This window comes from Castor canadensis, chromosome 11 (assembly GCF_047511655.1).
Source record: "Castor canadensis chromosome 11, mCasCan1.hap1v2, whole genome shotgun sequence".
NCBI lineage: Eukaryota > Metazoa > Chordata > Mammalia > Rodentia > Castoridae > Castor > Castor canadensis.
Genome location: NC_133396.1, coordinates 18942912 through 19014007, shown reverse-complemented (window position 1 = coordinate 19014007; position 71096 = coordinate 18942912). Strand labels below are relative to the sequence as shown.

Sequence of the window (71096 nt, the reverse complement as noted above, 5' to 3'; positions counted from 1 at the left end):
TCCCTCTCCTCCTTCATTCAGGTGGCAAGACCCACAGCAACACCATAGCTGTGGGAGTTGAGGAACAAGGAGGAGGCAGCCCCTGCACTGCCAGAGCATTTGGTTCAAAACTCAGATTTGCACACCCCTAAACCCTGCCTCCTCTTAGCTAGAAGCAAGAGGTGCTACTCAGTTGCTGTGTGCTTTGGCCAGCCACCTCCCCACTCATGCCCCACTGTGGCTTAGTGCAGCTGTTAGCGAAATGTTCTCAGATGATTTTGGTCCTTGTGTTCCAAATGGAAGAATCCAAGCAGAGCATGTGGATGGGGAGAGGTAGAATACCCTTTACCAGGGGAAAGGGAGTCACCCGTTCTGCCAGGTGAGGAAAGTGAAGAAGGGCCTGGGTCTCTTGGTATGTCGTTTTTACACCACCTTGAACTTGGAGGTGGGGAGACGTTACATCATCCCCTGGTTCCTCTCACCTGTGGGCTGAAGGGGACGAGCCCTTGAGCCAAGAGGGGGAGCAGTCCCAGACTATCCCTAACCTAGCCTGCCTCACCACCAAAAACACAATTGTGCTGTGTCCAGTGTGGCTAAAGTGCATGGTATCCGAGAGAGTAGAAGAACGAGGAAGCAGAAGAAAGATGCAGGTCCAGGATCATCCATAGCCCCGGGTGCCAAGTCATGAATGTCTAGTAAATGAATATTTTTTTAAATGAATGAAGGGGGTTCGACTCAAGATGGCTGTGTAAAGTTGTGCAGGTTTGTGCAGTGCACAATCATACAGAGCACCTTGCTGGGCCTTCATCCTGCAGGTAATGGGGAGACATCAGAGACTTTTCACCAAAGGAGTAATTGATTTGTTTTAGACTTTAGAAGTAAGGCTGTGGGCAGAAGACAGGGTCTGAACCTGGGTTGGGAGGAAGTGATGGGATGAGGAAGCTATGAGGACTTGGAGTTCAGAGCAAGACAAGGGAAAGAGCCTAAAAAGAAGGGGCTCTCACCCTGCTTGATCTGGGCCTGGGTCCCTGGTTCTGTCTGAGCTCAGAAAGACCATGTGGGAAAGAGCAGGGCCAGGGACTCCCACCCCCCTCATCTCAGGCTGCCATAACAAGTACTATAGACTTGTGGCTTAAACAATAGAATTTTCTTTCTCATGATTCTGGAGGTCAGGCTGTCAGCATGGCCAGGCTCTGCAGAGGGAGAGAGAGAAACCACTCTTCTTCTTATAAAGCCACAAATCCGATTGGGTTAGAGCTCCCACCCCTATGACCTCATTTAACCTTAGCTACCTCTGAAAATCCCCATCTCTGAGTACAGTCAGGCATACTGGAGGAGTGGGCTTCCACATGTGAATTTGAGGGAAATCCAATTCAATCTATCTCCCCTTCTAGGCAGGACCCTACCACAGTCAGTCTACCAGTCCTGGCCAGGCTGGAGCCCTCAGCCCCAAGAAATCTGACTGGCTGTCCTCTTTCCAGCTCTGCACTCTGGGAAACTATAGTAGCTCAGTTGCCATTCATGACAGTTCCCCTCCATTCCCCTCTCAGCAGCTGGATTCAGCCAAGGATGATCAGCAGAATTTAGATGAGAGTGGCCTGAGGCACCAGAAGGTGAGTCAGGAGAGGGGAAGCAGAAAGACAATGAGGAGAGGGAGGGTAAGAAGTGAGAATTACACATGCTTTTGCTCATTGGAGCATTCAACAGATAGGTGTAGGTTGTGAACAATCCCATAGACCCACCTGGCAGGAGGTGGGAGAGGGGTCCACACATGCCTCCACAGCATTCAGATGTGACATCTAGTATGATATACCCTTAGTTTACCCAGCTCCCACCTACACGCACACACACACACACACACACACACACACACACACCCCACACACACACCACACACACACCACACACACACACACTTCAGCATCAAGAATCAGTAGCCTAAGTCAGACATGGTGGTACACATCTGTAATCCCAGCTACTCCAGAGGCAAAGGCAGGAGGATGTCGAGTTTGACACCAGCCTGGTAAAAGTTAGTGACACCTCATCTTAAAAACAAAATAAAACAAACAAACAAAAAAATACAGACAAAAGGGTAGTTTCAATTCCCAGTACAACAAAGAAAAGAACCAGTCAGACATGGTGGTACATATCTGTAATCTCAGCTACTCCGGAGGTAGAGATCAGAAAGGTCACAGTTCAAGGTCAGTCTAGGAAAAAGTTATCGAGACTCCATCTCACAAACAAGCTGGCATGGTGGTGTATGTCCGTAATCTCAGTTGCAAGGGAAGAATAGATAGGAGGATCTCTATCTAAAACCTGCCCTGGACAAAAAGCGTGAGACAATATCTGAAAAAATAGCTAAAGCAAAACAGGGCTGGGGTGCATGGCTCAAGAAGTACAGCACCTGCCTAGCAAGCATGAAGCCCTGACCTCAGCCCCAGTACAGTAAAAAAAAAAAAAAAAAAAAAAAGACAGAAGTCTGAGGGTCAGGTAGATCTGGGTGGCACGTCCTCTCTGCCATACACTAATTGCTTGGTATGGGACAAGTCAATTCTTTGAGCCTCAGTTTCCCCATTTGTAATACCAACCTCACAAAATTAAGGTATGTAAAGCCTAAGAAATACGACTTGAATGCTCTTTGTAGCATACAGACCCTGTGAGGAGAGAGCACTCCTATTGCTCTGTCCCTGCACTGTGTCACTTGACAGCGAAGTGACTCATCTTGCTCACAGCTGAATTCCCAGTACCCAGCACAACTCCTGGCACACGTGAGGCCTGCAGGAAGTGTCTGCTGGAAGCTTGTTCATATGTTATGCCATTTCCTCTTGACAGAAACATTACCTAAGTACTATTATTTATCCTCATTGCATGGAGATAGAGCCGTGGATCTGAAAACCAGGTAAATTTCTCAAGATCCAACTATAATAAGCAGCAGAGTAGGATTCGTACCCAGACCATCTGGACTCAAAAACACAAGGAGGAAGATGGAGATGAGAGCAGATCTTTGGAGCTGCTCTCTTTTGGGCAGAGATATCAGATCCAATCCCCTGCCTCCAGACACACCAGAACACAGTTGTCTGCTTCTGGTGTCTCTGCCCAACCCCTCCTCTCCCATTAGGGGTTAAGTCCTTGCCCCCACCTCTGTCCCTAGCCCCAGGCTGCTCAAGATATTGAAAAAATCACCCCTCTCTGTTTCTGCCCAGAAGCTGGCACACCTCTGCAATCTCCTATCCCAGAAGATGTTCACATGCAGGCTTTCCTTTCTCATTGTGGTTTCCTGTGCCAGTGGGAGGGGGCTTCTCCTGCTACCAGAGCTGTCCTAAGACCCTGGAGGACCAGGACAGGAGGAGAAGGAGAAAAGCAGCACTGAGCAGCAGACCCCTCGTCTTGCTGAGAGCAGCCTATAATCCTACAGCCCCACAGCACTGCCTCTCCCCAGCCCTTTCCTTTTTTTGTTCATTTATTCATTCAGCAAACATTCACTGTGTGCCAGGCTTTGGAGATTCAAGTGTAAATAAATAAGACAGGCATGTGTTTTAGAAAAACAGAAGGAAGAGGCTGAAGGCATGGCTCAAACACAAGGTCCTGAGTTCAAACCTCAGTACCACCAAAAAAAATAAAAGAAAACAGGCCAGTCATTATGTGCAGTATTCCTTAGTCTCTGTTTATCTGATGTTTCCTCGTAGTGAGTTTCTGGTTATGCCTTTTGACAGGAATACTGCAAAGACGGCTGATTGCAGAAACCCACCGCATTCCTGTGTCTCCATGAACCAGAAATAAAACCTCAGATATGTGACTACAAGGAAAGGAAGACAAGTTAGTAGACCCAGGAAGGGCACCAGTAAAAGACTAGACAGCTAATGGCTAGAGAAAATTTTTAAAACAAAGAGAAACAGAAAAAAAAAATAGCAATTATAAAACAATGCAGAAAACAAACAAGCACAATAGAAAAGTAAGGTGGCAGGAGATGTTCTACCTGGGATGGCCTAAGAGGAGCTCTCAAAGAGGGTGACATTGGGGCTGAGGAACCAGCCTTTTGAAGAGTAGGAAAAAAGTCATTCAAGCAGAGGAGACAGCCCATGCAAAGCCCCTGAGGTTGGCATGAATCATAATAAAGGGGCTGGAGAAGAGTGGTTGACTGTGAGAACCTTATATGCAAATGCTGGGCATTCGATGGGAGGCCTTGGGATTTAAAGCAAGGTCATAGGGAGATCCCTTTCCACTCCCTTTCTCTGCTTCTGAACCCACTGTATACAGTCACCCTTTCCTGAAGCCTAGGTTTTGGGCACCTGGTTGGTCCTCACACACATGCACACCTCCATACACCTCACACCAGGTCATGGCTCTTCTGCACACAAATTTTACACTTTGTTCCTTCTTCTCAAACAACAGCCTTGACTGAGCTTCACCTTGAATTTCTGACTGTCCTTTTTTTTTTAATTGTAGTACTAGGGTTTGAACTCAGAGCCTTGAGCTTGCTAGGCCAGTGCTCTGACACGTAACATATGCCCCTAGTCCTTTTGATTTCTATTTAGCTTGTTTTTCTCAAGATTTTGCCCAGGTAGGCCTTGGACCTCGTTCCTCCTAACCTCTACTTCCAGAATACCTGGGATTGTATACATATACCACCACACCTGACCCCTGACTGTCCCTCAGATGTCCAAAGACCCCACCTCTAAACCTGCCGGGAGTTGTTGGGGTAAGAACAGCATGCTGAGTTCTAATCAGCTTCTGCCACCAGCTCATCCATGCCTTCAGACAAGCAATTCATCTCCTAGTTCCCCATATTTACATATGCACCCCTTTCTGTCTCCACTCCGGTGTAACCGCCCTGCCCACCCTCAAGCTCCCTGTGTATTCTTCTTCCTCTCCTTCCTTCCACCCCAGTATGTCCACATATGCCTCCTGGCAGCTTCTCCTGTCCATATCTTACTAATCCAACTACTACCCACCCTCCACTCTGAACTGTGCCACAGTCCCCTCCTCTGCCTCTGCCCACTGTCCTCCCCTTCTTCCATATTGAAAAAAAATTTTTTTTCTACACTTTTTAAGTCCCCAATTTATATTTTAATATAAACACCTTTGAGCCTGTTGCCCAGGATTTGGGAATCATTAGCCCCATTTAGGTTCTTTTTTGAGGATGGGTGACTGGAGCTGCTCAGAGAGGGTCTCCAGTTTCCAGCACAGACCTTAGGGGACATTTGGGAGTGGGGGCTGGTCACAGATCCTGGGAGCATGGGTTCCCACTGGCCTGGTCTGACCCCTCACATGGCCACAAACCCAGCAAGGGTCAACGGGCAGTCACATGTCAGTTTGAATGAGAAGCCTTGAACTGCAGCTGAGAAATGAAGTTGGGAAACAGCTTAGCCAAAGGCAATCAGACTTTTTTTTTTTTTTTTTTTTATGGAGAGGGGGAAAACGTCTATTGTCCAGTGAACCTTCCATGAAGCTGGAAAATTGCACTGATTTCCTGAGCAGTCTGGTCTAATTTCCCCTGGGTAGGGACAAGGCCATGCTCCCCTTCTGACTGCTCCAGTTTAGAAGACCTGGCTCCACTCAAACTCCAAGAACAGGAATGGAGGCAGACTCTGGGCCCTGGCCAGACTGGGCAGCAGCCCCTGACCTGAACCCGCCTGCCCACTCCAACCGCTGCAGGCTGCAGAAATATTTTTAGAGCTTCACGTTTCCTTGTCATTCCCACTCTCAGCAACCTGAGTTTGCTTAGCAGCAGTCGTGGCCTGTCCCCACCGAGCCCAGCTCTCTACATGTGTCCCTCTATCTCAAGGACCTGGGGCAAGCAAACAGAGGCACAGCTATATAGCATTGGTGTAGCTGCAAGGATAGTGGGGAGCCATCTGCACCTGGGGAGTCGCCAGGCCTAAAATGACAGGTACCCTGGACCCCAGCCTGCCCTAGTTTCCCACTCCAACCCCAGTGCAGGAACCTCTCAGTCTGCCAAAGCCAAGAAGGCCAGAGTGAGAGGAATGACCTTAAGACCACTCCAGGAAACCAGGGGACTGGTATGGTTAGCTCCAACTTGGCAGTTGATCTGAGCTTCAGGGGTGGGACAGGGAGGTAGGGGTGCTGCTCCCAAAGGATGTCATCTTAAGGTAGAGGACCCAAGCCTGAGGGAGAGAGACTTGTTCTCTGCTGGCCACCTCCTCATTGCTACTTTTCCATGGGCTAACAGAAACATTTCCAGGGACTGGGTAGAGCAGCTCAAGTGGTAGAAAGCCTGCCTAGCAAGTATGAGGCCTTGGGTTCAAACCCTAGTATTGAAAAAGCAAAACAAAACAAAAAACACAGAAAAGTTTCCAGGCCACCAGGGTGGAGAACAGGGAGGAGGGCACTCCTTCCAAGCCCCAGCAAAGAGCACCCCCTCACCCCACCAATGCCTCTGATTCCCTTGGGTGTATTCCCTTACCCCTCCTGGGATAGGGGGTGGGGCACTGAGTGTGTAACCGCTCAGACCTCCAGCCACAGTGACACATCTGGTTGCAATCAGACAGGTTCCCAGGTCACAGAGGAAGGTGGTGAAGACAGCCAAATGACAAGCAACCGACCTCACTGTAAAAGGCAGGGAAGCCTTAGGGTGGGAGAAAAGAGACCTTCATTTTCCTACTCAATGTCCTGACCACATACCCTACACCTCTGTCCACAGTTAGACCTTCAAACCACAGAGGAAAGAAGAAAAGGAAAACCAAAGGAAAGGAGGGGGCTAGAGGGAGAAGGAGGGGCTGCAAACACAGAGAGCAAGTGAAGGTCCTGCGGACCACCTGGTCCCAGCTGGCTCTCTCTACACATGGAGAAACTGAACTCCAGAGAAGGAAGGCTAATGGAACACACCAAATCATCCCTGAGCCCTGCTCATGCATTGGGCCTACCAGTCTTCACATCAACTCTCTAGGTAGGAATTGCCCATCCCCACTAGGTAATTGGGGAAACTAAGGCTTACAGGAGTGAAAAGTCTCACCTGCCCAACATCCCCCAGGTGGTGAGTAACCTGGTCTGCCTGATTCCAGAGTCTGGGCCTCAAGCTGCCTTCTAGAAAGCCATCTAAAGTCCCCAGCCCTCACCACCCAATCTCTCTTCAGGCCTAGGGTCCAAGGACACGAGTCTGAAAAAATAGGCTTCATGGTCATGACTTGATGCCAGGGTTCTAATCTTGGCTCTGTTTGACTTTGGCATCTAGGCCTCAACTTCCCCATCCATAGAATGGCCTGGGCTGTATAAAACTGTCTAAAACAATGATTCACTGATTGCCCAACCCTCTGTTCCTATCATCCTGAACAAATCTAGACACTTCACCTTGGCCTGGGTGGTCTATAGGAAGAGAGTTCTGGGCCCAATTTCAAAATTTAGTGTTGGCAACTGGGCTAAGAGAATAAGGGGACCCAGCCAACCATGGAAGCCACTAATCTCCATCTTCCCCACCCCCACCCCACCCCAGGGGACTGCACTACCGCCTCCACTGAAAGCAATTTGTCATGCCCTGAATTAAGTGCTTCCAACAAGGGTTTAATTTCAGTTTAATGGCTCTGTTTTTATGTGTAATTAAATAACATTGCATGGTGAAAATATGTTGTTTGCACTTTAGAGACTGTGTAAGACCCTGGGAAGCCAAGCTCTCAGAGCTTCTACTCCCAGGCACCACCAGCCCCTCCCCCAATCTGGGACCTGAAGAAAGGAGGGGGAGGGGAGGGAAGAAAGAGGTGGTCTTGATGGCGCCTGCCTGCTCACTCAGAAGAGTATGTTTCTAATTATCTGCAAGCCCCCCTTCTACTCTCTGACCTCAATCCTCTCCATCCCTTGGAGCCTCAAACACAGAGGGGACAGGTCACTCCTCACTGAGGATCTAATTAGACCCTTGGTTGGCTCGGATGGTGTCTGTCCCTACAATGGGTATGTCCAAAGGCTGACTCCATCGTCTCCCACTCATTATCCCCATTGTCCCACCCTTACCCCCACAACTGCCTCCTTTCCTCCCCTCCTCCCTATGAGCATCTCACTCCAGCCTCTCAGCTCCTACAACCTCTTCATCTTAACTCTCTTTCTGGGTCAGAGGTGACACTGCCATAGGAGTCTGGAATGCAGGCCTATGGCTAAGAATGTTTCAGGGTCATTTGCCCCATAGCCATATACTCCCTAGGTAGGTGGATTGAGCAGGCACCCCAAGTCCTGCCTGCCTCATGACATTCCTGGAGCAACTTGGTGGCAGTCAGGACTTGACTAATGGGAGGGAGACAGGGTCAGCCCTCCAGAGACTTCCCCCACCTGGATCCAATGCAAGTCACTCCATGGCTCGGTTTTCCTTCCCTATCCCTATCCCTATCCTGCCTTCTTGCCATTCGAAAACCCAGCCCCCCCACCTTCAGCAATATCAGGGCTTAATTTCCACTAATGAGCTGGGAAATGGAAAACAAATGCTTGATGTAGATTGGCACCAACGGACTAGGTGTTCCTGGAGGGCAAAGCAACCCTCACCTCTTGCTCCTTGTCCCCCTGCTCCAAGCCAGTGGGAAGGAAGAAAATTTCTTGAGAAGGCAGTGAAGTAGGCAGGATTTCAGTACTCAAGGTTACTCATGTATGGTACTTCCCCTCCAACCCTCGCTTGGTCCCCCCCTTCCCGTCCCTGTCCCCAGGACATTAGTGTGGTCTTCGCCACTTTGCCTCCTAGGCTGTTTGTTGCAGGTCCTCACACCCCTGCAGCAACTAGCAGAACCATTCAAGAGTATGTGGAAGAGCTGGTTGGAAGGGCCTACATGCAAACATGGAGCTGCTTTTATTTTCTTTGACATCTAGAACCTGGTGCCAATACTGTGGGAGCAAGCCGCTCAAGAGGGGAAGGGTGCTTCTGGGTAATCTCCCCACCCCTCAGCAAATCTTCTATTCTCTAGCGCTAGACAGCTCTCCTCACTCTGCATGAGGACATCTAATGAGCGAGGGTCCACTCATTCATAGCCAGGAAGGAAGCACACACTCTGAAAATGTCTCATTCTCTTTTCTCATGTCACACACATGCTCAGTTCACACCCAGAGGGACACTCTCAGATTCATTCAGCCCACATGAGTGTATGTCCTGTCTCCGCCCATCACACAGGTACAAGCTCTTAAAAGTCCATACTCTGGCTCACATTTCAGACATCACTGTGCATATATTCACATACATACATGTATGCATACACGTAGCTTTGAGGGGGGATGTCTATGCATGTGTGTGGTGCTGGGTTTTGAACAAAGAGCATGGCACATACTAAGCTACCCTGCTTTTTTTGGACTCCCATGAAAGAAAAAAGACCTCTCACAACTCACTGGCACAAGGCTAGAGGACTGGAAAGGAGGTGGGAGAGAAGGGGAGTGGGAAAACAAGCCTTGGAGAAAAAGATATTCCCCTACACTTGGCTTAGGGACCTAAAACTTCATCTCTAGACTGCACCACCCCCTACCCCAACATGCCTAGGCCCCAGAAGGAGGGGACTCTATGAAGAGTGGCCAGGGCCTAAGGGAGAAACTCTCAAGGCCACTTTGTTCTTTATCTCCTGCTTCTGGCATCAGCCTGGTGCCTCAGGGAGACCAGATGGCTGCCAAGCTGCCCCCACTGAGGCCAAACTAGAGATTTGCTAAAAAGAGGGGGGAATGCAGCTCTGGGCTGGAGACACAGGCCGCCCCAGCACTTGTAGAATCTGGGAGCCAATGAAGTCAGAAGTCTGGGTGCCTAGGACACAGACAGGAGGACCTCCCCCAGCAGGCTGCAGACTCAGTGCATGGGTCCCAATCCCTTCTGGGAAAGGAACCCCCCATCCAATAAATAAACCCATTCACATGCTCACACACAAACACAGGTGTGGGAGGAGTTTTTGCTCCCATTTCCTGCGTAGGGAACAGGAAATGTCTTTTTTCCACCATGTTGCTCTCACTCTGTTCAGTCTGTTGAAAACCTATTCCTTTCCTAATAAACATTACTGTTACTTTCACTGGGGAAAAAAAAAAAAAAAAAAACCATAGATGTAGGGGCAGAAGGGGCATTGGGGAATGGCCAAGAATTCATGTGGGCACAAATTGTGAAGCAAGGGAGACACCAAGAGTCTACAGCAAGATCAAGAGTACCCCCACTCCCAACCCTGGAGAATCAAATCTCAGCGCAATGCTCCAGTCAGAAACCTGGGCATCAGAGCTGTGGAGCGCGCTGCAGAGTTTACCCTCTTTTTCCAACTGCAGGGAGCATCCCTATGCCCGCAATTCAATTAATACATCAAACCAGCTTTGAAGGCAGTCTGACTGGTGCCCTAGGAAATTCCCCAGCTCCACATAGCAGCTGATCTAGAAACAGCTCCGGCCCAACAAGGCTGTCCTGGGCACATCCTCCCTTCAGAAGTCATGATGTGCCCACCAGGAGTCGGAGAGCCTAGGCTACAGACATTCAGCCCACAGAAGAGGCTTCAAGGAGGTGTTGGGGGGATAGCTGTCCTCTGCCAGTCAAGAAGGTCTGGGAACCACACAATGTCCACCTCTCTCCATCCTTGATGCATCCCTGACTCTAACTGTAAATAAATCAACCAAACACAATCATGTGGACATTTTTTGGTTTTGTTCTGTTTTGTTAAAAAAAAAAAAAAAAAAGAAGAAAGAAGAAAAGAGAGAGAGAGAAGACATCATGGCCACCCAGCAGATTCCTAAGTCTCCTTCTACCCAGCCAAGCCAGAAAATGCTCAGAGGAAAAGGAAGGAGTGGGGTAGAAGGTATAGGGGAAGGAGATACAGGAAGGGAGGCAGAGCCATGGGCAGTGAGCCACTGGAACAATGAGGTCATCTTGGTGACGTTATGGCCATGACCACAAATAGGGTAGGGAACAGGACCCCAGGCAAGCCCCTCATCCCCAAGCATGGGATCCTCTTGTCCATCAGACACACTCAATCCAATCCTGCATTCTTTTTTCCCACCTAATTGCAAAGGGATAGCCCCACCTCCCAGCCTGCACAACTTCCTCTGATCCTGTCCCTTCCCCACAGCAGGGTCTCAGCTGCCAGACAACCTAGCAGATGGCACAACACCCAGACCCAAAAGTGGGCCTGCCTCTCAAGTCTTTCCCATTGGGGGGGACCTAAGGGAGGACAGTAGAGGAACCTAGCAAGCCTTAGCCTCAGGAGTGGGGCTGGGTCTCATGATCTGTGAGCCATCCACTACAGGATGCCTTGCCCATGGTCCCACCTTCTGACTAGATTGAGGGAAGGGACAGTGGTCAATGTTCACAACTTTCTTCCTCTCTGACTCTGAGAATGAGGTTTTTCTTCTCTCACAGACTTGTGCTTACTTCATGGAAATGTTTACAATTCACAATCAGAGGAAGCAAGAATGAGGGCTCCCAGGGCTGAAACTAGAGCTGGCACACAGTATGTGATCAATAAATGTTTGTAGATGACTGACTGAATGAATGAATCCAGGAATGATTTGGAAACACACTGGGGCTCCCCCACTGCCACTCTCAGATCTCTTCAGCTATCTATGCCCAAAGAGGACACTCCAGGCTCCAGCTTACCCCAAGGGCATACTCCTGCCCATAAACACACACACACACACAAACACACACACCCCAAGGGAAACTTCAGGGCCACAGGCAGAGCCAGGACTCAGACCCAGACTCCACTCTAAGTCAACTCTGAAGCCCCAGAGCATGGGGGTAGAAGGGGGCACTGAGCCCCCTGCCTGCTGGCAGGCCTCACTCTCGGAAGCTGTCGGCCAGTTGGTGGCAGTCCAGCTCCCCCTTGGGCTCCAGGCCCCCTGGAAGCTTCACCCCTGTCTTCCGGTCCACACACCAGCACTTGCCGCGCTGCCCATCCAGGGCTGGGTGACACTGCCAAGACAAAGGCATGAGAGGTCAGCTCCCAGGAAGGCAGAGAAAGCAGGTGAGTCCCACTCTGATTCCAACCCAGCCCCCACATCAGACACTTGCTGCTTCAAGATGGCATCCAAGGGCAAAGACTCTTTTTGAGCACTGGTCCTCTGAGCTCATTGCAGTAGGGAGAATTTGGCCAAGAAGGAAAGATCCAGAGAGTTTCTAGAGCCAGGGTCCTGAGGGGTTTAAAGGTACAGCTGGATTTGGAAGACTGGGTTCATGTTGGAGATGTTTTGAGTATGTGTTCTGATTAGGCTGGGACTTAAAGAATGGGATCATAGCTAACAACAAGATCAAAGTTGGGATTGAGGTAGGATCAGGACCAGAGTTGCAACTGAGTTAGGAATTATGGCTAAAACTTGACTCAGGTGTGGCCAAGAGCCCAGGTCAGAAACAGAATCAGGATTAAAAATAGAGGTCAAGGCCTGAGGGGTATAGATTCAGTGGTAGAGCCTTTGCCTAGCATTTGTGAGGCTTTGGGTTCGATCCCCAGCACCATAAAAATTAAAATTAAAATTAAAAATACAGACATCAGGGTCAGAACTGAAGTTATGCTAAACTTCAGGTCAGAATTAGACAGTGGGGAAGAGGCAAAAGTATCTTTCAGAATCAGAATCACAATTGAAATGAAGGTTGGCTCAAGGGTCAGAACTGGTCTGTGGATAAAGGGTTAAGTGTCACAACTTTCACTGCAATAAAAAAAATGGAGGAAGAGGTTGAGCAGGGTGGTTCACACCTGTAATCCTAGCTACTCACCAAGTGGAGTTTGGGAGGATAGTGATTCGAGGCCAGCCAGGCCAGAATATTCACCAACCAATAAAAATCCTCAACCAATAAAAAGCTGGGCATAGTGGCACACACCTGTCACCCCAGCTGTGCAGGAAGTGTAAATAGGATCACAGTCCAAGCCAACTGAGGCATAAACTTGGAACCTATCTTAAAAATAACCAAAGTAGCCAGGCACCAGTGGCTCATACCTGTAATCCTAGCTACTCAGGAGGCATAGATCAGGAAGATTGCGGTTTGAAGCCAACCTGGGCAAATAGTTTGTGAGACCTTATCTTGAAAAAACACTTCACAAAAAAGGGCTGGTGGAGTGGCTCAAGGTATAGGCCCCGAGTTCAAACTCCAGTACCACAAAAAATAAATAAATAACCAAAGCAAAAAGGGCTGGGGGTGTGGCTCAATGGTAGAGTGACTACCTAGCAAGTATAAAGCCCTGAGTTCAAACCCCAGTAGTGCCAAAAAAATTGGAGGAAGAAAATACACAAAGAATTGTACAACACAGGAAATGAATCCGGTGTAAATTCTGGACTTTATTGATGTATAATAATACACCAATACTGGTTCATCTATCACAGCAAGTGTACCGTACTAATGTAAGACATTAATAATAGGAGATACTAGGATGAAGGGACAGTATGTGGGAACTCTGTACTTTCTGCTCAATTTTTCTGTTAACCTGCTCTAAAGGCCTCTGCTGGCCAAGTGGTAGCCCATGCTGTGGATGCATCCACAACACAATTAGGAGGACATTTGGGTCAATGCCCACAAAAGTTGGAGGAGACCCGGTCCAGGCATCCCCAGGTCACACCCAGCATGAAGTACCCCAGCACCCTTCCCAGATATGTGCCAGAAATGAGCTGGCACAGGCCAACCCTGCTGAATACTCTAGCCTGCTGGAAGCTTATAGGGGACCCCATGTTCCAAGGGTGTGAGTAAATACAAGACTGCTGCCTTCCTGTCTTCTCTCCAGCCCCCTCCTTCCTTTGCTTCCACCCAAAATTCCTGTCTTGGGCTGCCAGACCTGGCTCCACTTCCACCGTTGCTTCACCCAGGGGTTCTGCTGCTCAGTCTGAGGAAGGATGAGTACTTTCCTCCCTGACTCTCATAACTTTGGGTCCTCCAAGCCCAGATGAAGCCTCAGACATCCAGTGACAAGGGAGCACTGCTAGAAAAGGAGGAGGGCAAGTGCAAGTGTTGGGAGTAGGGATTGGCAGGGATATCCACACCACAGATGGGGAATCCAGAGGAGATGGACAGTCCTGAAGGGGAGGCAGGATCTGCCTTGAACTCACTCTGACTTGGGCCAGCTAGGGCCCTTTTACTCCTTTCTGGATCTCAGTGTCTTCATCTCCAAAAAGGAGTGAGCCAGGCAGAATGAGCCAAGGTTCTGTGGCCAGTGTTGGGGGAGACCTGGGGAGACCCAAGGGGTTGAGTTTGGATGGAAGAACTTTCCTTTTCTAAGATCTCCCTCTGGGACCATCTCACAGAAAGGCCAGGAGGCCCTGGTTGCTGAGCCTAGAGCTGAACAGTAGGAGGGGAGACTCACCTGTTTGGGGTGGAAGTTGCCATTGCGGTCGCAGTTGGGGATAGGGATGATGAAGAGGTCTTCATGAGTGCGGCTCTGTGAGGCAGCCAGCCGCTCCAGGGCCCGGTGCAGCTCACTCTGGCAGGAGCCCTGGGGCTGGAGAGGGGATGACAAAACTGCTCAACAGGAGGGAGAGAGGTAGGAGGACTGGGCTGGGGCTCAAAACTAAATGAGGGCTTAAGGCCCTGGACAGAGGCTGGGCAAAGCCCAAAGAGGTGAAGATGGGAACCAGGGCTCAGAGGACACTGGTAGGGAGAGCAGAGGTACACTGAGGAGGGAGTCTTGAACCAATTAACTTCCACAAAAGGAGGGTGTGGGGCTGGACTACGGCTCAAGTGGTAAAGCACATGCCTAGCAAGTACAAGGTCCTGAGTTCAAGTCCCAGGATTGCATCCCCCCAAAAAAAGTGTGATGTGAGGGACTTGGTGAGAAAGGGGCTGTGGAAATGTATGGAGGCAAGGACAGGGGAATTCCTAAGGAGAGAGAATAGAGGAAACCACACAGTTAACAACTCATAAGACCCAGGCACAGGTCCATCACAACCACCTATCAAAAAGGACATTAGCCAGACCCTAAAGCAGGGTCCCAAGGGCCCTTACTGTGACCAACATTAATCCTTTAGTTCCTGAGGTCTAGAGTGGGAAATTCAAGAAAAGGGGCAAGAAACTCTTGGGGCTTGGGACACTGCTTTTTACCAATCAGCCCAGAAGCATTTCAGTATTTAAAAAAACTTTGGTTATACAATGTATATATGTGAAGAGCAGGAAAGGAATCAAAAGAAAGGAGTAAGAATTTTCTCTCTCTGCATTTTGGTGACTCATAGGAGGCACATCTTGCACACAGTGGGCATCCAAGAGTGTTTGCTGTATGAACATAGTTCAGATTGGGTGTGTGTGTGGGTGGGTATGTCTATACTCAAGCACATCTGTGGGTCTGAGGTCCTCACCACAGGCCGGGCGTCCTCCCGAGGTGCCCCTATGACCTTCATCTTGCCCCCACTGGTGCTTCGGTCTCGAATTTTGGCGTAGTGCTTCTGCAGGCACCTGCGGTCATGGGCGCTGCAGGGACTTAAGCTGTTGTTGGGATGGTCACCCTCATCCTTGTCTGCAGGCAGGCCAAGAAGGGCAGAGGTCAGCATCAGAAAAGAACAAGGATCCACACCAACCTGGTCTCCCACCTGCTTCCTCCTCCTTGGGGATTCTCCAACCTGGCACTGAGAACAGCAGTGAGCCTGGAGGGGAGGCAGGGGCAGGAAGAAATGAGAGCAGTCCCCATCTCTACCCCACTCCCATGGATCTCCTCAGGAGAATTTTCTTGAAGTCCTTGACTTGTCCCTCACCCCGCCCAATCCAGCCTTCAGATGAGTCACCAGCAGCAGCTGCCCAGATGCCAGGAGGGTCCCCTGGGCCCTGGAAGGAGGTCTGAGGCAGGCAGGGAGTTGAGGGAAGGGCTATTGGGACCTTGTCTCCCTCCACTCAGCTTCTCCCACCCTTCCATCTGTTCATCCTTCCTGACTCCTTCTCTGCTCTTCCCAGCATCTGGTTGAGCCTGCTGGGGATCCCCAAGGCTAGAGTCAGACTTTCCATGAGTAAAGAGAAATCTAGTCCCAAAAGCTCTCCCACTGCCTGGGTGGGACTTAGTGTGGTACGTCTGCATGGGAAAATGGGAGGTGACATCCTGTGTGGCTCCAGAACCAAAAGAACAGCCACACACATTCTTCTAGCCCTCCACCTCTAAGTCTACCACTCCTAGACTTCAGGCCCCATCAAAGTCCATGACTGTCAGCCAGGCCCAGAGCTCTGGGTATCTGGAGATGGGAGTGGCAGGCTGGACCCTACTTCTGCCATGGGACCTCTTGAAGGCTCTAGCTGAGCTCCAGAGAAACTCCATCCAGGAGACCCTGAATTGTAATCGTGCTCCACCCTCCAGGCAGCCAAGGCTGGAATGCATGGCTGAGCTAGAAAAGGAGGAGGTTGGAAGACAGCTCGGCACATCAGAGCCACCTCTGAAATGCTCAGGCTTGGCAGCTCACTGTGGCCCGAGTGCAGAGTCCCTGCCAGCATTCCAGATGTTGGCAGCAGAACAGGAGGTTACATCTGGTTTGTGTCAGGATTTTTTTCCTGAGGAGTTAGCAGGTTCCTCCATGCATGGCAGCAATCCCAGAGCTGCCTCTAGGTCAAATGGTATTTTTCTGCCTAGCCAAAACTTGGGAGTTGGTTCTCATTTCATTCTTTTAGTTTAGGGGATGAGGGAAAAAGCACATAGATAAAAGGAAACCAGGCAAGAAGGGATTGAGACCATCAGAAAATCTTTGTCAGGATTCCACACCAAAGGTAATTAATAAGATTAAGTCACCAAGGATGGAAGATTCTGTCACAAGTGGAAGGCTGGCTTAAAACGGGAATCAAAGAGAAGGAATAAATGGAGCAGATACATCCAATCCATCCTTCTGCACATGGATCATCCCAGAGAAAGTCAAAGAGGGACTCCATTCCCATATTTGTCTCCTGAGAATCAGCCAAAGCAGAGATACTAACCAAGACCCATCCCCAACCAGTACAAGTAGCAAAAGAGAACGAGACTGTGATAAAGGAACCATAAGAAGATGCTCCCAGAGTGCTCAATTAGAACCCAAAGAAAGATCTGGAATCCAGGCCTTTCCTTGGAGACTCTCCCAGGGAACCTCTCTGGGCAAAAAGACCCAGCCAGCCAGCAACCCTTCTCTCCCTGTCCCCATCCTGCATAAAGCCATGAGCATGTAGACAGAATCACAGTGTCTCAGGGGTATAGGCTGGAACTGGGGAATAAAGAAAGAGGAAACGAGAGACTTAAAGGAACTAAAACCAAATCTTAGGAGGACAGAGGCTGAGCCAAGGTGTGAACAAAGGCTCCACCTTTCCACATGTAAGGCTGGAGCCTGAGACAGTGACCTGTGGGGTGTACCCTTGCAACCTGGAAAGGCCTTTATGATTCCTGAGTTTGCTTTTTTTTTTTTTCCACCATCATAATGGAAAGCATGACTTTGTGTGCAAGGACTCTGTTTCCTTTAGTAGTGGGCAGAATGTTCTTAGGCTCAGAGTTTAAAGGGGGCTACCTTATGAGGTGGAGAACTCCCTACCCTGCAAGTGTGGAGCCTTGCTATGGGGGAAGGCCTTAAGAACCCAGAAAAAGATGGTGCCTAGGCTTGACCATAACTTTCCTTTCCAATGTGGAGCTTCTATGAGTAGAAGCTCACAAGTGACAAACTCTCAGGGGATCACCTACGAATATTTGAGATATTCACCATTAAGATGGAGCTGGTAGAGTGGCTCAAAAAAGCATGAGGCTCGTTGTTCAAAGTCAAGTACCAAAAAAAAAGACAATTGGGTAGCTAGCTGAAACCTAGGCTGCATAGGGTGAACCCTGAAGCATTCTTGTTGGAATGGTTCCATGTCACGGGGCGGGGCGGGGTGGGGGGGGGAGGTCGGTAATCTGGGCAAAGCTGAGCCAGTAGACCATCTGGCCTCTCCACTGTTACTGATTCCTATTTTGTGTCTAATCTTAGAGTAGAACCCACTCTCCTTCTTACTTACCTAGGAACATAGATACACAGAGTAAGTCCACATCTGCCCACCGACACATTGGCTGGGATTAAATAATCACAAACATACAATCATGTGTCCAGACATACACTCATCCATGTGTGTGCTCAGGCACACTGACCCTGCCCTGGTCAGAGACACAGACCAAGGCACGGCACACTGATTTCCAGGTCTCTCTGCACCACAGTTTGTTGACTTTCCATTTAATCTGTAACTTTGCTTTGTCCAGCCTTGCTTAACTGGCAGACAGAGGACCCACCCCAGGATCCACCCCTAGACACCAGGTTTGGGGGATAAGGGTTGTAGCATCAGGCTGCTTGAAAACCTTCCAGTGAGACTTACCCTGCAGGGCCCTCTACAAAAGTCCCAATGCCTTTGGGTTCCCCTCTGAGCAGAAGCTGGAATCAGACCCTTACCCCTGGAAGGGCTGACCTCTAAGAAGCTCCTCTGGGAGGTGGAGTTCCAAGGTAAGGCCAGGTCTTCTCCTTCAGGCCCTGCTTGGAGCTGCCAAGTGCCTGCCAAGGGCATCCAGCAGCAGAGGAAGCCTTGCTCTTCGCTCCAGCAGAGAAGGGCAAGAAGCCCAGAAGGAGAAGAGGCTACACAGCTTTGGTATCAGCACTTGCAAAGTTTCTGCTACCTGATTTCACCCCATAATTTCTCCTCAACACCAGCCCTCACTCCTAGTAAGACACCCAGGCTAGGTGGACCCCACCACCCAAACCCAGAAGTTTCAGCCATGCCCTAGAAGGTCACCCACCTGCCCTGTCAGAAAAGCCTTTCTTTTTCTTCTTCCCCTGGACTCTGACTAGAGAAGCCAAAATCAACCATGCTAGGTACCAAGTCTGGCTCAAGGAGTGCCCCTCACTGTTGTTCCATGCTGCTTCCTCCAGTGAGCCCAGTGGCCCTGTCCTTTCCATACGTACAGCAGCAGAAGGCACCAAAGGCAACCGGCCCCTCTTAGCTCCTCTGAATATCCTCCCAACTTTGCTCTCTTGCCTTACAGGTCCCCAAAGTCCCAGCAGCAGCTTCTGTCCTCATTAGTCCTCTTACTCAATGCCAGAACCCCCCCACTCCCATACTGTGAGGCAGGTCCTATCATCATCTCTATTTTTGCAGATAAGAAAACTGAAGTTGCCTAGAAGAGGCGAGACTTGTCACTGCCATTCCTATGTCTTTAAATAGAAACACTTCTGATAATCGAGGCATCGATAATTTGGGCTTTGCCAATACGAAAGAAAAACTGCTAAGAGCCACGCTCCTCCTTCCCCCTCCCCCAAAACACAGAATTTCTGGGAAGGCCCTGTTTCCATGGCATGACTGGATTCCCAGTACTGAAGAAGGGAGGACAATATTTGCTGCATTGACTAAAAATTAACCCAGCCTGCCTGTTCTCTAACCCTGTCCTGGAGGGACCCACAGTCCCGTTTAGGATCTCCCTGTCCCACACCTGATCTCCCCACTGAACACTCTCCCAGAGTTCAAGAGTTGAGAGTCAGTACCACAGTGCAGAGAATTTTGGACATCTGACGCACATGCCCATCCGTACCTCTGGTGGCCTGGATGGTGTTAATCCACAACCTGGCTGAGAAAGAGGGCAGGGCTGGCTGGAGAAGAAAGGGGGGAAACCTGCCCCTGGAGTAGATAGCTGGCCACTGAACTAAGTTCAAGGGAGGGCATGTGCCAAATGACCACCTTCCGCTAGCCACCTGCTGATGTTCAACCCCCAAGAAGAGAGAAGAAAGGACACCCTCTGCCAAACTATTCCCAGACCAGCAGCCCCAAGCCTAGGGACCTAGGAGGGACTGTGGCCTGGCCTGTTGAAAGTCTAAGGCTAAAGAGGAGCGTAAGGATAGGGTGGAGCTTGCCTCAGTATCTTACCCAAGACTCTGCAAAACTGCCCCACAGCTCTAGGGGGCTGCTCTTCCCATGATGCAATGTGGCAGGGAACTACTTCCTTGATGACTAGGAGGTGAGAGAGGAGGGCATGGTTTGTTGAGTGGTACCTAGTTTTCCCAGGATCCTCCTGACCTCCTCTATCTTTCTTTCCTGATATCTGCATCCAAAGCATTGGGACAAAACCAGGAAGGAAGGGAGAGAGAATTAGTGACCTGCTCTGCAATCTAAAGTGAACCTAAAGCCACCTTATCCCTACATACCTCTTGAGGCTGGTTTGCATTATGTCCAGAGGATAATGGCAAACTGTTCATACCATGCCCTTCCCAAGCTCCTAAAGGATAAGATTTTCCTCCACTACAGCTGGGATGGTCTTTCCTACCCAGAGAAGACCCTCAAAGGGCTCTTCTCCCTTATGATCATGTTGGTGAGAAAGAAGGAGCTACCTGCTATCCCCTTATCTGCTGCCAGATGGCCACTAGCTTATGGAGAGTAGAGATTCAAGGGCAAAGTGGCTCGGTTATACCCAGGAGACACAGAGACTCAGTCCTCACTCCTGGTCTCACTGCCACACGCATCTCTGCCCCAAAATTATCAATTTACTACCCCAGGACCCTCCTCTCCAGAAGTGCTGGGTGCTTGCTGGCTGGCATTTCTCCTAGAATGTTTTCTGCTGACCCATCTATCCCTACCCAGGGGCAGGAAGGGCAGAGAGGCCTAAGGCCCAGATTCCTGGGGTCCACCTCCTTCCTGTTTTCCCTGCATCCTGCTTTCCTCCAGCTAACAAGCTGCAGAAGATTGAGGAAGTAAAGCCGTCTGGGACCCAGGGCAGGAAGCTTGGGGCCAGAGTCCCAGCATCCGGACTGCAACAATGGAAGCTTCAAGCACCAGGAAAAGAAAGACACAGAGCCTGAGGGAGAGCAAAACAATCAGAGAACCAGAGGCAGAGATGCAGACAGAGAGGCAGAGAGAGTCCGAAAGCAATAGAAACACAGAGACAGACACAGTAACAAAGACACAGGGAGAAAGAGCAACAGAACAGAGTCTGAGATAAAAATGAGAGAAGCAGAACAAAAAAAAAAGAAAGAAAGAAAGAAAAACAGAGTAAGGCAGAGCAAGAGAAAGAAACTGATAATGTGCAGAAGACACTGAGGAAGAGAGAACTTAAGAACATTATGGTGAAACTAGAAGTTGAGAGACCCAGCAGAAAATAACAAAAGAACAAGAAAAAGAAGGAAATTGAAGAAAGATTCTAAGAAGAAACTGAGAAAGGCTCACTGAGAAATGGAAAAAGAGAAAGTGTAAGAATGAGGTTAGGACAAGAGGCCTCCTAAGAGTTTCTTTGTCTCTCTCTCTCTCTCTCTCTTTCTCTCTCTCTCCTGTTCCCTATATCATATCCCTGAGGTTCCTGAGGCATGGAAGTCAAGGTTTCTCTCAGGCCTTGGCACCTGCCAGGGCAGGCAGAAAGACCCTTGTCTTTCCACTGCCTCTCAAACAGCTGACTCAAGGCTTTGAAGAAGGACAAGTCTGACATCCATCCACCGAAGGCCCTCTGGTTTTATGTCCCACTCCACCATAAGAAGATGTGAAAAGCCTAGGCCCTGGTACCTAAGACCCCTGGAGTTTCCTTTGCCTGTGGCCAGGGAAAGAGGCAGGCTCTAGATCAGGAACAGAAAGGTGACTCTCACCCCTATCAACCTCTTTCCATCAGTTTTGGACCCTACTCTGACTTGATTGGACCAGGTCACTTACTTTGCCCCTCTTGTATTATCAACCAGGTTGACCACTGAGACATCTCTTTCCAGTTAGGCACCCCTGGGAGGTTTGAGATGGAGGGATGGGACAAAGTTCTCCTTGATGGGTAGCAACTGGCAGTTAGAGATTCAGGAGCAGTTTCCTTGGCTGAGCCTGTCCCGTGCCAGTCAGGCCCTGCCACGTACCTGCCTTCTCCTCAACTCCCAGGGGACTTTCATGGGCTTTCCAGGCCATCGAGAATGGGGACAAAGCTGCAGGGTGGAGATCGTACTGGGAAGGATGTAGGAGGGCAGGGATACCTTACCAGAGGGCTGCAGGCTTTCCTGAATGGCCTCGATCTCCGTCTGCTCCATGCACACGCCTTGCCCGTGCATCAGCGTGCGCAGGGGCTTCTCCACCCCCTGAGGCGGGTAGCAGCGCAGGCCTGAGCCACAGCGGGGGGTGTACACCCCACAGGGCATCCCCAAACCCAGGGCGCAAGTGGCGCAACAGCCACAGCCTGGCTCCCGCACCAGCTCCTCGCAGCCCACCGGGGGGCGGCAGCGCGCCAGCTTCTCCTCGGAGCAGGGTGGGCAGTGGATGGCTTCATCGCCCCGGCTCGGCCCCGGCCCTGCGGCCAACAGCAGGACGGCCACGAGGCAGAGGGGCAGCATGACTGGACAAGGAAAGGGCGCGGGCGCGGGGCGCGAGCGGGAAGCGCCGGCGCGCGGCAGGCAGCAGGGGTACCCGGCCGCAGCGCCCAACGCGCCTGGAGGACCACACTCGGAGGGTGCGGGGATATGGGGCAACCCGGGTGGGCAGGGACGGAGCCCGGGAAGTTAGCAAGCGCGCTGGAGCGGAGCGACCCTGGCCGCCGAGGCGCTGCACGGCATCTTCGGCCCGGCCCAGCAGGCGGCGGGCGGCTGGGGGCAGGGGGCTGAGCGGCTGCCCGGGACCGACTCCCCGGACTTTATACCGGCCCCTGGCCACACCCCCAGCGCTTTCCCCGAGGTGGGGGAGTCCGGGCGGGCGAGGGGGAGAGGGAGAGGCGAACGTTAGGGGGAGGGGGCGCTGTCCTGAGTCGCCGCTGCCGCTACAACATCTGAAAGTCCTTTGCTCCCAAGAAGGAAGGGGCGCGGTTTGCAAGCGGTGCAGGCGCCCAGAGCGCCTCTGAACAGGAGCCTAGGAGGGAAGGCAGGGAAAGGGGAAGCGAAGGGTCTGCTGCTTAACCCCCTCCCTTGACTTCAGAGGATTCCTCCCCAGCCTCTTAGCCCGGATTCCCGTCCTTGGATTCAACCTTCCTGGCCAGAGTCCTTTCCACCCCACCCGGGTGCTTCCAGTCTCAACCGCTAGAGTCCATGCGGGGTGAGGTGGGCAAAGAGTATAGTCACCCAACGAAGGGCATGGGAAGGCCTGGTGGCCCTATGAGCTAATAGGCTCTCTTCCAACTTACTTCCTGTGGCCTCCCCGACCCACTCCTGCTCAGTGTCTCTAAGGTTTCATTTGGGCCCTGGTTCACCGTGCCTCCCCAGGATAGAATCAACCCAACTGGAGGGAGAGAGGGGGTGGTGAGAAGTGCCAGGCCTCTTTTACTCCTTCCTGGATGTTTGCCTCTACTGCCCAGATCTGCTTCTGGAGGGATATTGGCCTGGGAGATTGCCACTTGCCAGCAATGTGCAAGTGTGCATAGAACAACTCCAGGGGGCACCATTCCCTGTAGTCATTGTATAGTTGTATAGCTGTTGTGATAGTTTCCCAGTAGACTGTAGTCAAGGAAGGGGTGCCTTTTTCTAATTTACCCAGTGCCACTCTTTGGGCTACTGTCCAGTTGGCTTGCCTCTCCATGAGATTCTATTGGTGTTATTATTTCCCCACCCTTGTCCCAGTCCTGCATTTGGAACAGAGAACCGTCTCCTAGCTTTCTTCTCCAGACACCGCCCCCAAGTCCACACCATCCTCCCCCACAAACTCGTGCTAGCTTGGAACCGACCTCAGGAGTGCCTCCAAGCATAATTGGTGTTCCACTGGGGATTTTTTTTGGCTTGGCCTAGAAAACTGTGAGGCACCCAAGCTGAAGTACAGTTCATAGGCTCTGCTGCCTACCACTTCTCAAGAACGGGTCTTTCAGCCTCCAAGGGGTTCAGACAACTGCTACTTTTGCAAATGCAAACCATTGGGAGTGACTGGAGGAAGAACAGGTCTGGGAGCCAGATTTGTAGGACAGACCAAAAAGTTGCAAACTGATGACACCTGCCGGCAACTGTTAAGACTACAGAGGGTTGAAAAGTTATTACCAAAGGCAAGATTCTAAGATTCTCTCCATCCCATCTTACAGATGAAGTAGAGTCCCTTCTTTCCCATCTGCCTTGGAGAAGGACAAACAGAGCCAGGTTCCTCAAACCCCTGGGGGGAATCCTAGCCTGTGCCGGATTCAGAAAATTGCCCCAGGCCTCTTTCCACTCTTTCATCATCACTGAACCCAGTTCTACCACCAACTTATCGGATGAATCTGGAGTTTACCCCTAACTGGAAAATGGGGGTAGATCATCTCCCCCATCCCACCTCTTGAAACTCTTGGAATAAAGTGAAGCAAAAAGGATAATTCTGATCTCAGTGCCACACTTGTCTCCTAGACAGCAATCCCAGGAAGGGTAAAAGTGCTGGGACCCAGTCACAGGAGAGACTGGACATAGCCAATAGAAGTGCTGGGATGAAGCATGAAGTTCCAGTGAGAGTGGGAAATCTGGAAAGGTTTTCCATGAGACAGATGTCCGCACCTCAACCCCAGTTCCCCAATCCGTCCTCCCTATCAATGATGTCTCAGATCATCCCAGGGAGACAGGAAATTTGACAGGAGGAGGCCTTCCAAGCACCTTTCCACAATTCATACAACACTAACAAGTTGCATGAATTTACTAAACAACTATTATTCCCTGAGTTTTGCACTTCATCCTGGGGATAGAGAGATAGCCAAGACCACTCTCTGTCTCACTTCCTAGTGAAAGAAGATGGGAATGAAAATAAACTAAAGCTAAGAAGTGTGCAAATACCCAGACTCCTAAGTGGTCAGTTCTAACTCCAGGGTCTTTCAGGTTAGAGGAAAAGCGATAGGCCTCAATATTGTCAGGCTGGATCAGATTCTAATCCCAGCTTTGTCACTGGGAACCCACTAAGGACCCTAATACAAGTTGCTTAAGTTCTCTGAGCTTCAAGCCCTGTCTGGCCAATGGGACTTTTCAACGATAGAGAGGGACTTGTACAAAGTGCCCAGCACATAGTAAATGTCAAGTGTTTTCTCCCTCCTCTCCCTTTCCTGCTGAGAACTGTAACTTTCCCATGCTGCTGAAGATCCCCTGGTGACAGAACCTGCATCTCTCCCACTGAACTGGAGGCTCTTGAAGGCTGGTTCAGCGTCCCTCAATCAGCCTGCACTATCCGTGACACACAGTATGTAAAAGGCATGGGACTTGGAGTTAGAGCATCTGAGTTCAAGTTGCAGTATAGACACTTAAGGACGATGTGAGCTTGGACCTGCTACTTAACATCTTGAAGGGTCATTTTCGACCCTGTTTTTTATTTTATAAATAAAATAGTCTCACCATTACAGAATGATTGGGAGAAAAAATGAGGTAACGGATGAGCAAGAGTTCTGGAACTTAAGGAGCGGGGTACAGGCATAACCACAGGCAATGGCTACTGGTTTCCTCCACCCAGCTGTTGCCTGCATGCAGAGAGCTCCAACAAGGAGCCTCCTAAAGGCAAAACCTGGCCCACCATCCCTGCCATCTTCCCCAGCTCAGGGCTCTCAGAAAATGAAGCCTTCTCCCCACCAGCATCCTTATCTGCCTTGCTTCCTGGGGGCTGGGAAGATGAACCATCCGATGTTCAGATGAAGAAAGTACCCCCCCCACACACACACACACACACACTCCCAGTCTCTTTTACCCCAATCCCTTGTTGGCTTGTTGCTCAGAATGAGTTCTACTAGCTCCCTTATTGAAACATCTTCAAGCCTCTGCTGGACTCAGATTGGGCTCCTAAGAGAACAGATAGGAAGAAAAAGAGCTCAACTCTGAGAAAGAGTGCTATCCTCAGGAACCCCAATCTGATGGGCTTGCCCTAGGGAGTATCATGTCTAATGGAGTAGACAAAATAATAATGAGCAGTGACCATGTGCATTTCACAACAATCTCATGAAATAGGTGCTATCATCATCCTCTTTTTTTTAAAGACAGGGAAACTGAGGTACATAGTGTTATATAACTTACTCAAAATCATACAGCAAGTAAGTGAGAAAACAGCATGAAAACCCAAGCAGTCTGGCTCCAGTGGTCATGATTAACCCTACCCTCAAAACAGCTTTCAGAAGCATTCTACATGAACACCAGTAAGAGTTGGCAGAAGACTGAGGCAGAATGGAAGCTAGGAGTGGGGATCAGGCAGAGGTGACACTATTGTGGGGCTTGGCCCCAGGTTTCCTCTTGCCTTTGCTTCCCAGCTTCCTCTTAACTGTCCTGAACTGTCCACTGTGTCTACATTGAGCCAGGGGCACAGCTCTCCTCCCTGTTGACTGACATCCAGGTCCCAGATAGGACATCCCCATAGTCACCCCAGGTGTAGACTAAGCAATAGCAAATTAGTACAGCTGCCTTCATACACACTGTACTTGAGACACAATCAGGAGAGCCAGGATCTCCATAGAGATCCCACAGTGCATAGGTCTGGTCTAGCCCAGCTCCAGAGCATAGAGCTGGGGTCCTTTCTTCAGGACATGTGGCTGCAGAGGTGAACACCCAGGCAAGGGAAGAAGTGGAGACGGGAGAGCCCATTTGCAGTTGGGCTGGCCAAGATTCGGTTTCATATCTCCAGACCAGTCAGCTCTGCTCCTTGCCAGCCTTGTGACCACTTCCCCTTCCTCAGCTTCAGTTTTGCCATCTGTAAAATGAGGTGGGGGAGCTCACTGACTGATGAAGCCCCCATCCAGCTCTAGCAGTCTAGGAATCTGGGAGCTCTGGTGTCCTTTTTGAGTGATCCAAGGTCTCCCATTGGCATGGTTCCCAACCCTCCAGAGTCTGCACTATTTTCAGGCCAACTGGCACAGACAGTATCTCTTTCTGATTGGTTGAAGGCTGCCCAGAAAACAAGCCAATTAGCTTGTGACAGAAGTGACACCCAGAGAACTGACAAGGCTCTACCAAGAGCACTCAGCTAGCAAGTAATAGAGCAAGACTTGTTTTGAATCCAGCCCTCTGCACCCTGCTGCCTCTGTTGCTTTAGAGCCATGATCAGTGAGCCATGAGCTGAAGACTCAAGGAAGGTGAGGGTTGGCGGCGGGGGGGGGGGGCGGTGGAGAAGAAAGTGTAATCTGGGAGAATATACACCAGACACCTGAAAAAGTAGAGACACATAGAGAATCTGGGCAGACCCAGATGTTGGGACAGGGAGATCACCTGCCCTGTTCCCCAGCACCTGTTGTGTCAGTGAGAAGAGTGCCTGTTTGCCAGAGTACATCCTTGGCCTGACAGATCAGTAGCCCAGAATCAGAGTTCTTTTCCCCATACTCTCTGGAGAGCTTCTAGATCAATTCCTCCTCTCCCAGCTTTGGGGAACACCTACCCCTTAAGAAGACCCCAAAGAGAGCTGGGTGTGGTGGTGGTACACACTTGTAATCCTAGATATTCGGGAGGTGAGATCAGGAGAATCAAGGTTGAAGGCCAGTCCCGGGCAAAAAGTTATCGAGAACCTATCTCAACACACAAGCTGGTAGTGTGCATCTGTAATTCCAGGTATTCGAGAGGCACAGATAGAAGGATGGTGGTCCAAGGCCAACCCCAAGCAAGAATGAAGATCCTATCCAAAAAATAGCTGAAGTCAAAAGGGTCTGAGCCGTGGCTTAAGTAGTAGAGTGCCTGCCTAACAAGCATGAGGTTTCGAGTTCAAAACCCCAGTACTACCCCCCTAAAAAATTTTGAGGCCACCCTGGGCTACACTAAAAAATGTGGGAGCTGGCGGAGTGGTTCAAGTGGTAGAGCACCTGCCTAACAAGCATGAGGCCCTGAGTTCAAACCCCATACCACAAAAAAAAAAAAAAAAGGATTATGTCATGGATACAACTGATTTGAGAAAAGAAAGCTAAGAGGCTCTTGCTTTCATCCTATATAATCTGTACTAGAATATAAAGACCAAGAATTAAAAGGGCAGTAAGATATGGGAGAAGAAGAAAAAAAGATCCAAAAGAGACTCTATCAAGGAGACTCTGAACCCAGAAAGATCCTCAAAAGTGCTCTAGGCTTAGAGATAGCACAGAGGGTCTTCAGACTCAGTAAACTCCAGAGAGGGCACCTGAGATCCAGAGAGATCCCCCAGATGATGCCTTGCCCCTTCCCAAGCAGCACTGGGAGTTCTCAAATAGTGCCAGATCTCTCTTCTGCCACCTTAATTCCATGCCCATACTCACCAGATTGACAAAAAGTTTAAATACTGACATCAGGATGTGCAGTAAGAAGACTCTCATAGGATGCTAGCAAAAAAAAAAAAAATTGTTCAACCACTTGGAAGCACCAATAATTCCATCCCTAGACAGACACACTGGATAAAAATGTGTGCATTCCAAAGCATATGTTCAAAAGTGTTCTTAGAAGCACTATGCATTTAGAATAACCCAAAGTGCAATAAATAGAATAGCAAATCTGTATTTGTTTTTTTTCCTTTTTGGGGAGGTGGAGGGCAATACTGGGGAATGAACTCAGGGCCTCACACTTACTCGGCAAATGATCTCTCACTAAGCTATGCCATTAGCCCATTTGTTTTCATTTTGGCTTTCAGATAGGGTCTCAATAACTTTACACCAGCTGACTTCAAACTCCAGATTCTCCTGCCTCTGCCTTCTAAGTAGCCAGGATTGCAAGCATGTACCACCAAGCCCAGTCATAAATCTGTATTTAAATAAGCTATTGCTATACCCAACAATATAGATATGAGGGGAGGGAGATGAGGGAAAATGATGGTGGGAATGAAACTAACCAACGTACATTGTAAGCATATATGGAAACGTCACAATGAAACCCACTGTACAACTAACATATACTAATAAAAATGCTTTTTAAAAAATACAGATGAGGGCTGGCAGACTGGCTCAAGTGGTAGAGTGCCTGCCTAGTAAGCACAAAGCCCTGAGTTCAAACCCCAGTACCACCAAAAATGATAAAAGGATTTAAATTTTAAAATACAGATGAGTTATATGTTGATCAAAAGATCACTATTCTTTGACTCTATGTAAAATTCAAAAATAGGCAAATCTATGTTTTTAAAAATCAGGCTAAAGATTACCTTTGAGAAGAAGGATAGAGATAGTCTTGTGGAATAGGAATAATATTTATTATTTAGTTACATGGTTTATTTACTGTGTGAATATTCAGTGTGAAAAACATACTTTTCTATATGTATGTTATACTTCAGTTTTTTTCATTTTGGTGGAACTGGGAGGTTGAAGTCAGTGCCTTGTGCTTGCTAGGCAAGAGCGCTTTAATTTTTTTAAAGAAAAATGATATTTTTTTAGAGTGCTGACTTTTTTTTTTTTCTTTATTTTCTTACAGTGCTGGTGATTGAACCTGGGTCCTTGCACAAGCTAGGCAAGCCCCCTACCTCTGAGTTATATCCCAGCCTAGAGCTCTGATTTTTAAGTCAGCTTACCTGTGCTGGCTTCTGGATGTTAGCCTGTGCCTCAATGTCCTCATCTTTCACACTAAGGATAGTTATGGTGATTAAATGAATAGTCTGTATAAAATGCTTCAAATGGTGCCCAACACAGAGTAAGTGCCCAGTGAGTCTTAGTTATTACCTATGATAGCGAAGTGAGTGAGATTCAGAGTCTGCAGCCAAAATGCCTGCACCAAATCCTGGATTTGCCATTAACTAGCTCTGTGACTTTGGCAAAATGGCACCCTCCCTCTGTCCTCAAATGCCCTTAGTTGTAGCTGAGGATTATGTCAGCCCAGCCTGATGGGGCTATGCAAAGCCCTGCTGAAACAATGTGCCTAGAGCATTTAACACTGTGCCTGGGACAGAGTCCATCTCAATACATGTTAGTCATTATGACCACTGAAACCCACGTTATAGATGGAGCTCCAGGCAATAAAAAAGACCTGCCTAAGGTCACATGCAACTAAATGTGATTTAAACCCACTTGTAAGACAACAGAGCATGTGCTCTGCTCACACCCAGCCTTTGGTTGACACCACACACACACACACACACACACACACACTTCCAGAGGCACCACAGTGTTGGAGTGTTTTCTTCAAACCCAAACAGCACCTCTTCCTCCTACCAAGCCGCATTGCTATTATTGAAGCCCCTGCATTTCTAGTAGCATTGGTCAGGGTCTGTGTTCCCAGAAGCTGCTGTGTCTTCCCTGAGATCCAGCTGCAGCTCCAACCTCAAAATTCTAATACCCTTAGTAAGGTGGGGTGGGGGGAGGATGACGCCCTAGAGCCCAGATTAACCCCAGCTGTGGGAAGAGCGGGGTCTCAGAGAGAAGCCTCAGTGCCCACCAGGCTTCCTACGGCAGGAGCCTCTTCTGTAGTCAGTCTCCTATAGATCTTGGCCTAAGAGAGGGAAGGATTGTCCTAAAGATGACTATGAGGAATGGAGGGAACTTGAGGGCAGAAGAACAGGGCTGATTGGGCCTAGAAACAAGAATTATCATGCCTAGAAACCCTGATCACATAGTCCCCATGTTCTTGGCCCTCAATGTTTCCAGACACTTGATATTTGGAGACAATAATCCTCCAGATCTATGCAGTCTAATCCTTACCCTACCTCATCATGGTGACCTAAGAGCATCAGAGGCTGTGCCCCAAGTGAAGAAGAAGACCCATGTCTCCATATTGTAATTCACAAGCTATGGGGCAGAGAACCCTGGACTTGCTGTCAGGGCCAAAGATTCTAATCCCAGCCCTGCCCTTATTAGCCACACTCTGTGGGCTTGACTGTTAACATAAAGAACCTCAATTTTCTCATCTGTAAAATTGGAGTGCAGTCTATACTTCATTCCACACTACTGCTGAGAAGGATTAAATGAGGCTATCTCTATAAATGCAGGGCTGCATACACAAGAGAACAGATTGCAAATTGATGGCAATATTATTATGACCCTCTTGGGTCCCTTAATGATTTAGAGTGGGAAGGAAAGAGTACTAGCAAAGGAAAGGCCAAGAGACAGGGACCAATGGAAAGTTAGAGGATGGATAGATGTGATGAAAGGAAAAATTTGGAAAGATGGAAGAGGTTTTTTTGTTTTGTGTTTTTTTGTTGTTGTGTTTGTTTGTTTTGGGGGTTTTTTGTGGTACTGGGTTTGAACTCAGGGTCTTGCACTGGTTAGGCAGGCGTCTACCACTTGAGCCATCCCTCCAGCAGGAAGAGATTTAAAGACAAATATCAACATTATTATGACACTCTTGGGTCTCTTGATCCCATGATGATTTAGAGTGGGAAGGAAAGAGTACTAGCAAAGGAAAGGCAAAGATTCAGAGGGAGTGAAACACAGAGTAGCAAAGAAAGATGAAAAGGCAGAGAAGGATGGATAGATGTGCTAAAAGGAAAAACTTGGAGAGATAGAAGAGGTTTTTTTGGTCTTTGGGCTTTTTGTTTTGCTTTTTGTTTTGATGGTTCTGGGGTTTGAACTCAGAGCTTTGCACTTGCTTGGCAGGCACTCTACAGCTTGAACCAAAGATCCCAATTCAGACTCCCCCTCTCTTCACTCATTCCTTCATTCTTCAAAGGAAGGAATGAAGTAGTAGCTGTCAAGCTGGGTCTCAGAGCCGTATCTATCCACTAGGCCCGCCCCCAGCAGCCCCTCAAGAGTCCTCAGAGGGCAGTGGACTGGTAGATGGGATTTTGCAGCTCCAGGAATCCTCTTCCTCAAATCAGACTCCTACATTGAGAGTCCAAAGTCAGAAGTGAGGAAAAGGCTGACCCCCTGCCCCTACTCCCACCAACAAATGAGATTTCTCACCCATGCTCTTTCAGACCTCTCAGTAATGGGCCCCTACCCAGGAAAATATAAGCAAGCATGACATGAGGGAGAAGAAAAAGGTTCTAAAACCTGAAAAGGTGAAATGGCCAGGCTTCAAGACTGCTTGATTTCAAAGGCACCTGCAGGTTTTTTCCTCTAATGAGAAGAAGACCATCTGCTCCATTGCTAGTCTCTCTGTGCTCTGTACAATTCCCACCTTTTGGCTCCTATAGCTTCTCTCCTTTTCAGATCAAGAGGGAGGAGAATTGGGCATAGCGGTGCCTGCCTGTAATCCCAGGACTCAGGAGGTTATTGTAAGATTTTGAGTTCAAGGCCAACCTGAGCTACACAGCAAGACCGTGTCTCAAAAATAAAAAAATAAAATAAAAAGCCTAAAAAGAGGGGAAGAGAGAAACGCATAAGCAAACAGCAACACTTAGCTTTGGTTGGGACTTTGGGAACGCTGTGGTGTTATCTCCTCTTAAACAGGAGGATCTACTTTCTTCAAATCATTCAATGAAGGGGTCTTATAGATGTAAACTGGCTGGTGGCTATGGCAGTATTATCATCAGGAACAGCTCTCAGATCTGTGTCAGAGGGAAGACACCTAAGTTGTACTTTTTTCTTCCTCCTCCTAGGTCAAGGATTTGGACATAGAGTTCTTCAGTGAAGATCGCCCATGTGTCCATGTGCCATGGTGACCAGGTAAAACACGTTGGGGGTGTGCATTCAAGTAGCCTGAGGATCATAGAAATACTCACTCTACTTCTGCCTCCCTATTCTGTTTGTTGGGGTTTTTTGGCAGTGTTGGGTGTCACACCTAGGGACTTATGCATGCTGAGCAAGGGCTCTACCACCAAGCCTGTCTCCTCTTCTTGATGGGAGAAGCCAAGACAGCAAAGAAGTCCCAGCTCTGACCTCTGCTGTCAGATTGGAGGGCTCTGGCTTCCCTGTCTCACACCCTTTACCACTTCCACTCTGTGTGGTATAAAGGAAGGATGTGGCAAGCTAGATAATCACTGTGAGGGGGCTGTTAGGGGCTCATTGTTATGATTACCTAGGTTTTGCTGACAAAGCCTCCAGCAGGCATAGACACCAACTCCGAGCTCTGGCTCTAGAAGCTGCCATTATCAGCCACTGGTGCTAGAAAGGGGCAGCAGACCAGCCATGCCAGTAAGCCAAGACATGGCGGGGGGGTCACATAAGGAGTGAAAAGAATCAGAGACTGTTTTAGTCCCTTTTGTGTTACCATAACAAAATACCTAGAACTACTGGACATAGTAAAGAGGTTTATTTGACTCACGATTCTGATGGCTGGAAGGTCCAAAACAGCATGATGCCAGCATCCTGGTGAAGGCCCCCTTGGCTGCATCATGCATGGTGGAAAAACAGACAGGGTAGCAGCTACCTTAAGAAAGGGTCAAGTGTGTGTGGAGGGGCCTCACTTCATAACAACCCACTATTGGGAGAATCAATTCCATCCTAGGAAGACTGCATAATTCCTCCCAAGAATGGTGCCCCTGCAACCTAATTTCCTTGTACTAGGCCCCACCTCTTAAAGGTTCTGCCACCTTAACACAACCATACTGGGAACCAAGCTTTTAACACATGAACTTTTGAGGGACATAGTCAAACAGTATCCAAATCATAGCAAAGGCCATATTCTACCTCCCCAAATGCCATGGTCCAACCCCAATAGGCTTGAGCTCCTATGTGGTCCTAAGGCTTCAAAAATGCAGGCATACCCTGATTTAAAACTGTTCAATGCATATAAAGTCATATTTGGTATTACACAGTGTTAGAAATAGAAGGGCCCTTCACGATCATTACTCGGGGGATTTAAAAAAAATAAACTAGGGACTGAGGGTCTTCTATCCCCAGCATTACCAAAAAAATTAAAAGCCTAAGTAGTAAATACTGGTTTCCTGTTTTTTGTTTTGTTTTTGTTTTTTGGAGGTACTAGGGTTTGAACTTAGGGTTTGAATGCTAGGCAGGCTCTATACCACTTGAGCCACTCTGCCAGCCCTCCATGTTTCCTGTTTTTAATGAAATCTTAGAACCCAGGACATAAGACAATGAAAATAGAGCTGCTCTGGGTTGGAGAATCTGGGCCTCACTTTCCCACAAACCCCGTCACCAGCTCTCTAAGACTCTGTGGAAGCTGGACATGATTAAACACACTTATAATCCCAGCATTCAGGAGGCTGCAGCAGGAGGATCTTGAATCAAGTCCAGCCTGGAATACATAACAAAACTCTATCTCCAAAAAAAAAAGACTCTGTAGAATACATTTTGCAACCCACTCTCTAGCTGGATTGCCTATACTTCAGTTTATAGATGGGGAAACTGAAGAAATGAGGACTAGAGAGAGGAAGTGATTGACCCAAAGTCATGCAACTAGCAACAGCCAAGCTGGGACAAGACTTTTCACCATAATGCACTAACACTGTCCCACAGCTTGATTCAAAAATTTTATTTTTATCAAGCTCTTTTTTCTATTTTTTTGTCGGTACTGGAGTTTGAGCTCAGGGCCCCATATTTGCTGGGCAGGTGTTCTACCACTCAAGCCATACCCTCTTGCATTTTTTATTTGATTTGGTTATTTTTGATATAGGGTCTCACTTTATGCCCAGGCCAGCCTGGATCACCATCTTCCTATTTGTGCTTCCTGTGTAGCTGGGATGACAGGCACACACCACCACACCCAGCCATTGATTGAGATGGGGAACGGGGTGGGGGGGTGTCTCACTAATTTTTTGCCTAGGCTGTCTTCAAACAATGATGCTCCCCATCTCTGCCTCCCAAGTAGCTAGTATTAGAGAAGTGAGCCACTATGCCAGTGTTTTTATAACGTTCTTGCATTGAGATTCCTGCTAAGAATCTATCTCTCTACAAAGTTACATTCTCACACAAACTTACATAGACAGGTGTGTCTGCCTTCAGTGAGTAGGGGAAAAAGTGATAAAGACACACTTGGACAGACACTGTCATGTTGGCAAAAGGTAATGAACACAGAATTAGCAAGATCCCTAATTACTAAGGGAAATACTTTAAAGTTTATTTCAGTGAAGTTTTTCATCAATAACTTTTTTTTTCTTTTTTCTTTGGCAGTACTATGGTTTGAACTCAGAGCTTCATGCTTGCAAGGCAGGCACTCTACTGCATGAGCCACGCCTCCAGCCCTCAGTGAAGTTTTTACATTATTGCCAGTCATTACTGGTCATTGTTTTAAACTGTTCAAATAGAATAAAAGGGAAAATATAAAAAACCCCTCCACCTATATACAGTTCTTTCTAGACATTTTCAATGAATATATAAACATATATATGTATAATTTTATTTACTCAAATGTGATTATGCACTGCACACTATCCTTTACTTCCCTTTTTTTTTTTTTTTTTTTTTGTTGTGGTACTAGGGTTTGAATTTAGGGCCTACACCTTGAGCCACTCTACCAGCCCTCTTTTTGTGATGGATTTTTTTGAGATATTTGCCCAGGTTGGCTTCGAACCGTGATCCTCCTGATCTCTGCCTCCCGAGTAGTTAAGATTACAAGTGTAAGCCACCCGGTGCCTTTACTTCACTTTTTAAAAAAAAACTGAACTGTAGGGCTGTGGAGTGGCTCAAGTGGTAAAGTGCTTGCCTAGCAAGAGCGAGGCCCAGCGTTCAAACCCCATTATTAACAAAAAGAAAAATAAAATAAATAACATAAAATCAATAAATAACTAAACGATGCATTTTATTATTATTCCCTATCAGATGAACTTCATTCTTTTTAATAGCTGCAATCATTCCATTCCATAGTTCTTTCCTATTAAAAGCAATATTGGAATAAATAATCCTTACAAGCTGGGCCCCAGCCACTCAGAAGGCTGAAGCAGGACGATCACTTGAGCCCAGGAGTTTGAGACCAGCCTGGGCATCATAGCAAGACCCTGTCTCAAAAATAATAATAAATAAAATTAAAAATAACCCTGCACATCTACCTTTGCACAATTGTGGAATTGTGTTTATTATTCGTAGAAGTTAAATGGCTGAGTTAAAAGGTATGTACATTTTTAAAATTTTGATAGATACAGGAATGCCAGACTATAGAAAGAAATTTCTAAAGAGTTCAGGATTAATCTCTGACCCTAAGCTTCTCCCCTGTGGATCCTCCCTTACTTTCCTTCAAGCGCTGGTGGTCCTTTACCTCCCTTTGCCACAAGCCAGCCAGAGGCTGAGCTCTGTGGGAGACTTGGGGTTTTCCTGACCTCCTCCAACCCAAGGCTGGGATCCCAAGTTTAAAAAGACTGACCAGACCTTGCCAATGTTTTTTTTCAACCACAAAGTAAACAGAGCCTCTTTGTCCTGACTTAGTCACCTGAGCACCCTGGCACTGTTTCAGCCTCACCAGGAATTCCCAGTGGCCTCCAGCCTAGCCACCTTCAAACCAATCCAGAGCCATATTTTCAGTCCACCTCCCTTCCACTTGGTCAACCCATAAAAGGAAAAAGACACTGCTTTCCCTCAGGGAGCTCCTAGATAGATGATAGAGACACCTTCAGGACCTCCTGTCCCCCTGCCCCTGAGCAAGGAGACCAGAAACACACACCACCCAGGAGAAAACAGCCAAAGAATATTTATTTTAAAAAAAAAACAACAAAAAAAAAAACCCTCAAGAGCCAGGTATGATGGTACATGCCTGTAATCCTAGGATTCAGGAGGCTGAGGCAGGAGGATCAAGAGTTCAAGGCCACCTTGGGCTATAGTGAAATTGAGGCCAAGCTGGACTACATAAGGAGACCCTGTCTAAAAAAAATAAAAGAAGACTGGAAGCAGTGATTCACACTTGTAACCCAGCTACTCAGGAGGTGATCAGGAAGATAGCAGTTCAAGACCAGTCCAGGCAAAAAAGTTAGTGAGACTCCCTCATCTCAGTCAATAAATTAGGCATGGTGACAATGTACCTGTTATCCCAGCTACTTAGGAGGCCAAAGATAGGAGGATTACAGTCTAAGTCCAGTCCGCAGCAAAAACTAGAGATCCTACCTGAAAATAACTTAAGCAAAAAGGGCTGGGTGGGAGGAGTGACTCAGGTGGTAGAGCACTTGCCTAGCAAGTGAGAGGCCCTGAGTTGAAACCCCATTCAAACACCAACGAAAACAAAAAAAGCAGCTCAGGCACATATGCAAATACACTCCAAAAGACTTGAGTGAGTTTCAAGTTTAAAAAGAAAAACTGTTGGAGAAGACTCCCTGGGGAGAGGGGAATTTTGAACCGGTTTTGTACTTGGACTCACCATTCTTTTTATTTTGGGAGAGAACTGGTTGAGCTCAGGGCCTCACACTTTCTAGACAAGCGCTCAACCACTTGGAGCCACTCCGCCAGTCCTTGAATGGATTTTGGAGAAAGGGATTTGTAACACTAATGGGAAAGAAAGTACTAGAAATGAGCAAACTACTAAGGGCAGGCATATTTTGAGCACTTGCTATTTGCCAGGCAATGTTAAGCACCTTACCTGCGGTTTTCACCCTGTGAGGAAAATCATTTTAGGTAAATGAAAGCACTTAGGCTGACCTGCCCAAGCTCACATACCTGGCAAGTACATAAGCACCCCTACAGCTGGGGGTAGGAATGGGGTAAAGTCTGGATAGCTAGTTTGGGCCCCTGCAGAGCTGGGGAGAGGAGGGATAATGAGTGGGACAGCTTCTCGACCCTCCCCTACTGTCCCCTGGAACTGTCGCAATGCTTCTTGCCTCCCTTCTTACACTTGTCTCATGTAATCCTCAATAACTGAGATAATACTATTATTATTCCCACTTTATAGCCGAGGAAACTGAAGCACTGAGAACCTTCCTCACCAACGTGACCTGCCCAGCAAATTGAAAGGCTGGATTTGAGACACAAACTGAAGTAGTCACGAATGAAAGGAAGTGGTTCAGATGGAAGGAGTGGCCAAACTGTGCGGTTAGTTTCTCTACCATCTTTTTAGAGCAAATAACATTGTTTTTGTCGTTTTAACACGTGGACTGACAAAGAAAATATAAATCGACTCAAACATATATATGTTGGAGTAATAAAAAGCTTCGGCCTTTGGCATTTCCTTGTCAAGTGTGGAGTTGCTCTGGACTGCAGAGTTCGCAGGGGAGAGCAGAAGTCACAAGCACTGAAACGGGCCGGGGTCACCTCACGCGCGTCTGAGGAAAAGCGTTCGTCCGGGACCGCCCCTCGCCCATCTGCTCCTCAGGAAGCCACAACCCAAAATGACTCCGTTTATCCGTAAATGGGATTTGAATGTTGCCCTTTTACTTTCCATGGCCTTCTTACACCCTTCCATGACCAAAACCAACAACATAACTTTTTTCTTTGGAAATAAGTTATTGGGGTGGCGAGCGTGGGGGGTGGAGGTGTAAAGAGAAGGCACAAGCCAGAACTTGTTTCTTAACCATATGCCAGGCTGTCTATACAGAAAGGCGACACTGTTTTCTCAGAAAAATGGGAGATTTGTTTTTTGTTTTAATTTCAGGGATCTGAGCAACAAATATCCTTTTCTTCTTCTTTTTACTAGGATCCGCATTTCAGACAAGCCATCCCACTCCCACCGCTCCAGGTCTTTCACAGGTTTTCACCACCGAGAGAACAGATGACCCCTTCTCATTGGCCATACTTCCTGTCAGTCTTGCTGCTATGACTCCCCAGTGGTGCGTTTTTGAAAACCCTCTAGTCCCGCCTCCCTTGCCTAATTGGTTCATTCGAACGGGCCAACCTCCTCAGCCGGTCATTGGTGGATATAAAAGACCAGCTACAATTGGTTCTTCTCGACAGAGCCGGTGAGAGCGAGTCAGTGATTGGTTTACAGACTTTGGGCGGGCTAAGCGAAGGTTCAAAAGAAACTAGAAGCGCTCTCCTAACCGACGCGCGTCTGTGGAGAAGCTTCTTGGTTCGGACTCGTCTCGCGGGTCCCACCGGTTTAGTCGCTTTCGGGGTTCTCGAGCCCCTTCACGACCGTCACCATGGAGGTGTCACCACTGCAGGTATAGCTGGCGGAAGGGAGTCGGGTGGTAGCCTCGGCGCGGTAGGAGTGAGGCTTCTGGGCTGTGATCTGAAGGATCACGCGACTGTCGGGGAACCCATCTTTTGCGCGTCGACCCCCATCTCCTGGGCCCTGAGGGATTGCGGACAGGGTGAAGCTGCTTGCGGTGTCGCGGTGAAGTATGACCGGGCAGGCGGCTTCCTGGGTGTCGTTTGGCTGTTGGTGAGGCGGGGTTCAAGGCGTCCGGTATTCTAGGGGTCCATGTGTGACTCCTAGGGAGCCCCGCCCGCGGGCTGGAGGTCGCCCATCTTGGAAGGTGCGGGTTGTGGCCCCGTTTCCCACTGAGGAAGTGGCCGACCCCAGTGGCTCGGAAAACGTCCTCGCGGAGTTGCTGGCGTTAACGAGCCCGAGGGCTTGGGCGGATGGCGCCCGCGTCACCTGTCGGGGCGCCCAGCAGACGCGTGTGCGGGAGTTTAATCGACCATGGTGCACCGGGCCACATAAAATGTCTATTTCAGCGACACCTGGGGACCTTAAAATCCCATGTTTGTTCAAGACCGTGAAATTACCTACTCACATTGCACATCGCGAGGATGCAGTGCGTTGACGTGTTCATCGCTTCTGGTAGACTGGTGATTAAAAATCCCTTTTCAACCCCCCCTTTTTTTTCTTAATGGCCAGCCTGTAAGTGAAAATATGCAAGTGAACAAAAAGAAAAATGAAGATGCTAAGAAAAGACTGTCTGTTGAAAGAATCTATCAAAAGAAAACGCAATTGGAACACATCTTGCTCCGCCCAGACACCTACATTGGCTCTGTGGAATTAGTGACCCAGGTAAAAACCAAGCTTTTCAACATCTGTCCTCGTAGAAACTGCTGCATTTTAAATAACTATTTATTGGAAAATGTTCAGTTTTATTAGCATAAAGAAAGAGAAAGTTACCTGTGTGTTAAGAGGCGGGTGGGTGTTTTCCTTCATTGAACACAATCAGGAATGCCTGTCAAAATCGGCCCTCTGAGCAGCTCCCCAGACCTGGACATGCTTCGGAGCCCAGCTGCCATGTGTCAGGTGATCGGTTTGAGAGCTTATCACTGGAATGGAGCAATATTTGTACAAAGGCTGAGGAGGACAAGTGAAACAGAAGGCTTCCCTGACATGCAGTGTGCTGCTTCTGTTCACAACTTTCCAGGAACTTCTGAAGTGTGAGATAGAGAGGGCTAACTAGCTTATTTGCCTGTACAAATACACTTCTTTTTATATTTTCATAAACTTTCTTTTCCAGATATAAAATTAGAGAATTTCATTTGTTCTTTGGAGTCTTCCATTATATATCACTACAGATTTTTGACTTCGTAGCACAAATTTTTAAGTTGAGAAAACATGGAGAACTTAGCAATTGGGGATATTTCGTACTATAAATCAAGTGTCAGTAGGTTAAACTACATTGAAGTAAGTCAGAGTTTCAACATCTAATATGATGTGAAGATTTTTTTACATATGAAGCAAATTCTTCTAATTTAAATACCCAAGTGTAAAAATCAATTGTGTTTCTTTAGGTTTACTGATAGAAATTTCTGTAGATTGTATCGCAGAGTGTTATATCACTGTACATTAAAACACAGGACTTCATAGGTTTTGTTACTTGAAGTAGAATAAATACCTACAGAGTTAAAAAAAAAAAAAAAAAAACAAGCTTTTCCAGGTTAATTTTCTGTATTCATTGTCCTGTCACTGCAACTGACCTGACATTCATACATGCATACACACACACACACACATATTGTAGTATTTAATATAGAAGACTTTACAATGACAAACAATAAGTGTAGAATAAAAATAACTGTATTTCTCTGCCTCGTTCTAGCAAATGTGGGTTTACGATGAAGATATTGGCATTAACTATAGGGAAGTCACTTTTGTTCCTGGTTTGTACAAAATCTTTGATGAAATTCTAGGTAAGTAAATTTTTTCATATAAAATCTACCAGTCAAGTTCTTAAGAGGTATAAGTCATACCAAAACCTCCGTCGTCAGAGGTCCTGTCATTTAAAACAATTAGTCTACCTAAGTCCAGGAAGTTGAGATTTTCCCTAGAAACAGTTCTATGACCAAAAATTGCATTGCATTTAAAAATTGCTATAAATTAACACCTTGTTAATGCTACTCTTTTGTTATTAGGGAATATTTTCTATATAGTAGAGCTAAATAATGTGTTTTAAAACACTTTAATTTTTATTTTCAGTTAATGCTGCAGACAACAAACAAAGGGATCCAAAAATGTCTTGTATTAGAGTCACGATTGACCCGTATGTATTAATTTTTTGTTATAGCTCTTTTTTTTTTTTTTTTTTTGGTGGTACTAGGGTTTGCTAGGTGGGCACTCTACCACTTGAGCTACTCCACTAGCCCTTTTTGTGTTGGGTAATTTTGAAATGGGGTCTCACAAACTATTTGCCCAGGGGGCTTCACACCACCATCCCCCTGATCTCTGCCTCCTGAATAGCTAGGATTACAGGTGTGAGCCACCGGTACCCAGCCGCAACCATAATTTTAAGAAGGAGTGCGCTGCTCCTGGAGGCACACAATACCAGATTGATGCATGGAGTGGACAGAACAAGCTCCTATTCCATCTCCCTGCTCCAAAAATCTATTTAATATATTGTCCTTGGATAGAGGACGTATCAGATATTAAACTGATAAGAACAGAAACTACACTTGATGTTAGCCAAAAGGCCAAAAAGCGATGGATACTTTTTTGTGTGTGTGCAGTTCTGGGGATCAATCCCAGGGCCTTGCACATGCTAGGCAAGCACTCTACCACTGAGCCGTATCCTCAGTCACAACATTTTTCCATATTTGTTTGATATATATCACTTAAAAATAATCTAAAGATAATAATTTGCACACACATGGACCCTAAGTAATTCAGGAAGCACCTCCAATAATTGCTCCTGAATAAAAGCATTCAGGACTCTGGAATTTTTTCTCATGATGCTATTTAAACAATAAACCAGCAGATGGTGATAGAGAATAATTCGAACTAACAGTTCTGATTTTATTTATTTATTTTTGGTGTTATCGGGATTTAAACTCAGTTCCTTGACACTTGAGCCACTCCTCTAACTCACATTTCTGGTTTTAAATGCTAGTGGTCAGAGTGCTTATTTCACCTTTTATTAGCCTATTCAGTTATGACAAATTATGCTTAAGGCTTCTTTGGGAATGTGTTAATGACTGACTTAATGGAATGCTCCTAAAGACTATAATCTTTCAAAAATATTGAGCTAACTTTAAGTGGTCTTTTTATCAATAATATTAATCCAATATTACTATTTGAAATAAGAACCATATTTTGTCCCATTATAACTAAAATGTATTTTCTTCTAAGAACTAATCTAAAATAACTAAGAGACAAGTCCAACTAAGTTTTCAGCATTTTATTAGCAAGCAGGGAAGCTTATGATGGATAATGTTTTCCTTTTTATCTATTTTGTAGTATTCCTTTGTTTGGTGGGAAAGCTAAGGGAACTAGGAATATACAGATGATCCTCTTAGAAGTGCTGTAGTATTTTTCCAAATTTTGTCCTTTTCTTTCCATGGGGCATAACTCAATTCCCTTTGTTTATCCCAACATTTTTAAGCTTCATATTTTTTCAACATTATCAGTATCTACCCAGGTGTTGGAAAAGATTTCACACACACACACACACACACACACACCCTGGCTCCTATTTTAGGAATGTCAGGAACTAAGCATGGTGGAAAATGTTGTTAGCATGCTCAGTTTCAGAAAGTATACATGAAAGGAGTCATAATGGATTTGAGACTAATGAATTCATATGTTTTAGAAATGATAGTATTCAAATACTTTAAATGTTAGGCATTAGTTTAACATTTGTTATGCAATAAAATTTTCTCTTTCCTTAGAGAAAACAATTTAATTAGTATATGGAATAATGGAAAAGGAATTCCTGTTGTTGAACACAAAGTTGAGAAGATGTTTGTCCCAGCTCTCATCTTTGGACAACTCTTAACTTCTAGTAACTATGACGATGATGAAAAGAAAGTGACAGGTAGAGTATCAAGAGAAAATAAAGAGCTTATTTGTTGCTGGGAAAAAGTACCACATCTTTTAATGCCTATCTGTGGCATGAAGGTTAAATACAGGAATAAACTTCTATAATTAAATAAAAATAAGGGAATAAAACTCTGTAATTGAATAATTTTGCCAATAGCTAAGAAATAAAATTGTTGATGAGATAACAATAAAACAGTGTTATGTTTATTTGTCTAGGTGGTCGAAATGGCTATGGAGCCAAATTGTGTAACATATTCAGTACCAAATTTACTGTGGAAACAGCAAGTAGAGAATATAAGAAAATGTTCAAACAGGCAAGTAAATAGATAACATGTGCCTTGATTATAAATTGTAGTATAGTCATTTATAATGACATTAATGTTTTGTTTAACATAATTTGTAAGATATTAAATCATGGGAAGTTGCTCTTGACATATACTAGGTTATTTTTCAGAATTACACATTTGTATTAGTTCTAGTTTGCGAAATGATTTGTTTTTCATGTTCCCTATTCTTTACTTCCTTAGACATGGATGGATAACATGGGGAGAGCTGGTGAGATGGAACTCAAGCCCTTTAGTGGAGAAGATTATACATGTATCACCTTCCAGCCTGATTTATCTAAGTTTAAAATGCAAAGCCTAGACAAAGATATTGTTGCACTGATGGTTAGAAGAGCATATGATATTGCTGGATCCACTAAAGATGTCAAAGTCTTTCTTAATGGAAATAAGCTGCCCGTGAGTATTTTCCTGAGTATTGAAGATACAAGGGAATTTGTGATAATTGTCGATTGCAAAATTGACTTTTTTTTCTTCCCAAATATTTTTCCTATCACTTTTCAGGTATGTTTCTGAAAAGAGACTAGACTATCACTTTTTTTTTTTTTTGGATAGGGTTTGAACTCAGGGTTTTGCCCTTGGTACTCTCCCACTTGAGCCACACCTCCAGTCCATTATGCTTTGGTTATTTTGGAGATAGGGTCTCAAGAACTAATTGCCTGGACTAGCCTTGAATCTTAATCCTTCTGATCTCAGCCCCCCGGGTTGCTAGATAACAGGTGTCAGCTACTGGTGCCTGGCTCACACTTTTTTTCAAATCTGCTCATTTTAAATTTACTGAAGGAATTTCTTTCTCAAAGAAATACTCAAATACTTTTGTGCCTTTCTTTAAGTGATCATTCTTCTAGCCCATCCATGAACATAATTTCATTAGCTTTTAAAAATTCTCAGACTTATTTTTTCTTTGTTTTTATAAGGGTTTTTGTTTTTAAATGCCATTACCTTAATTCCTTTAATACAGGTGAAAGGATTCCGTAGTTATGTGGATATGTATTTGAAGGATAAATTAGATGAAACTGGCAACCCATTGAAAGTAATACATGAGCAAGTAAACCACAGATGGGAAGTGTGTTTAACAATGAGTGAAAAAGGCTTTCAGCAAATTAGTTTTGTCAACAGCATTGCTACTTCCAAGGTAATTTTTATAACGTTCTTGCTGTTTTTAATAAATATGAAATAGACTTAAATATTTGACAACCTTGATTTAAAGAAGCTAAATCACATTTTTTGTTATTATAATTTTAAGAACACTTTTATGCTTTGGTATTTTTTTCTTCATTAGGGTGGTAGACATGTTGATTATGTAGCTGATCAGATTGTGAGTAAACTTGTTGATGTAGTGAAGAAGAAGAACAAGGGTGGTGTTGCAGTGAAAGCACATCAGGTATGGTATATTAGTAGTTTTCTTTTTTCTAAAGTCAAGGAAGAAAAAAGACTAAATGAAGCATGAGGACATTTTAGTGACTGTCTCAACTTTTATTGCAGGTGAAAAATCACATGTGGATTTTTGTGAATGCCTTAATTGAAAACCCAACATTTGACTCTCAGACAAAAGAAAATATGACTTTACAAGCCAAGAGCTTTGGGTCAACATGTCAATTAAGTGAAAAATTCATCAAAGCTGTGAGTACTGAAAAGAAAATGAAAATAGAAATACCCTACTTTATTTTTCATTATCTTTCTCTGCTTTGTAGAAACAATGATTACTCCCATGCTGCACTTTTCCAAGTCCTCCCAATCTGTTTTTTTGTTGTGTTTCCCCCCACTTTGGGGTGTGTGTGTGTGTGTGTGTTTTGTTTGTTTTTGTTTTTTTGACAGGGTCTCACTATGTAGTCCAGGCTGGTCTCAAACTTACTATATAACCCAGGCCCCCAGCTGTGATCTTCCTACCTTAGCCACCCAAGTGCTAGATTTGTAGGCATTTTACCCCACCAGGCCCCAATCTGAAAAGGAAGTAAAAAATGGCTTTTTCACTAGTCTTACCAGGGACTTTGTTACCATTAACATATTTCCTAAGTATATACAGACTTCATACTCAAAACTCATACAAGAAACTTCTACTCCCTAACAAACAAAACTATTTCCTGTCTTAGTTAAAAAGCCCCAGCCAACCACTAGGTTACATAAACAATAAAAATGGAACCTTCTCTCGATCTCCCCTCTTTTTTTTTTTTTTTTTTTGTTAAAGCAGCACTAGGGTTTGAACTCACAATAGGCAGGTACTCTTACTGCTTGAGCCACTATCACCAGCCCCTATATTTGAGATAGGGTCTGAAGAACTAATTGCCTCAAGGCTGGCTTAAAACCATGATCCTCCTGATGTTCTCTGCCTCCTGAGTAGCAAGGATTACTGGCATGCACTGGGTTATCCTCCCCTTTTTTAACTTACTGGAGAAAAATCATTTTTTATATAACCTTCCACCATTCCCTCTTTTCTAGATGACTAAATAGATTCCTAACCTTTTTTTTTTTTAATTAGCATACATTAATAGTATGATGGGATTTCATTGTGATACTTCATACATGGTGTATAATATACTTTGAACAAGTTCACCCCCTCCATTATTCTTAACTTTCATGTTGTTTCATTCAATTGTTTTTGTAATACCCAGGGAGTTTTGTTGTGACATTTCCATATATGCATGTATTGTACCCCACTTTAGTTCATCCCCTCCATTATTCTCCCTCTTCCCCCACTCTCCTTTTTAAAATGACTTTGACAAGTTTCAATATTCCGTAGTCATACATGTGTAGAAAGTACATCAACCATATTCTCCCTCCTTTACTCTCCTCATTTACCCTCCCCCTCCTGCTAGTACCCTTTCCTTACCCTGACCTGTTTTACATTCCTGTCCTTCATTGTTTGTCTATTCATTGTTCAGTGGAGTTTTTGCCTTGGTGTTTTACCTGTAAATATATTGTACTTTAATCAGTCTAACCCCCTTTATTGCTCTTCCTTACCTTTTCCCCCTGCCCTGTAATCAACAAATGAACGTATTTCTGTCTTCACTCTCTTGAATCTTTCTTTCAATGACTTCCACTCAAGAAAAGTCCAAATTCCATTTTCTTAGAAAAGCTTTTACTCTGACCCTGCAGTTAAATTGGTTCTAATATAACATTGAGTCTGCATTATTCACTTTTCAAGTGAAAAGTTTGCTAGATAACTCTTCATTACACTTGTAACTTCTTATTTATGTCTTCCATATTATACCTTAAACTCTATGAGGACAGAAGTTCCATGACTAATTTAACCATTGTATTTCCAACAAGTAACTCAGTGCCTAGCACATATAAGTACATAGAAAATATTTATTGAATGAATGAGCCAAAAGGAACCAGCTCCCTTACTGGTAATAACCTAACATAACAAGATCCAGAAACTATTGTGCCATCTCTATCCAGAAATTACTGTTCTACCTCTTGTCGATCTTTGTATTATTTTTATTTTCTTAAGGACTCATTTGTATTCTAGATTTGATAGAACCCTTCTTCCCTAAAATTAATCTTATTGTTTTCAGGCAATTGGCTGTGGTATTGTAGAAAGCATACTAAACTGGGTGAAGTTTAAGGCCCAAGTCCAGTTAAACAAGAAGTGTTCTGCTGTAAAACATAATAGAATCAAGGGAATTCCCAAACTAGATGATGCCAATGATGCAGGTACACATTTAATGTTTCCAAATTTGACTCTTCTACTTCAGTTGCATTATTCATTAACAGCATATTTCCCTTTGGAATTTAATGTTTAACAGAATAACTGTTAAAAATCATCCTATTCTCTGTTGTTGAACATTTAGGTCATTTCCAATTTTGGGCCATTACAAATAATGTTGATGATTTAGGTAGGGGAGATACAAAGCAAGAATGTTCATATAATGATCTGTTAACCTAGCAAATATTTTTAATATGATCAAATGAAAAAAACTTGCAAGATACATATTCCAAGGTTCAAGTGTATGCCTGAAACCATGAGTTTCAAACCTATTATACCACTTTTTTTGTTATACATGCATAAACTATGATAAAGGCACAGTAAGAAATAAACAATAACTAATAATAAAATAGAATAATTATAACAATATATGGTGATACATTATTGAATCTTATTATACTGTGCTCACTGTCTTATGATGTGAGACACTAACAGTGCTTATGTGATAAGTGATGTGAATGATGTTGGTATTGTGATTTAGTCTTTAGCTACTACATAAATATTATTTGAGCACAAATTAGGATGCCATAATCAAGGCAGCTACTACTAAATGACTAATAAGTAGACAGTGTATGCAGTATGGACACAGTGAACAAAGTAATGATTCATGTCCCAGGTGGGATTGTGTGAGGTTTTTATCATACTACTAAGAACTGTATACAATTCAAAACTCATGATTTGTTTATTTCTGGAGTTTTCCATTTCATATTTTTGAACTGTAGTTGATTGAGAGTAACTGAAACTGCAGAAACCATGGATACAGGGAGACTACTGTATTTTTTATTTGCTATGAATTTTAACTAAAATATGTATCTAATTATCATTCTATTTTAATGGAACTAAGCCAACTTGTTATACGCATTATAATTTTTGTCACTATAACGCCGTTAACAAGCATGTCTGAATTTAGTATATTTGAAGTTGAGCTAAATGTGCTAAAATTAACTTGTGTATTTTTATTTTAGGAAGCCGAAACTCCACCGAGTGTACACTTATCCTGACTGAGGGAGACTCAGCCAAGACTTTGGCTGTTTCAGGCCTTGGTGTAGTTGGGAGAGACAAATATGGGGTTTTCCCTCTTAGAGGAAAGATACTCAATGTCCGAGAAGCTTCTCATAAGCAGGTAGAATACAAAACTATTTTTAGAATCTAAATCTAGGCCTGGGAATGTAGCTCAGGAGAATAGTGCTTGCCTAGTGTGCACAAGGCCCTGGGTTTAATCTCTAGCACCACAAAAAAAGGAAAAATATTTAAATCTAGTTTATAATGCAGGACTCCATGCTTGTATTTCATGCCCTTATTGGGCATTTTGAAATATATCTTAGGTTGCTGTTATTTTAAGAAATTGGGTATGCTTATCATACACAAAGCCCAAAGCCCTGGGATTAATCCCTACAACACACACACACACACACACACACACACACACACACACACACACACGGTACATCATAGCATATCTTAATAGACCTTTGTCTATTCAAATGTAATTCAAAATACTATAGTAGAGTTCAATAAAAACCCAAGCAACATATTCTGTTAAATTTCTTTGTTCTTTTCAAATTTATAAACAAAACATTATTCATTTTTGGTATATAATTATGTTCATTTCAGATAATGGAAAATGCAGAAATTAACAATATCATTAAGATTGTGGGTCTTCAGTACAAGAAAAACTATGAAGATGAAGATTCATTGAAGACTCTTCGTTACGGGAAGATAATGATTATGACAGATCAGGTCAGATTTGTTTATTTTAGGTTGTAAACTAAATTAAGCATGCTTTGTGCTTTTTGAGATAGGGTCTCACTATGTTGCCTATACTAGTCTCAAATTTATGGGCTCATGATCCTCCTTCCTCAGTTTCTGTAGTAGCTCAGCCTATATGTGCATGTACAAGCCAACACACCTTACCTAAGTACGTTTTATTATTGTCACATTGGTTTCCTGTCATAAAAAAGTATTTAACTAGGAGCTTTATTCATTATCTCTACCCTACCCAACATCTAATCAAACATGCTTCTATCATATATATTACATATATATATATAGGCTAAGTTTATTTTAAACAGACTTTTTTTGTTTTTATTTGAGACAGGATCTCACTATGACCCTAGACTATCCTTGAACTTGATTTCCCTGCCTCCAGCTCGTGAGTCTGGAATAGGCCTGTACCCATACCCAGGAAACAGTCTATTTTGGTTTTTTTTTTTTAAATTCCTATAGAAAAATTTTTTAGAAATTATCAGTAGGTCGATCATAATTTGTGTGTGTGTGTGTGTGTGTGTGTGTGTGTGTGTGTGTGATACTGGGAGTTGAACTCTGAGCCTCATTAAGCAGAAACTTTACTTTTTAGCCATTCCACTAGCCCTTTTTGTGGATATTTTTGAGATAGGGTCTCACTTTATGCCTGGACTGGACTGCAGTCCTCCTGTATGTGCTTCCCAGTGTGAACTTTTTAACTGGGCTGGCCTTGAACCGTAATCCTCCTGATCTCCATCTCCTGAGTACTATGATTACAGGCTTGAGCCACCCCAACTTGCCAATAGTAGTTTTTTAGTTTCTGGATAATCTCTTTGTTGCTTTGGCTTTTCAAATATTTCTAGGACCAAGACGGTTCTCATATCAAAGGCTTGCTGATTAATTTTATCCATCACAACTGGCCCTCTCTTCTGCGACATCGTTTTCTAGAGGAATTTATCACTCCCATTGTAAAGGTATACTAATTTCAAAGATACAGTCCTGGATATATGTATAAACCCCAGTGATATATGATGGTATAAAAGGGAGCCCATAGTGCTCAAAGCCACAACAATGCTTTCTTTATGATAGGTATCTAAAAACAAGCAAGAAATGGCATTCTATAGCCTTCCTGAATTTGAAGAATGGAAGAGTTCTACTCCAAATCATAAAAAATGGAAAGTCAAATATTACAAAGGTTTGTAATGAAAGCCATATAGAAATTCTCAATTTTGTTAGGTATCATTGTACAAGATTATACGGAATAACTTGGCAATTTTTATTTTGTAGGTTTGGGCACCAGCACATCAAAGGAAGCTAAGGAGTACTTTGCAGATATGAAAAGACATCGTATCCAATTCAAATATTCTGGGCCTGACGATGATGCTGCAATCAGTCTGGTAAATTTGAGTTGTATTTTATATATGCATTCAAGTTTAATAAATCACTTCATTAGCTAGTCAATTACAGCATTTAAACTTTTATGAGTATTTTATAAAATAGAATGTTTGTAGTAAGCATATTCCACAGAAGGAAGCAGGTATTTTTAAAAACATGATTTTTGTTGTTCTTACAGAAGAGGTATTTAGGAACCTATTAGTACCAGTGACATCTTTTTCATCTTCTAATTTGTAGGCCTTTAGCAAAAAACAGATAGATGATCGAAAGGAATGGTTAACTAATTTCATGGAGGACAGAAGACAACGGAAGTTACTTGGCCTTCCTGAGGTAAAAATTTTAAATATATCCCATGAAATTTTCCATTCAATAGACCTTCTAGGATTGATATAGCAAATTAAACTTACTAAATAGCAAGTCTTCAGTACAAAATTCAATGTAATAACTATAGTCATGTACCACATAACTGATGGACCATAGATTCACGACTGGTCCTGTGATGTTATAAAGCAGCTGTGAAATGTCTTATCACCCTGTAATAGATCCCTAAAGTCATAGGGCAAAGCATTACTCATGTGTTTGTGGTAGTGCTAGCATAAACAAAGCTCCTGCGCTGCTAGTCATATAAAAGTATAGCACATGCAATTGTGTATAGTACATACTACTTGATAATAAAAGTCATACTAGTTTATGTATTTATTATAGCATAGTTTTTAATCATCACTTTAGATAAAATTTTAATCTAAAATTTAGGGCTGGAGGTGTAACTCAAACACTTGAGCCACTCCATGCTAGCTAGCTCTTTATTTTTATCAGTGGTACTAGGGTTTGTAGCCTTTGTGCTTTGGTTAATTTTTGAGATAGGGTCTTGCTTTAGGGTAGGCTGACCTGGATTATGCTTTCCCATGTAGCTAGGATGATAGGTGTGTGCACTGAACCTTGATCCTCATGATCTCTGCCTACCAGGTAGCTAGGATTACAGGTTTGAGCCACCACTTCTGGCCCTAATAATACATTTCTCAGAACATACCCCTAATTGGTAAATGATTCCTGATTCTTACTTATACTACTGCATAAGTGTATCAACTTGAAAAAACGTGATAAAAGCAACACACTTTTTTTTGGCAGTTTTGGGGTTTGAACTCAAGCCTTCATGCTTGCTAGGCAGGCACTCTACTGCTGAGTCACTCTGCTAGTCCAGCAGTGCACTTTTTGTCTAACTGCAGCAATTAAGTTTACCTTTAAAACAAAATAATTCTGCTTAATTATATTTTTGAGGGACTTTAGAGTTGTCATAGAAGTGATATATCTGATTTGTTTTATTTTTATGTTAAGCATTGTTATGACCAGTGTTTTATTTTAAGCTACATCATATGATACTATCTTTGGTCCCTTAGGATTATTTATATGGACAAGCTACCACCTACCTGACGTACAATGACTTCATAAACAAGGAACTTATCCTTTTCTCAAATTCTGATAATGAGAGATCTATCCCATCTATGGTAGATGGTAAGTTCTAATTTGTTAGTCTGTTTTTATCTTATAATGGAAATCAATGCCTAGAAATGGTTGGATTGAAAGTTCTAATGATTGCCTTTCTTTCATTTTAAAGGTTTGAAACCAGGTCAGAGAAAAGTTTTGTTTACTTGTTTCAAAAGAAATGATAAGCGAGAAGTAAAGGTTGCCCAGTTAGCTGGATCAGTGGCAGAAATGTCATCTTATCATCATGGTGAGGTAAACACAATCTATAATATTTCCAGAAAGCATTATAGCAGAAATAATTGGAACATCATTCTCCAAACGCATTTGGTGCAAGTATAAACTGCTATATCCATAGTAAAGAACATTTTGATAAAATCTGTCATAAACTATAAAATGTGATTACTTTTTGAATTCTATTTCTAGAAATATTTCTGTAAGGATCTGTGTTCATAGGTATTTTGTGATGTTAAAATTCAGCATCCAATGTGACCATTCATTGTTATAAATTTTGACATATGTATGAAACAAGTAACATAATTTAAATAAAATTGTGGGCATGAGCACTGAATAATGTGCATGGTCTGTCTATTGGCAGGAGAATACTTAAAAGTCTAGAAGGACACACCCCCAAATTGCTCACTTTCATTAATCCTAGAAATTGGAAAGGGCAACTTTCTATATTATATATGTGTGAATTATTTGGCTTTACACTAATGCGTATTCCTTTTTTTAATTTTTCATGATTGCTATGCTTTTTTGCATTCATTATGTAAAATAATTTTTAAACACTAGATTGCCTCTAAGTTTCTGTTCATTTAAATGGGATGGTTGTCTTATTTATTGCTTTAAATCAAAGTATAGTGGGAACTCAGTAAATATTTACCCAACAAACATTTGTTGAATGCTTACCTTAAATCAGATATAGAAAGATAAATTAAATATGTTTTTAGGTAATCACAATTTAGCCAGAAGACTAACACACACACATTATAGTCTAAAGCTGACACATGCTAGAGTAGAAATGAGCAAAGTACTATGACACAAAGGTGAAAGTATTTCATTTTGCTGAGTGTAAAGAAAGGAACTATTCCTTCAAAGTTGAGGATTTAATAGGTAGAAATTGTTGGAAAGCAAAAGCCTTCCAAGGTTAGACTTGGAAACAGAAGTCTTGGGTTTAGGTACTACTTCTGCTATCTATCTGGGAAAAATCACTATAAAATTTAATAAGCACATGGTATGGTTTAGTCATAATAATGGATATGTATTATGAAAAACCTTTGGTTGAACTAATGAATTTTTCCACCTCCAGATGTCACTAATGATGACCATCATCAATTTGGCTCAGAATTTTGTGGGGAGCAATAATCTGAACCTCTTGCAGCCCATTGGTCAGTTTGGTACCAGGCTGCATGGTGGCAAGGATTCTGCTAGTCCTCGATACATCTTTACAATGCTCAGGTGAATATTCATTCAGTTTCTAGTGACTGCCACGTCCAGTTTTGAAGCAATTCGAGACCAAAATGTAAAACTTCAGTTAATTAGGAAATACTGGCATCTAGTGGGCAGAGGCCAGGGATGCTGCTACACACATCCTACAGCACACAAGTCAGATCCTCATTACAAAGAATTGTCCAGCCCAAAATGTCAGTGGTGCCAAGGCTGAAAAACATTAAGGCAGAGTTTGTGTCCTAAATAAAGAAAACTTTGGCTTGGCATGGTGGTGCCCGTAATTCCAGAACTCAAGAGGATTGCAAGTTCGAGGTCATCCTGGCTATCTAGAGAGTTAGAGACTAGTGTGTACATAGTGAGAACCTGTCTTAAAACACACACATAAGAAAGCTGTCACTCTTCCTAAATATCACATTTGAAATGTTATTAAGTCCCTAGACTTAATAACATTAAGTATGTTACGAATGGTCAGTTTTCAGCTCTCTTCTTCAGTCTTTCAGCAGCATTTAACACAGTTATTAATCACTATCTTCTTTGAAACTCTTCTTTATTTGGCCTCTATGACCTCGGACTGATGGTTTTCCCCTGCCTTATTACCCTTCTTTGGTGTGGCCTTCTTTCCCACCTGGCCTGGCCCAGAGCTCCTTTATCAGGTCTCTTTCTACTGTCTATATTCACTTTGCAAATGATGTCCAATCCATCTAGTCTCATAGTTTTAAATCTCCAGTTCTGACTCCTCCCCTGAGCTCTAAACCTATATATCTGACTGCCCTCTCAACATTTCTCACTTGGATATCTAATAAGTGTCTCAAATATAACTCTAAAACCAAATCCTTAGTTTTCCTGTCATTGTAGATGAAATACCATTCTTCTGATTGCTCAGGCTAAAAGTCTTGGACTCACCATTGATTCTTTTTTCTTTTATTTGGGAGGGGACGGTGGGCAGTACCAAGGATTGAACTCAGGGTCTCAGGCCTACTATACTAGGGAGGCACTCTACTCCTTTAGCCCCTCCCCCAGACATTTTTTTGCTTGGGTAATTTTTGAGATAGGATCTCACGAACTGTTTGCCTGGTCTGGCTTTGAACTGCGATGCCTCCTGATCTCTGCCCTCTGAGTAGCTAGGATTGCAGTCATGAGCCATGGGTGCCTGGCTGGTTTTGTTTTCTTGAGACAAGATCTCACTATGTAGCCCAGGCTGACCTTGAACTCAAAATCTTCCTGCCTCTTCAAATGCTGGGATTATAGGTGTGTGCCATCATGCCTGACTCTTGGTACTTTAGGTTACTCTCTCCTACTTTCGTTTTCTTATTCTGAGTTTTTTGGTGTTGTGCTTGTGATACTGGGATTTAAACTCAGAGTCTTGTGCTTGCTAGGCAGGTTCTCTACCACTTGAGTCACGCCTCCAGCCATTTTTTTCCTTCATTTACCCTACCACCCTACAAAATGTATGTTTGTCCCCAGGGCCTAGCATTTAGAAAATTCTTAATGAATATTGTTAAATGACTTACTAGTGAACAAGTGAAGCCAAGGTAATTTTCATGTGTAGATTTGGGATAACATGTTCTTTCTATAAAAGTGTCAGACAGTATTTTACAAAATAACATTCTTTGTTTCCTTTAGCCCTTTGGCTCGGTTGTTATTTCCACCAAAAGATGATCACACATTAAAGTTCTTATATGACGACAACCAACGTGTTGAGCCTGAATGGTACATTCCTATTATACCCATGGTGCTAATAAATGGTGCTGAAGGAATTGGAACTGGGTGGTCCTGCAAAATTCCCAACTTTGATGTTCGTGAAGTTGTAAATAACATTAGGCGTTTGATGGATGGAGAAGAACCTTTGCCAATGGTAACTATTCTGTGTGTGTTGGGAACCTCATTTTTCCTCAGGTTCCAATTGACTATATAATTAAAGAGAATGCAAGTATATAAAGTTTATTTCATGCTTTTTATAGTTAGATTTATTGTTGAATATCTTTGTGATTTCTGTCTTTATTATCACATTAAGAAAGAATTCTTTTTTTAAAATGCAAAATTTAGCTTCCAAGTTACAAGAACTTCAAGGGTACAATTGAAGAGCTGGCTTTAAATCAGTATGTGATTAATGGTGAAGTAGCTATTCTTAACTCCACAACCATTGAAATCTCAGAACTTCCCGTCAGAACATGGACTCAGGTAAATAATTGTGGATTTCTTTAGGTTTTATAGTCAGAAGAAAGATTTTTTTGTACTATTGCTATTGACTTCAGAAAACTTCTTACAGAAGAATTATTTCTTTCTTTAGACATACAAAGAACAGGTTCTAGAACCCATGTTGAATGGCACTGAGAAGACACCCCCTCTCATAACAGACTATAGGGAATACCATACAGATACCACAGTGAAGTTTGTTGTGAAGATGACTGAAGAAAAATTAGCAGAGGCAGAAAGAGTTGGATTACACAAAGTCTTCAAACTCCAAACTAGTCTCACCTGCAACTCTATGGTATGTCTTATTTTGTAAGAGATACATATGTTTCTACTTACATTAAAGACTAATATCAATTTTAAAATGATATCTTAGTTTATTTGTATTAAATTTACCGTATTTATTGATTCTTGGCATTAATCTTGTTTTCCTTTTCTCTAGGTGCTTTTTGACCATGTAGGCTGTTTAAAGAAATATGACACAGCATTGGATATTCTCAGAGACTTCTTTGAACTCAGGCTTAAATATTATGGATTAAGAAAAGAATGGCTTCTAGGAATGCTTGGTGCAGAATCAGCTAAACTGAACAATCAGGCTCGCTTTATCTTAGAGAAAATAGATGGCAAAATTATCATTGGTATGTAAACATTTGGTTAGGTATTTAAAGTTTGAGAGATAGCTTTACCTGTAAGGTTTTTTTGTTCTGTGTTTTAAAGTTTTGGGAGGTTTTTTGTTTGTTTACTTTTGGGGTTTTTTTGCTGAAAATAAGCCCTTGTGCATCAAAGCCTTGGGCACGCTAAGCATGTACCCATCACCAAGATAAACTTACAGCTCCCTATATTGAGCGAGTTAAGAAATCAAGATATAGGGCTGGCCGAGTGGCTCAAGTGGTAAAAGTGCCTGTCTACCAAGCATGGGGCCTTGAGTTCAAACCCCAGTATCATCAAAAAAAAAAAAAAAAGGTCAAGCTATAATTGACATTTGAACAGGAAGAAAATTGAGAGTTGGAAGATCTTGTATAAACTAATTGATCACAAGAAGAGATAGTAAGTCAGATAAGAAAGGGAAAAATAGCCAGGTGCTAGTGGCTCACTCAATCCTGGCTACGCAGGAGGCAGAGATCAGGAAAATCACTGTTTGAAGCCAGCCCAGGCAAATAGTTCACAAGACCCTACTTCGAAAAAAAAAATCACAATAAAAGGGCTGGTGGACTAGCTCAAGGTGTAGGTCCTTAAGTTCAAGCCCCAATACAAAAAAAAAAAAAAAAGGGAAAAATCAGGAAGGAAGATTGTAAATGGCTTATAAGTAAAATATGTGCCTAAGAGTGGAAAAAGTCAAGTCATAATGATTTTTTTCCACTCTAAAAATTGCATAAAGAACAAATAAAGGTTTAATAAGAAAGATTAAAATAGCTCAATTCTATAGTAGCAAGTTCTAGAACACAATAGCACAAGTTAATGCTGATTACAAGCTGATTTTCTCATGGTAAGCAAAAATGTTTAGCTTGATAATTATTTGTTTATTCATGCATGTTTAAAAAACTAGCATTGGCACATCAGCCTCCTTATCTCGCAGATACTATTGCTTAAGGCAAAGCTAAAATTAGTGACGTTGGACATGACTTTAAGGGAAAAATGAAAGTTGGGCTCAGCTGTCTAGAATTAGGAAATATAATATGGGTTATCGAGTCTTGAGGTATAAATATAGAGGGTCTAAATGTGTATCTACATCAAGCTAATTGATGAAATGTGGTACTAGAGAACTGTCTAGCTCTCACTGTACCTAAATGTGTAACAAATTGACTGCAGTAGACAGTGAAAGAGATATAGTAAAGGGAATGAATGTATCATAGAGGACATGATTAGGAGAAATCAGTTTTTGGGTGGGTGGCACTAAACACTTGCCTGGTGAAGTATTGAAATAAAAAAAAAAAACCAAGGAGCCATAATGGAAATAGAGGCATATCAAAAGTAAAGGTTTTGATTCTCCTATTGTTTTAAGAGTTATAATTAGATCACAAACTCAAATATGACTTGGTAATTTACATTAACCAGTGGTTTACAGAGAAGATACATCTATATACCAGGATGTACAGATATATGCAAGGCAGAGACAGTTTAATTTCCAGTTTTAATCTTTTAACTTAATGTGGTAAAACCTTTCCTAAATCCTGCTAAATCCCTTTCCTAAAATCTTGCTCAAAACAATTATCTCTGTTTACATTTTTAATAGAAAACAAGCCTAAGAAAGAATTAATTAAAGTTCTGATTCAGAGGGGATATGATTCAGATCCTGTGAAAGCCTGGAAAGAAGCCCAGCAAAAGGTAATTTCTTGGTTAGCACTTTTGTTAGACACCATGTATGTTTTTGTTTCATGTTTTCTATTAATTGTACATTTTAATTCATCCTTTAGGTTCCAGACGAAGAAGAAAATGAAGAAAGTGACAATGACAATGAAAAAAGTGACTCTGTAACAGATTCTGGGCCAACCTTCAACTATCTTCTTGATATGCCCCTTTGGTATCTAACCAAGGAAAAGAAAGATGAACTGTGTAAACAAAGAAAGGAAAAGGTGAGTTGTTGGTATATGTTACTTAATGCTGTTCTAGTGGTAAGAATTAAAACTTAGTTGTGTGCTGCTTGAAAATATTTGTACACATGTATTAACTCAGTTTTCTGGTGATCTTATGAAGGAGCAAGAGTTGGACACATTAAAGAAAAAGAGCCCATCAGATTTGTGGAAAGAAGACTTAGCTGCTTTTATTGAAGAACTGGAGGTACGCACATGTTAAAATTTTTAGTAATGTATAAATGTGTTCCAGCAATGTACCCCTTTGTCAAGAAACTTTACAAGTGACAGTACAGAAAATATATGAGACATAAGGATACATTCCAAAATAATACAGGCCATGCTTGTAATCTCAACACTCAGGAGGCAGGGCAGGAAGAATGTCAAGTTTGAGGTCTACCTAAGCTATAAAGCAGAAGACCCTGTCTCAGAAACACAAGGAGCAGGGAAATAGCTCCCGTAGTAGAGTGCTTGTCTAACGTGCAAAGCCCTGGGTTTAATCCCCAGCACCAAAAAAAAAAAGAGAGAACAGATGATTAAATACTGCCTAAGAAGTTTTCATAGAAAGAGGAAAGGGCAGGAGTTGATTTTTGATAGAATCAAATAGGAAAGATACATTAGGACAGAGAAAATACAGAGAACTTAAATGTGGAAGAACACTACCTCAGTCCCCTAAGACAATTTATTTATTTATTTATTTATTTATTTATTTTAATTGCTCTGATGTGTTCTGGTGTTTTATTTTTTTTTCATTTTTCTTTTATTATTCATATGTGCATACAAGGCTTGGTTCATTTCTCCCCCCTGCCCCCACCCCCTCCCTTACCACCCACTCCGTCCCCTCCCTCTCCCCCCCCCTCAATACCCAGCAGAAACTATTTTGCCCTTATTTCTAATTTTGTTGTAGAGAGAGTATAAGCAATAATAGGAAGGAACAAGGGTTTTTGCTGGTTGAGATAAGGATAGCTATACAGGGCATTGACTCACATTGATTTCCTGTGCGTGGGTGTTACCTTCTAGGTTAATTCTTTTTGATCTAACCTTTTCTCTAGTACCTGTTCCCCTTTTCCTATTGGCCTCAGTTGCTTTAAGGTATCTGCTTTAGTTTCTCTGCATTAAGGGCAACAAATGCTAGCTAGTTTTTTAGGTGTCTTACCTATCCTCACCCCTCCCTTGTGCTCTCGCTTTTATCATGTGCTCATAGTCCAATCCCCTTGTTGTGTTTGCCCTTGATCTAATGTCCACATATGAGGGAGAACATACAATTTTTGGTTTTTTGAGCCAGGCTAACCTCACTCAGAATGATGTTCTCCAATTCCATCCATTTATCAGCTAATGATAACATTTCGTTCTTCTTCATGGCTGCATAAAATTCCATTGTGTATAGATACCACATTTTCTTAATCCATTCATCAGTGCTGGGGCATCTTGGCTGTTTCTATAACTTGGCTATTGTGAATAGTGCCGCAATAAACATGGATGTGCAGGTGCCTCTGGAGTAACAGTCTTTTGGGTATATCCCCAAGAGTGGTATTGCTGGATCAAATGGTAGATCGATGTCCAGCTTTTTAAGTAGCCTCCAAATTTTTTTCCAGAGTGGTTGTACTAGTCTACATTCCCACCAACAGTGTAAGAGGGTTCCTTTTTCCCCACATCCTCGCCAACACCTGTTGGTGGTGGTGTTGCTGATGATGGCTATTCTAACAGGGGTGAGGTGGAATCTTAGAGTGGTTTTAATTTGCATTTCCTTTATTGCTAGAGATGGTGAGCATTTTTTCATGTGTTTTCTGGCCATTTGAATTTCTTCTTTTGAGAAAGTTCTGTTTAGTTCACGTGCCCATTTCTTTATTGGTTCATTAGTTTTGGGAGAATTTAGTTTTTTAAGTTCCCTGTATATTCTGGTTATCAGTCCTTTGTCTGATGTATAGTTGGCAAATATTTTCTCCCACTCTGTGGGTGTTCTCTTCAGTTTAGAGACCATTTCTTTTGATGAACAGAAGCTTTTTAGTTTTATGAGGTCCCATTTATCTATGCTATCTCTTAGTTGCTGTCCCCTAAGCCAATTTAAAAGGACAAAGCCAATTTACTTTCAAGGCTATCCAGTCATAGTTTCAAGAAAACCTTTATTACATAAATCTCTTGAATAGCACTTGTTTCTAACATTCTTTTAATGTAAGAAAAAAAATCTCATTTTATGAATATAACATGCAAATTTATATTACTATACTTCAGTATAGATGTCTAATTCATTATAATCAGTTGATTGGATGAGTGATAATTATATCATACATATATATGAGTCTACAAAGTATGTACATATTTTATCCTTAACACAGTTTCCCCTTTTTATCCTAAGAAAGACTATGTGATAGGATTATTTATAAGACCCAATCTTGACAGGATTCAGTGGCTCAAGTCTATAATCGTAGCTGTTTAGGAAGTAGAAATTAGGAGGATCAAAGTTCAATACTAGTCCAGGCAAAAAGTGAGACTGTATTCCAACCAATAAAGCTGGACACAGTGGCACGTGCCTATCATCCCAGCTTAATAGGATCACAGTCCAGGCCAGCCCCTATTTGAAAAATGCCTAAAGCAAAAAGGGCTGGGGGTGTTGCCCAAGTGGTAGAGCACCTGCCTTAACAAACCTGAGGCCTGGGCTTCAAACCCCAGTACCAACAAAAACAACAAAAAAATCTTCACTGTTGTTGATGGTATAGTTGACTATGGTATAGTTTATCTCAAATTGAAGATGTAACAAATTAAAATCACTTTAATTATTGTCTTTTTTAAATGTTTTAATGTTTTCATTAGCTTATAAACTGGCTTTCATATATCCCTTTTGTAGGTTGTTGAAGCCAAGGAAAAACAAGATGAACAAGTAGTACTTTCTGGGAAAGGGGGAAAAGCAAAGGGAAAAAAAACACAGATGGCTGAGGTTTTGCCTTCTCCACAAGGAAAAAGAGTCATTCCTCAAGTGACTGTAGAGATGAAAGCAGAAGCAGAAAAGAAAATTAAAAAGAAAATTAAGGTAATACTTGAAAACATGAGACATGAGATAATTTAAAAAAAATTCTGCTTAAAATTGGCAAAATTATATTACTAAATTTCTAACCACCATAGTTGGGAATTTATCCTATATCTAACTTGAGCACCTGATCTTTTTAATGCTTAAGTATCTTGAAAAAAATCTTCCTTATACCTTTACTCAGAGCTTCTAACCAAAAGCCAAAGTAAAATATACTCTTTGATCATATTTGTATTTTTGCATGTTTGATTTATATTAGTCCAAACAATAAGGTGGCAGAAATTGAGCTGTGCTTTTTGTTTTTTTATATCTTAACTGTCTTTTAGAGCGAAAGTACGGAGGGAACACCTAAGGAAGATGATATAGAACTAGAAGGCCTAAAACAAAGATTAGAGAAGAAACAGAAAAAAGAACCAGGTATACAACATTTTAGGGAAAATGAAGATTGAATTGTTAGCACAGTCCCCATGAATGTTCAATACATTTTTGTTGAATTGAATTGAGTAACATAAAAGAGGGCGATGTCTGAGTTATACTTGAACCTTCCTTACATTGTCTTTGGGATTTGATTCATTTTCAAAGAGATCATTTTGTAATGCCATAGTTTGTTAATTTGGTAACTTGAATTCATTAGTTGGGAATCTGAGAATACACCTGCAAGTTTATTCAATATTACTTTCTAACCGATTACAAGGTTCTATATATAAAGCTTTATTTTCTTAATTATCATTATTGTTGTATTGAACATACATTGTGACATTTACAAAAGTGCTTATAATTTATCCTAGTTAAATTCACTTCCTCCATCATTCTCCTTTATCCCTCCCCCCACCACCATTCTTAGAATAGTTTCAACAGGTCTCATTTTTCCATTTTCATACATGAGTACATAATATTTTTACCATACTCCACCCTTCTACACCCTTTCCTTACATCCTCCCCCTTCCCGCAGGTACCAACCCCCGCCTCCCAGACTATATAATGCTTTTTTTGGTACTGGGACTTGAACTCAGGGCCCCACACTTGCTAGGCAGGCACTTTACCATTTGAGCCACTCCTCCAGTCCTTTTTTGTATTGGGTATTTTTGAAATAGGGTCTCATGAACTATCTCCGTGGAGTTGGTTTTGAACCTCGATCCTACTGATCTCTGCCTCCAGAGTAGCTAGGATTATAGGTGTGCGCCACCAGCACCTGGCTATAAAGCTTCTTGAGGGCAGTACTAAACCTTGGTCACCTCTAGAGTTACCTGGGATACTACTCAGCAAATCAAATAGAATCAACAGTTTTATTAATCACATGCTTAAGAGTTTATTGAGTATTTACTTTTTAACATCTTTATTGAGATACACAAAAACCTATTTTAAGTACATCATTTAATAGTTTTAATTTATTCAGAGTTTTATAATAGTTTTGACCTCCAAAAGAAACTACCCAGTAACAATTACTCCCCATTTCTCCCTAGCTCACTAACTCCTCTCCTTACTAGGCAACTACTAAAAATTTTGTCTCTAGATTTACCCATTCTAGACATTTCTTATAAATGGAGTCATATAAAATGTGGTCTCTTGGAGCTAGCTTCTTTTACTTAGCATAATGATTTCAAGGGACATCTATATAATAACACACATTAACATTTCATTTTTTTTAAGTTGCCAAATAGTATTTCACTGTATGGTTAAACAGGTTGAGTATCCATTATCCAAAATGCTTAGAACCGAAAGTGATTCACATTTTGAATTTTTATTTGGACCTTGGAATATTTGCATAGATACTGGTTGAGCATCCCTAATCTAACATCCCAAATGCTTCAAAATGTAAAAAAAATTTTGAGCTTCATGTTTGCAATCAAAAAGTTTTGGCCCAGGCACAGTGGCTTACACCTATAATCCTAGCTACCCTGGAGGTAGAAATCAGGAAGATCATGGTTCAAGACCAGTCAAGGCAAAAAGTTAACAACCAACGGCTGGGACGACTGTCTTCCCAGCTACAAGGGGAAGCACAAGGAGAAGCATCTTGGACCAGGCCAGCCTGAGCATAAAGCAAGACCCCATCTCAAAAGTAATCAACACAAAAATGGCTGACATATTGATTCAAGTGATAGCATGGCTGCCTAATAAGCATAAGGACCTGAATTCAGTCCCATCACTGTCAAAAAAAAAAAATTAAAAGTTATTTGAGAGTGGGTGGATGATAGATGAAGAAAGCTGAGTCTTAAGAATATATATAAAGTTCATTTCTATTTCTTCTCTAGATACCAAGGCAAAGAAACAAACTACGTTGCCATTTAAACCTATCAAAAAGGGAAAGAAGAGAAACCCCTGGTCTGATTCTGAATCAGATATGAGCAGTACTGAAAGTAATTTTGATGTCCCTCCACGAGAAATAGAGCCACGGAGAGCTGCAAGTAAGGAAAACTAAAGAACATGCTAGATATGCTATAGGATTTGAATGGCCAATAACTTCAGGGTACTTAATTCCAGAAATTACTGCCTTTATGAACAGTAAATTATATATTAAACTTGAAAAACTGCAGCCTTTAAGAGATTAAACTGAAGCTTTCAAATTCATGAAACATTGTATTAGTCTGTACATTAAATGTTCCTAGTATCCTTTTTGATTCCTTGTGTGTATATGTTTTGAACAGCAAAAACTAAGTTCACAGTGGATTTGGATTCAGATGAGGATTTCTCAGATTTTGATGAAAAAAATGAAGATGAAGATTTTGTTCCATCAGATGCTAGTCCACCTAAGACCAAAGCTCCACCAAAGTAAGTATCTTATCAAGCGGTATTCTACTGCTTGAACCACACCTCTCGCCCTCTAATGTGAATTTTATCATGATTGTTTTTTAACTGTAGATGATGGATATTTTTGTTAATAGATCTTTGTTTGACACACTGAGAAATGGTTGTCAGGATGTTATTTTTTTATTCTAGACATACTAAAAAAGAACTGAAGCCTCAGAAAAGTGTCATGTCAGGTATGTATTTAAGTAAAAATAATTACGATATCTACTTTTCTAGGACACTCAGTTCCAATTGTATTCTAATCCTGGCTTCATTATCCAAGTATTTTACTTGAAAATAAGCTTGTTAGCATTCTATTGCTATTATTCATAAGGTTTAGTTTTGCACATCAACTAGGTTCTATATTTATAATAAAAGTAATCACTGTGCTTACTAAGTACTTTGCTAGGTGCTAGAGGTACAAAAAATCTAAACTGTTCTTGATGATGAAGAATTCAGAAATTACACACCTGTAATTCCAGCACTTGGGAGGTTAAGATAGGATTGTAAATTTGAGGTCAGCCTGGGCTACATAGCAAGACCCCATCTCAAAAAACTAAATGAAAAAAATTCAGAAATAGAACAAAGTTTTTAGAAGTTGTAAGAGGGCTTAACATATTCTAGAAAGGTGTTTAAATAGGAATTCATAGCAGGGATGAAGCACTAAGTAAATTTTTCTGTTACTGTTTATAAGTACTATTTTCCTTCCCATTTGAAGTAGTTGACCTTGAAGCAGGTGATTCTGAGAACAGTGTACCACCTTCTACAAGCCCTCCAGCTGCTAATTTCTCAACTGAAACTGAAATTATAAACCTACCTTCCAAAAATAACGTGACAGCAAAAAAGACAGCAACAAAAAGTAAGCCTAAATCTTAAAGATGGGTAGACATTAGAATTAACTACTGGCTTTCCCAAGTCAATTTAAATTTTTGTTTTTTTGTTTTGTTTTTGCTGTGTTGGAAATTGAACCAGTGCTTTGTGCATGCTAGGTAAGCACCCTACCAATGAGCTACATCTCCAGCCCAATTTTATTTTTTTATTCTGAAAACTTTTCTGGCACTGCCATTAAACCTTTTCCTATTAGAAGCAGTTTCTTTTAGATCTTTACAATCAAAAAAGATAGTTAAGAGGTTTAAAATCAGTATGTTTCTCAGAATTCCAGGCATTATCAAGCTCATTTCCATGACAGGGAAAGGATTTTTAAGTAGTTGCAAATGTTCAATATAATTAAAAATTGAATGTTTGAGAACATTTTGATTCTCTAAAGCTCCTTTAGATTGCCTTTTCTTGTGTTAAATATACAGTCATCAAGTTGCTAAGAAAAGTTCACAATGAGGGCCTAGCATAGTGGTGCATGCCTGTAATCCCAGGAGGCAATGGTAGGAAGATTGCAGTTCAAGGCTGGCCTGAACAAAAATGCAAGAACTTATCTGAAAAAAGAAGTAAAGCAAAAAGGGCTGGCAGTGTGGCTCAAGTGATAAAGTGCTTGCCTAGCAAGTGCAAGGCCCTGAGTTTGCACCCTAGAACCACATAAAAAAGTTCCCAATGTGAAAACTCACCTAAGAATGACCATTACAAATGCCTCTGTTGACTTGCAGGTCAGTCTTCTACCTCTACTGCTGGTACCAAAAGAAAGGTCGCACCAAAAAAAACCAAAGCAGATCCAGCCTTAAATTCTGATATCTCTCAAAAGCCTGATCCTGCCAAAACCAAGAATCGGCGCAAAAGGAAGCCATCCACTTCTGATGATTCTGACTCTAATTTTGAGAAAGTCATTTCTAAAGGCGCCACAAGCAAGGTATTTGTCCCTGTTTAGGCCTTTTGCTATAGATGTTTTAAAATGCTTAACTAAGCTTTTGTTCTACATTTTATGTATGTTTAAGAAAATAAATCCATTAGCTTTACTGTATGTAATAGTTTAGTTGTAACAAAGTTAAATATTTCATTTACTTAGTCAATGAGACAGTTGCTTTGGAACTATTTCTTACTTAGTAGAAAGTGGAAAACTCTGAGTTGTAGTGTAGAAATTATGCTATCGGATTTACATTATACAAATTGTATACATTTTTTATTTAGAAACCCAAGGAGGAGAGCTATGATTTCCATGTGGACATGGACTCAGCCGTAGCTCCGCGGGCAAAGTCTGTACGAGCAAAGAAACCTATAACGTACCTTGAAGAGTCAGATGAAGATGATCTGTTTTAAAATGTGAGGTGATTACTTTAAGGAATGGTCTTACTGAGCCTAAGACTGGTTTTAAAGTTACTTGAAGTTCTTAATTTCTTTCCCTCTGAATATACTTTTGGGAAGACATTTTTAATGTAAGACTATCAAAGTGAATTAAAAAGAGGCCCAGTAGGCCTTTAGCTTCTTGTTCAGTATACTGTCTAAATAATGACCATTTCGTGGCCATTATTTTCTTGTTTGTCTTGTCTGTGTTTTATGTCTGTTTTCTGTGGTGTTTAAAATCTGATTTCAAATCCTTCTGGACTTTAGAGATAGTTAAATGGTCACTTTAGCGCAAAAAAACAAAAGTTTATTGACCATTAAGTTAAAACTTGAACATTTCGATGTAAAAGTATCACTCCGCCTCCTTTCCTATTTTCATTAAATAGGGCATAGCATGATTTTTTCTGTTTGATCTTAGTTTTATAGTAGTAGTCCATCAGATAGAACTTTAGTTCTAGTACAAATACTCTGCTCAGCCTTTTATGTGATGAATTTTTGTTCAAGCAATGAAAAGTTGCTCATCATTTTGAATGTCATTGGAGGCTGAAGAAAACCACCCTGCCTGTGTCTAAGTAACCTTAACACAGCAAGGTGAAGGAAATTAGGCCAGGTATGTGACTATCTCAATTCTTGACTTGTCCCCTCTCCTGCCTATGTCAGAATCTCCCAGAGAATGAAGTTCCAGGGAGCACTGTATAGCAAAGAGTGGGGGTAGCATGTGCCCGGAGATCTTGCATAGTATGTCGATGCCATGCTTAGCAGAGTGCCATTAGGTCCACTTGGGGAAGTCTTATTTCTATTTGTAACCTTATTTTAAAGAGCTTTCTGCGTTGTTATGTATGTTTCTTGAGTGCTATCAATGTTTTTGTAAATATTTACTATGTTTTTTTATTTAGCTTAATTCTAACAATTTTGTATTTTAATAAAATGTCCTAACATTGCAGCCAATTGGTGGACCCCTTTTTTAATCCACACTGTCTTCACCTTCTTCCTTATTCTAAAATGATTGCCCTCTTTACTGTTCCAGTCATATTCTGACAAGATAATAGCCACTGGCCGTAGTAACAGGTACAAAAGGTAGGCACTGTGACCTAATTAAAGCCAGAAAGGTTTTTTCCTGGAAAAAAACCCATTTTACACATGGGTACCAAGTTCTTCATCTCTTCCACACTTGATCAATTAAATTGTTGTACCTTTTAAAATTGCACGTACCTTTTAAAAAGTGATTCCCTATGTTAACAACTATTTTGATAGCCTACTCAACTATAGATGTTATCAGTAAGTTATGTTGAGTCAACTGGCTAATCCATTTAGGAAAAAAATGTTAGATAAATCCAATTCCTAGCTTAAACCAAAATTAAGTTCAAGTAGACTAAATTTTGAGGGGCTAGGATTAAACCCAGGCCCGGGTGCATTCTGTAGCAGCACTCCACACTGAGCCATAAGCTACACCCACAGCCTGAGACTAAATAAAGTAATCATGAGTTACAGAGGTAATCATATCTCCAAGGGTAGTATTGACAAAAATTTGGAGAAATGGGTCGATTTTTTTTTTTTTTTTTTTTTTTAGCATTTTTACATGTACTTACGTGTGTATACGTTATTTGGGCCACCTCCCACCTCCCCCGACCCTCGGCCAATTCTAACTTTAAGGAATTTTATTTCAAGAGTAAAATCATAAGGCAGAGATGTGGCTCAAGTAGAAAAATGCCTGCCTAGGCAAGCACAAGTCCTGAGTTCAACCCTAAGTACCACAAAAAAAGGAACTGGGCACCTGTGGATCACACCTGTAATCCTAGCTACCAAGGAAGTAGAGACAGGAGGATTGAGGTTTGAAGACATCTCGGGCAAATAGTTTAAAAGACCCTATCTTGAAAATAACCAACACAAAAATGGACTGGTAGAGTGAGCAAACAATGAGGTCCCCAGTACCATTAAAAAAATTATTTTTTTGCTCCTTAAAGTGCTTGCTTAACTAAAAGAAAAATTAGTACATTCCTATCTCTTCACTATTCCTTAAGCTACTGACATTCAAGGAGATAAATTCCACTACTTAAATAAATTTGATGACTATAGACATTTAGACACCTTTTATAGAATGTGGTTACTTTTTATGCATATGAAACATTGCTTAAATATATATTATATAACAATTACAAATGAATATTGACAGATCCAAGAACTGCATGAATTGTTAAGTGATTTAATAATATGCTTACTAAGCCACTTCGGTTTTTTATTGCATTCCTGTTTTTGTGTTGGGTGTTTTCGAAATAGGGTCTTGCAAACTATGTGCCCAGGTTGGCTTCAAACTGCATTCCTGATGTCTGCCTCCTGAGTAGCTATGATTACAGGCAAAATTTTGTGTTCAGAGAGCATTTTTTGAGCTAAATGTGGTGATACTGTCTTTAATCCCAACTACGCAGGAGGTGAGGTGGAAGAATTGAGTTCAAGGCCAGCCTGGGCAATTTATCCAGATTTCAGCTCAAAAAATAAAAAGAGAAACATTTGCCAGTCACTGGTGTAATCAGGAGACAGAGATCAGGAGGATTGTGGCTTGAAGCCAGCCTGGGCAAATAGTTCCTGAGACCCTATCTATCTTGAAAAAAAAAATTCACAAAATAGGGCTGGGGGAATGGCTCTAGGTGTGGGCCCTAAGTTAAAACTCAAGTACTGCTAAAAAAAAGCTTTCATGAAGCCGCTTACAGGTGTCCTTGGGACGGACAATTTACTTGTAGGAAATGAAAAGACAGTTTGAAAGCTACTAAACCTTGACTACAGTTCAACACAGAATCACCTTCATAGTAGTTGGCTTCAATTCTTTTTTGTTTTGTTTGTTTTTGTTGGTTGGTAGTTGGTTTTTGTATTCTAGGGTTTGAACTCAGGGCCTCAAGCTTGCTAGGCAGGTTTACTCTACCACTTGAGCCATGTTCCCAAACCTTTTTTTGCTTTTATTGTTTAGATAGGGTCTTATGATATTTCCTGAAACAGGCCTCAGACTGCAAATCTCCTATCAATATCTCCCAGTAGCCGGGATTACTCATGCCACCACTCCTAGCTTGTTGGTTAAGATGGGGTTCTGCTAATTTTTTGCCCCACTGGCTTCAAACTGCAATCTTCCTGATCTCTGCCTCCCAAGTAGCTGGAATTATAGGTGTGAGCCTCACTAAATTCTTAAAAGTTTAAGATAAAATAAAGTGAGTATTCTTATTTTATATCCAAATTAAATGTTGCTATTCTAGTTAAGAATAATAAGCTGAGGGCTGGTGGAGTGGCTCAAGTGGTAAGAGCACCTGCCTAGCAAGTGTGAAGCCGAGTTCAAACTCCGGTGTAGCCAAAAAACAGACTTTTAAACCATGTGCCAGTGGCTCACCCTATAATCCTAACTACTGAGGAGACAGATAAGGAGGATTGTGGTTTGAAGCCAGCCCCGGGCAAAGGAGACTATCTTGAAAATACCCAATACAAAACAGGGCTGGTAGATTGACCCAACTGGTAGAGTGCATACCTAGCAAGTGTAAGACCTTGAGTTCAAACCCCAGCACCACAAAAAAAAAATTAAATTAAATTTAAAAACACCTGACATAAACAAAAAGAAGAAAGATTTGTTTTGGCCTTTGGTTTCCATTCATAATTGATTGCTTGACCTTGTTTTGGGCCTGTGATGAGGCAAAACATCTTGGCAAGAAGTACATGGTGGAGGAAAGTGTTCACCTCATGGAAGCCAGGAAGCAAAGAGCAAGGGGGAACAGACAGAATTCCAATAGTCCCTTCAAGGGACCATGATCTAAACTTTCTTTCACTAGGTCCCACCTTCCAAAGGTTCTACTGCCTCCCAGTAGTACCACAGGCTGGTGACCAAGGCTTTGGGGGATGTTTAAGATCTTAACCTTAACAGAGGGCTTAAAAGGGAAGAATTAAAAGTTTTAATAAATTTAAATTCAAACCCAAAGATACTGATTTTGTGCACAAAAGCCCTTCCCAACATTACAAATTCAAACTGACAGGAGCAAGCCAAATTACTAAGGAAAAGGAGAAAAACAGGTAGTGATAAAGGAGGATGGGATGACCAGTTTGGGGTGTGAGAGGAGGAGGGAGAAGAAGAGAAGGAAATAAGCATCCAGAGAAAGTCTTTTATTTTCATCACCTATCAAAGATTTTTAGTGTAAGTCAACATTGGTTTTGTCTTTTAAAGTCAACTTTATTGAGATAATTTGCATACATAAAATGCACCCATTCTAAGTGCAAATTGATGGCTTTTGACAAATGTATACTTCTGCATGACCACCATTATAATCAAACCTTTCCATCACCCCAAAACTTCTTTTTTTTTTTTTTTTGGACAATAAGTGAAAGACTTTAATCATCATGTAAGATTTCATTAAGAACCATAACAATTCTAAATAGATCTAAAAAAAATTCCTTAACATTATTAATTACATTAAAAGTTTATCTAGCTGGAAAACCTTTAAACCAATTCAGGAGGAAGAACACAATAAATGATCTCCATAAAGCACTTGGGTGAGCAGAGCAAAGTCACATGTGTTAAGTACTCAGGGACAGAATTAGGGTCCCCACGAAAGTGTCTCCAGCTTCTTTCAGGGCACTGGATAAAGGGCATCGTCCGTGAGCCATCCGCAATACTGGGTTCCTGATTCCTCCATGAGTTAAGCCTTGGTTTTCAGCAGTTTCCGGGGACGTCCTGGGCTTAGGGAGACACTCTGATCTTCTGTCTGTCCACCTCTGCCAACTCTGCCATCTGACTGGCTCTGGGTCCATTGGGCTGCACTAATGGTAGCATCCCCCTCTTCTTGAGGTGACTGGAGCTCTTCTTTGTTTTCAGCCACTGGGCCATGGACATATGGGTCTCTGGCGTTTCTGACCCCTCTCAACTGCGGGGTCTCCTCCTTGCTGGCAGGAAGCCCAGTGCAGTAGCTCCATTCTTTCGGACTTCATGTCTCGGCAGTTGTGGAGGCACTGGCAGGAGTGGTGGCTCAGTGCATCAAAATTATCCAGGGCCCAGGCCCAAGCCTGTTCTCGGTTCAGGCTTGGTGGCATGAAGAGCTCTGGATAGACACTCCCTCCAGTCTGCTTTCCCAGGGTTGGTGGACAGAGCTCCATAGCTTCAACTTCCTCACCAGGCCAAGCCATGTAGCTGGTCTAGGAAAAGGGGCAAATGATCCCAAAACTTCTTACATCCCTCTTCAACCACCAGCCCCTGACCCCAAACACTGATCTGATTTCCACCACTATAGGTTATTTTTGCCTATTCTAGAGCGTCATATGAATGGAATAGCACAGTACGAACACTTTTTTTCATTTAGATAATGTTTTTGAAATTTGTCCATGTTGCATGTATCATTAGTACCTCTTTTTTTATTATTGCTGCACATTATTCCATTGTATGGATTTGTTTATCCATCTATCTGTTGATGGACATTTTGGGTTGTTTTCAGTTTGGGCCTGTTATGAACAAAGTTGTTACGGGCATTAGAGTAGGTATCCTTTTTAGACATACTTTTTCCATTTTTCTTGGGTAAATACCTAGGTATGGAATCACTGAGTCATATGTTAAGTGTATGTTTAACTTTATAAGATGAGGAACTATTTTT

At 43.0% G+C, this 71096-nt stretch overlaps 2 protein-coding genes and 1 non-coding gene across 4 annotated transcripts; 1 reads left to right on the top strand and 2 right to left on the bottom strand.

Annotated features, from left to right (window-relative positions):
- Window positions 1-10574: 10574 nt before the first annotated feature.
- Igfbp4 (insulin like growth factor binding protein 4) lies at window positions 10575-22411 on the bottom strand. Its single transcript, XM_074045680.1, has 4 exons — window positions 21777-22411; window positions 15190-15347; window positions 14205-14339; window positions 10575-11830 (listed from the first exon to the last, which is right to left on the bottom strand). Exons 1-4 carry the CDS (start codon window positions 22123-22125, stop codon window positions 11696-11698), a joined length of 777 nt encoding a protein of 258 aa, XP_073901781.1. The 5' UTR covers window positions 22126-22411; the 3' UTR covers window positions 10575-11695.
- A 15912-nt stretch (window positions 22412-38323) lies between these two features.
- On the top strand, window positions 38324-66427 carry Top2a (DNA topoisomerase II alpha). 2 transcript variants are annotated; one of them, XM_020176322.2, is made up of 35 exons: window positions 38324-38482; window positions 39163-39315; window positions 40346-40436; window positions 40723-40786; window positions 42408-42553; window positions 42775-42872; window positions 43086-43298; window positions 43861-44034; window positions 44182-44283; window positions 44385-44522; window positions 46418-46556; window positions 47574-47731; window positions 48223-48348; window positions 49215-49325; window positions 49441-49546; window positions 49639-49748; window positions 49984-50076; window positions 51144-51258; window positions 51362-51483; window positions 52541-52689; window positions 54304-54535; window positions 54727-54861; window positions 54971-55171; window positions 55316-55511; window positions 57107-57198; window positions 57288-57446; window positions 57568-57651; window positions 60289-60471; window positions 60795-60885; window positions 62721-62873; window positions 63114-63237; window positions 63406-63449; window positions 63977-64114; window positions 64854-65053; window positions 65332-66427. In XM_020176322.2, the coding sequence occupies exons 1-35, from the start codon at window positions 38462-38464 to the stop codon at window positions 65458-65460; spliced, it is 4590 nt and encodes a 1529-aa protein (XP_020031911.1). In that variant the 5' UTR covers window positions 38324-38461; the 3' UTR covers window positions 65461-66427. The 2 variants fall into 2 exon arrangements, with proteins under 2 accessions (XP_020031911.1, XP_073901778.1); XM_074045677.1 differs by having other exon boundaries at window positions 63974-64114.
- LOC141414202 (U2 spliceosomal RNA) lies at window positions 41036-41225 on the bottom strand. The gene has a single exon (XR_012439280.1). It is a non-coding gene; the product is annotated as a U2 spliceosomal RNA (small nuclear RNA).
- Window positions 66428-71096: the final 4669 nt, after the last annotated feature.

Coding starts and splice junctions, on each gene's coding strand:
- Igfbp4 (XM_074045680.1), bottom strand. CDS start 22,125: ATGCTGCCCCTCTGCCTCGTGGCCGTCCTGCTGTTGGCCGCAGGGCCG. Junction 15,348..21,776: donor GGAAAGCCTGCAGCCCTCTG/GTAAGGTATCCC, acceptor GCCTGCCTGCAG/ACAAGGATGAGGGTGACCAT. Junction 11,831..14,204: donor GCAACTTCCACCCCAAACAG/GTGAGTCTCCCC, acceptor TTGTCTTGGCAG/TGTCACCCAGCCCTGGATGG.
- Top2a (XM_074045677.1), top strand. CDS start 38,462: ATGGAGGTGTCACCACTGCAG. Junction 44,284..44,384: donor TTGCAGTGAAAGCACATCAG/GTATGGTATATT, acceptor CTTTTATTGCAG/GTGAAAAATCACATGTGGAT. Junction 63,450..63,973: donor TCAGAAAAGTGTCATGTCAG/GTATGTATTTAA, acceptor TCCCATTTGAAG/TAGTTGACCTTGAAGCAGGT.